The following is a 72,089-nucleotide window of genomic DNA, read 5'->3' as shown; positions in this document are numbered from 1 at the left end:
TAAACAAACAAAATTGGCTAAGGCGCAATATTTCTGTGAAAATCTGAACAATAATATATGTAACCCTAGAAAGTTTTGGAAACTCATAAATAACTTACAAAATCCACCAATCCACTCCCAACCCTCCACTGTCAATGTGGATAACCAAAACCTGCAACTCCCCTTAGAAGTAGCAAATGCCTCTAACAATTATTTTGTAGGATGCTCCACCACCCTGATTGACAAACTAATAAATGGCACGCATCCTGAAGCTACAAATGTGGATCAGGCCCCACTAAAACAGCAAAGACCCAATATAGAAAAGTTCAATTTTAAGTTAAGAAACACCTCGATAATCTAAAAATGAAAAACCAGTCAGGACCTGATCAAATCCCAGCAATGCTGTTGAAGCTCAGTGCGCCGGCAATTGCTAAGCCTGTTGCCACCCTAATTAACGAATCCTTGGTGTCTGGATACATACCCAAACTCTGGAAAACTGCAAGAGTAGTGCCTATTCATAAAAGTGGGGAGTTAACCTTGGTTTCTAACTATCGTCCTATATCACTGCTCCCTGTATTGTCAAAAATCCTAGAAAAATGCGTCCATACGCAATTATGCGAGTATTATCAACTTTCTAACTATCTGACCCCTGATCAATCAGGTTTCAGACCGAATCACTCCACTACAACTGCCCTCCTAAAAGTTTGCAACGACATCCAAACTGCCATGGAACAAGGAGACCTAACTGGAGCTATTTTCCTAGATTTTGCAAAGGCTTTTGACACAGTGGACCATGACCTACTACTTCTCAAACTAAAAAACTCTGGTATTGCTGATCACCCGTTAACCTGGTTTAAATCATATGTATCGGATCGATCACAATATGTCTCTGTCTCTAACAGTGACTCCCTCCCTCTCCCAGTCACATGTGGTGTTCCCCAAGGTTCCATTCTCGGCCCCCTACTATTCACATTATTTATAAATGATTTGCCTAATGTCTGCAAATCCTCAACTGTACACATGTACGCAGACGACACGGTAATCTATGCAAACAAATCTGATTTGCTGCAGCTTGAAACAGTGCTCCAAGACCAGTTCACAGAGGTAGAAAAGTGGATCTCGAAAAACAAACTCTTCCTAAATACTGACAAAACGGTCACAATGATCTTTGGAACGGGACCTAAAATACATAAATTACAAAATTCCCATCTTCGCATCAAAACAAAATCCAATTGCACGCTGACCGCAGTCCACTCTTTTAAATACTTAGGTATGTTGTTAGACCCCAATCTATCTTTTGGACTCCACATAGAAAAAATTGCCTCTAAACTTTATCCAAAACTAGGTGCCCTGTACAGAAACAAATCTTGCCTTAGCCCTACAGTAAAGGAAAAGATTGTACAGCAAATGCTGATGCCTATCTTGGATTATGGGGACATAGTATATGCACCTGCTCCGCAAACTCACCTTAATAAACTAAATACGTTATATAAATCGTTCTGCCGCTTTGTGCCACAATGTAACTACAGGACCCACCATTGTGACATGCTAAAAGAACTAAACTGGCTGTCGCTGGAATCCAGACGCACCCTCCATCTTTCCTGCCTTGTCTTTAAGAGCCTTTCTGGGAAGCTCCCACCCTACCTGAGCAGAATGCTCTCCCCTGCTATTCCCACCTCCTATAACCTCCGATCCAATAACAGCACATTATTTAGCTTGCCTCAATACAAAAAAAAAGCAGCTCGATCCTCCTTTTCCTACAGAGCGCCACAATTATGGAATGACCTCCCTCACACTTTAAAAACTTCCCCAAGCCTAAAATCCTTTAAGAGATCCCTCTATACATATCTCAAAACAGAATGCTCCTGTCATGGTTGATTAAATATTTCGTACCTGCTCTATGTTAAATGTTTGCATATAATGTGTATTTTTATTAATGTTTTTGTATTTTATTGTACCCTATTGTATCAATGCAATGTTTTGTGATCCCAGGACATACTTGAAAACGAGAGAAATCTCAATGTATCCTTCCTGGTAAAATATTTTATAAATAAATAAATAAATAAATAATAGGAATATTAATCAGGAAATTGTTGTTCCTTCTCTGTGTCCTAATCCTTCCTCCAAGAAGGAGCGTCTATTGCACAACTTGGACGTGGTTCGTGCTTTAAAGTTTTACTTGCAAGCGACCAAAGATTTCCGTCAAACATCTTCTTTGTTTGTTGTCTATTCTGGAAAACGTAGAGGTCAAAAAGCTACGGCTACCTCTCTTTCCTTTTGGCTGAAAAGCATCATCCGTTTGGCATACGAGACTGCTGGACAGCAGCCTCCTGAAAGAATTACAGCTCACTCTACTAGAGCAGTGGCTTCCACATGGGCTTTTAAAAATGATGCTTCTGTTGAACAGATTTGTAAGGCTGCGACTTGGTGTTCGCTTCATACCTTTTCCAAATTTTCCAAATTTGATACCTTTGCTTCTTCGGGTGGCTATTTTTGGGAGAAAAGTTCTTCAAGCAGTGGTGCCTTCTGTTTAACCATCTGTCTTGTCCCTCCCCTTCATCCGTGTCCTGTAGCTTTGGTATTGTATCCCACAAGTAAAGGATGAATCCGTGGACTCGTCTTACCTTTATAGAAGAAAACTAAATTTATGCTTACCTGATAAATTGATTTCTTCTATGGTAAGACGAGTCCACGGCCCGCCCTGTCATTTTAAGACAGATTATATTTTTTTGATTTCAACTTCAGTCACCTCTGCACCTTGTAGTTTCGCCTTTTTCTTCCTGTACCTTCGGTCGAATGACTGGGGGGTGGAGCTAAGGGAGGAGCTATATAGACAGCTCTGCTGTGGTGCTCTTTGCCACTTCCTGTTAGCAGGAGGACTATATCCCACAAGTAAAGGATGAATCCGTGGACTCGTCTTACCATAGAAGAAATCAATTTATCAGGTAAGCATTAATTTAGTTTTTGCTAGGGGCAACTCAATCACTGGGTTGGTCAGGCGTAAGCCTCAACCAGGGCCCTGGGCTGGTCAGGCGTAAGCCTCAACCAGGGCACTGGGCTGGTCAGGCGTAAGCCTCAACCAGGGCTCCGGGCTGCTCAGGCGTAAGCCTCAACCAGGGCACCTGGCTGGTCAGGCGAAAGCCTTAACCAGCGCCATGTACCTGCATTTCAGAATCTTGAGCCTCCTGGGGTTGTGAGGGTATGCAGCTAGTATGTTTCCATACTAGCCCTAGTTTAGAGGGGCAGTCTGGACAGTAGTAATGGGTGTCTTTACGACATCCATGCTGACTGCACACTCTACACCTTCTACTAGGGAAAGTTTTTTTCTCAGTAGCTGGTTTATACTCAGCGAAGTGACGACCATGCAACCTTGCATTCTCCTCACTTGGCCCAGTTACTGGAATATCCCCTGATGATGAGAGAAGGCTTTTAATAACAGATTCCTGAAATTTTAGGAAACGTAGCTGAGGACTTCCTGTAGGTGGAGTGGCGAATTTGGCGTTCAACCTGATGGAGCTCGTGGAAGAACAAGCTGCCGTCACGGTCCGTTGTTGGAGTACCTGGTTTACTCCCTAGGACACTACCCTATTGTCGCAAGGGGTAAGACAGGGAAGTTTAGCAAGCTGACCTAGGCTCATTAGCTAGAGCCACTGCCACAGTAACCGACAAAGGAAACGTAGCCAACTTCCTTGGGTAGCCTAATACAATTGTCAATGCTTAATGCCTTTGTCCTGTATCAAGTGGACTGCCAGTTTCTTATACCATGTATATGCTTTGCGAGAATCAGAATATGATTCAGGCATCTGGTCAGTCTTATATACCCCTACCATATGCCGATTGTAATCTTGGCGGAGACAATTGTAAGGTGGGGGAGGGAATAGAGCTGTTTGAGGGGGTCAGGTAGGAATCAGGAGGTGGGATGTGTCAGGTGGGAGGCTAATCTCTCCACTAAATCTAAAATTAACCCTACAAGCTATCTAATTAACCCCTTCACTGCTGGGCATAATACAAGTGTGGTGCGCAGCAGCATTTAGCGGCCTTCTAATTACCAAAAAGCAATGCCAAAGCATACAGGGAGTGCAGAATTATTAGGCAAGTTGTATTTTTGAGGATTAATTTTATTATTGAACAACAACCATGTTCTCAATGAACCCAAAAAACTCATTAATATCAAAGCTGAATAGTTTTGGAAGTAGTTTTTAGTTTGTTTTTAGTTATAGCTATTTTAGGGGGATATCTGTGTGTGCAGGTGACTATTACTGTGCATAATTATTAGGCAACTTAACAAAAAACAAATATATACCCATTTCAATTATTTATTTTTACCAGTGAAACCAATATAACATCTCAACATTCACAAATATACATTTCTGACATTCAAAAACAAAACAAAAACAAATCAGTGACCAATATAGCCACCTTTCTTTGCAAGGACACTCAAAAGCCTGCCATCCATGGATTCTGTCAGTGTTTTGATCTGTTCACCATCAACATTGCGTGCAGCAGCAACCACAGCCTCCCAGACACTGTTCAGAGAGGTGTACTGTTTTCCCTCCTTGTAAATCTCACATTTGATGATGGACCACATGTTCTCAATGGGGTTCAGATCAGGTGAACAAGGAGGCCATGTCATTAGATTTTCTTCTTTTATACCCTTTCTTGCCAGCCACGCTGTGGAGTACTTGGACGCGTGTGATGGAGCATTGTCCTGCATGAAAATCATGTTTTTCTTGAAGGATGCAGACTTCTTCCTGTACCACTGCTTGAAGAATGTGTCTTCCAGAAACTGGCAGTAGGACTGGGAGTTGAGCTTGACTCCATCCTCAACCCGAAAAGGCCCCACAAGCTCATCTTTGATGATACCAGCCCAAACCAGTACTCCACCTCCACCTTGCTGGCGTCTGAGTCGGACTGGAGCTCTCTGCCCTTTACCAATCCAGCCACGGGCCCATCCATCTGGCCCATCAAGACTCACTCTCATTTCATCAGTCCATAAAACCTTAGAAAAATCAGTCTTGAGATATTTCTTGGCCCAGTCTTGACGTTTCAGCTTGTGTGTCTTGTTCAGTGGTGGTCGTCTTTCAGCCTTTCTTACCTTGGCCATGTCTCTGAGTATTGCACACCTTGTGCTTTTAGGCACTCCAGTGATGTTGCAACTCTGAAATATGGCCAAACTGGTGGCAAGTGGCATCTTGGCAGCTGCACGCTTGACTTTTCTCAGTTCATGGGCAGTTATTTTGCGCCTTGGTTTTTCCACACGCTTCTTACGACCCTGTTGACTATTTTGAATGAAACGCTTGATTGTTCGATGATCACGCTTCAGAAGCTTTGCAATTTTAAGAGTGCTGCATCCCTCTGCAAGATATCTCACTATTTTTGACTTTTCTGAGCCTGTCAAGTCCTTCTTTTGACCCATTTTGCCAAAGGAAAGGAAGTTGCCTAATAATTATGCACACCTGATATAGGGTGTTGATGTCATTAGACCACACCCCTTCTCATTACAGAGATGCACATCACCTAATATGCTTAATTGGTAGTAGGCTTTCGAGCCTATACAGCTTGGAGTAAGACAACATGCATAAAGAGGATGATGTGGTCAAAATACTCATTTGCCTAATAATTCTGCACTCCCTGTATATGTCTTCTATTTATGAGCAAAGTGGGTCCCAGAGAAGCATTTACAACCATTTGTGCCATAATTAAACAAGCTGTTTGTAAATAATTTCAGTGAGAAACCTAAAGTTTGTGAAAAAGTTAACGATTGTTTTTATATGATAGCATTTGGTGGTGAAATGGTGGCATGAAATATACCAACATGGGCCTAGATCAATACTTTGGGTTGTCTACTAAAAAACAATATATACATGTGAAGGGTTATTCAGGGATTCTTGATAGATATCAGTGTTACAATGTAACTCGCTAATTTAAAAAAAAATGGTTTGGAAATAGCAAAGTGCTACTTGTACTTGTTGCCCTATAGCTTGCAAAAAAAGCAAAGAACATGTTAACATTTGGTTTTTCTCAGGACAACATTAAGAAACTATTTAGCATGGGTTTTTTTTAGTGGTTGTAGATACGTAACAGATTTTGGGGGTCAAAGTTAGAAAAAGTGTTTTTTTTTTATTTTTGTCATCATATTTTTAAAAATAATTATAGTAAATTATATGATATGATTAAATTAATGGTATCTTTAGAAAAACTGTATAATCCCAAAAAAGAAAAACACTATTTGGCACACACTTAAACACATAGGTAAATCCACAAAAAGGGAGCCAAAGTAATAAAACTTAACTTTTACTTTTAAATATTAAAATGCAAAACATCCTACATTGGATGAGTAAATATAAAAAACACACATTTAAAAACTAGGTAGCACTGTTGGAGCATCTGGATTGAACACACTGAAATGTATGTATTCAAAATAATACAATAATCGTTATGGCTCTCAGTTTGCAAAATTAAGCAGATTCCAACACTGTCAGAGGCCCATTATAAGATATCCACCGAGATGGAAAAAGATCCCTAATAAACTACAGACTATGATTAGATGATACCCCCAAAGGTGGGTGAAGGGTGGGACTTGCAGTGACTAAGGAATAACCAAAATTGCTGTATAATACTTACAGAGAGCACACAAATAAGGTATAACTATGTCCAGATTACTCACAAACAGACGAACGCCTAACGCACGTTTTGCCTGGGCTTTCTCAAAGGCGTAATGGTCCCAATCATTGGATATCTTTTATTTACATATCGACCAATCAGATCTGCGATATTAGTATCACAACCTCTATCTGGGCATCTATATAGCCGCATCATAGATCACGTAATCTTATGACACCCTTCCCTGTCACTTCAGTGGGGGTGTTGATATGATGATGCAGCGTGTGTCTCTCATACGCTTAGTGAAAACCATCACCTACTCGCAGTAGTATTTGGAGAGTCCCTGACAGCATCAGCATAATACCTAAAGGCCTTCGTGTTAGACTATTACCAAGTTTTGCCTTCCATATAAATGGATACAAGGAGAGATGGGAGAGTGCATTGATATCCTGTTCAGAAATATTACTATATACTCTCTGATTATAAGCAAGAGATTATCAATGAATTAGACCAGGAAATTAAGGACTGGAATAAGAAACTAAGGAAATTTGAAGCATTGGAAAATTCAAGACTGCATATAAACAGATGAGGAAAGAACAGGTTAAAAAAAAGATGAAATAATTAGAACTAGGTGTGAAAAATTAAGGACTTTGAAAGAGGGAGGATATTCACCTGGGATGCCAAAAATCCTAGGAGGAGGATTAGAGAAAGACCGGTAACCACTAATACTGAAGGAGCTATTTCATCTTAGGCTAAGCCCTCATGAACAGAAGATAGAGATGTAGAGAGTGATTTTTTAGGTATAGAGCCTATGTCAACACCACGCACAGACATAAAAGAAGGGGCAAAAGACCATCGGAACAACCACTCAGGAACAGAGGGAGATGGGCCTACAGAGACAACAATCAGGAGGAACAAACGAGGGAGGAGTGGGGAAAGAGACCGAAGTGGTAAAAAGTGATCATCTAGAAGTCATTAACCTATCAAAAGAGAAATCACGGAAATGGAAATTAGTATCCTATCTAGGGGATTATCATTCTCACCAGCTAATAGAATGAAAAAGAATTGAATCCCTAGTGAGAAACAAATTGTTCAAAATTTGGTGGAATTGCTAATTGAGAATGAAGAATACAATGACCAAAATAAAGAATGGCTGAAGAAACTGACATTAAAATATAAGTTTATGTGCCAAATAAATATCCTGAATTGGAAATTTATATGAAATTGGTGATTGACGATGTAATTAGAATACATGAGAAACCATATTCAAACCTCAAACCTGATGAATATGAATCTCTTAAACAAATGCAAATGTGGCAAGATGTGGTAATCAAACCCTTGGACAAGGAGGAAAAAGTGGTCCTATTGCCCACAGAAATGTATAAATTAGAAGCCCTAAGAGAAATCAAAGATGGCTTATGCTATAGAAGGCTTACACAAGATCCCACATCCACATTTCAGAAACAATACAATTAATTGATTTTATCGGCAAAGACAGCGGATACAATTTCTTTTAAGGAATTTAAATTCTTGCAAACAACACATCCTAAAACAGCCACACTTTACCTTCTACCGACAATTCACAAAAACAGGAACACACCGTCTGGACGACCCATAGTATCAGGTAGTGGCAATTTATAGGAAAATTACAGTAAATACTGTCCTGACTCTTCCCTCATATGTGAGGGATACTATGGAGGTCCTAAATAGATTGGAAGGCATCTCTGTTGAGGAGAATACACTTTTTGTGACCTGTGATGTTGAGTCTTTGTACACCTCTATTCAACATGACTATGGATGTATGGCTGTAGGTTACTTTTTGAAAATGCAAGATATTCAGAATATGGAATGTAATCAATTCATTATTGACTTGTTACAATTTACACTTTCTCACAACTATTTTGTATTTGATGATAAGTTCTACTTGCAATTAAGAGGGACTGCTATGGGCATACATATGCCAACATATATCTTGGATGGTGGGAGCATGAAATAGTCTTCAATGACAATAATACTTACTACACAGATCACATATTAATGTGGCTTTGTTATATTGATGATCTATTCATTCTTTGGCAATGAGAGCCCTCTCTGCTGTGTGAATTTATAGAGATACTTAACATCAATGACTTGAACTTGAAATTGACTTTAAAATTTGACTACAATTAAATTTAATTCCTGGATTTAAAAAGAATAAGAGGTCCTGAGAATAATATGTGGGGATGTCCATATGTGAAATCAGGGTTAGACTAGGTAACCATATATGTAATATTAAGAATAGTAATAAGGATTTGGAAAGAGGGAAGAAATTAACCTCAGTTGCCAAACACTTTCATAAGGAACATAATAGTAAGCCAGATTTGAAATGCTTTATACTTGAGAGAATACACCTGGTTATTAGAGGAGGAGATATGGAGAGATCTCTAGCAAGTGCATATTCCTCCTTAACTCACTACAACCCTATGGACTGAATGAACAAATCATGTATAGTTCCTTTCTATAAGAGAGATTTCCCCTGCTTTCACCTACTTCTGTTTGGAATTCCACAATCCATATAGCCTTATATTATTATGTGAATGGACAATAGCATGATAAATACTCTCAGTGGGATTTAACAGACTAACAGTGGAATTTATAGTAACTTGTGTGGGATTTAACAGACTAACAGTGGAATTTATAGTAACTTGTATCTCTATTTATGATCAGGCGATGTGTTAAGAATCATAATATTAATGGATATGAATAGTTCCGATTTGTACTATATGAACAATTGTCTGAGTATAGAGATAAGAATTGAACACCATTTGTGACATTAATCTCTGCTGGACAGATAGCTCAGCATGCTAAGGCACTGTGGCTGAGCTCTGGGGCATCCCAAGGGTTGCAGGTTCGATCCCCGATGAGGTACACTCAACCTTTCTTCCTTCCACGATCGATAAAATGAGCAGCGCCTTGAGATCCTTATGGGTGATAAGCCGTGCTTTACAAGTACCCAATACATACATGCAACCAATGCACTTTTTCGGTATGAGAGCAGCCATCATCATGCAACTAAGCAAGCTGTGCTAGTTGGAGAATTCTTGAGAAATTGCTCAGATCTGAGAGATTTCAAGATAAGAGCTGGAGACCATATGCTGAGATTCAGAGAAAGAGGATATCCAAGAAAACTAGGGCCGTAGTGACTCCAAGAACTACCTTGCTGGTACCAAAAATAACTCAGAAAAATAATAAGTAAAGCAGTGGATAATAGAATCCGCTTTGTTGGTACCTTTAACTCAAATTCAAGAGAAATCGAGAACATTCTGAACAGACATATCCACATCCTAAATACAAATAAGGTCTTTGCAGCTTCATTAAAAGGAAGGATTCAAACAAGTTGGCGGAGAACACCGACTTTGAGAGACAAATTAGTCCATAGCCATTTCTCCAAGAATTTGGCAAAGAAAAAAACAAAAGGACTGAGGCACATATATGTGTGGTTCCTGCTCCTTTATTGTATACATGAAAAATGTAAAATCAGTCAAAACCTATCCTGAAGGCCTAAAAAAACATGGATTTTTCAATTGTCGTTCCAAAAATATTATATATTGTTTACAGTGTTCTTTTGATCTCAAATATGTGGGATGTCCATACGTGAAATCAGGGTTAGGTAACCATATAGGTAATATTAGGAATAGTAATAAGGATTTGGAAAGAGGGAAGAAATTGACCTTGGTTGCCCGACACTTTCATAAAGAACATAATAGTAAGCCAGATTTGAAATGCTTTATACTTGAGAGAATACACCTGGGTATTAGAGGAGGAGATATGGAGAGATCTCTACTCCAGGCTGAGAGCAAGTGCATAGTCCTCCTTAACTCACTACAACCCTATGAACTGAATGAACGAATCATGTATAGTTCCTTTCTATAAGCGAGATTTCCCCTGCTTTCACCTACTTCTGTTTGGAATTCCACAATCCATATAGACTTATATTATTATGTGAATGGGCAATAGCATGATAAATACTCTCAGTGGGATTCAACAGACTAAAAGTGAAATTTATAGTAACTTGTATTAGATATCATGATCAGGTGGTGTGTTAAGAATCATAATATTAATGGATATGAATAGTTCCGATTTATACTATATGAACAATTGTCTGAGTATAGCGTTAAGGATTGAACACCATTTGTGACATTAATCTCTTATCTTTTACAAGTATATATACTATTTCAATTCATTATGTATTCACACTCTTAGTATGCTGAATGTACATGCATTACTTCATCTAAACATATTAATATAATGAATTCTAACTGCCATGTATTGACCAGTAAAGATAAAATAGTGCCATTCACGAGTTATGGGACTCGTTTTTAATAAATATGGGGATCTAGCATAATAACATTCGCTAGATTACAAGTTTTGCGGTACGACTATTATCGCTGAAAAATTGGCCATTGTGCTGGAATGGCCAGTAACGCATATTATGAGTTGCGGCGGTATAGCTATACCACAAGCATTTTAGCCTGTAATGCAACATCCATTCTGCTCTCAAAAAAATGAGTGTGGGATTTTCCATAGCACCATATTACAGGTTGTGCTTGCGTTACAGCCAATACCTTCACGAGCCATTCCGCCATCTGAGAGCAGTAGTTATGGATTTTGCAAAACAAAAATGTTTCACATAACTAAAATGTTACAAAGTACACTGACACCCATAAACTACCTATTAACCCCTAAACTGCCGCATCCCGCATCGCAAACACTATATTAAACTTCAAATCAAATCAGCAAATAGGAATGCAAGGTACACCATTCTGAAACGGATACCTTGCATTCAACTTCAATGTATGGCGGTGATCGTATAAAGAGGATCCTCTGCGCAGGATGCTATCGCCATCCAGGATAGCTACGCTCCGCGCCACCGGGGATCCCTTTTTGCGGATTTGCCTATGTGTTTAAGGGTGTACCAAATAGTGTTTTTCTTTTCTTTTTTGGGATTATACCCACCACTAGGGCATCCCCCGCACTCACCTAGGGGATATGAGTGTATGGGTTATTGATGGAACCATAATTTGATGAATAAAGCAGTTCTAGTAAGAAAATTGAGAAATGGTCTGGTTACTAAGGGGTTAAACAACACAATACTATTTTTTTTACTAAGCAAGAGTTGAGAAATCAATATTTGGTGGAATAACCCTGATTTTCAATCACATCATGTCTTGGCATGTTCTCCACCAGTCTTTCACATGTTGGGTGACTTTATGCCACTCCTGGTGCAACAATTCAAGCAACTCAGCTTTGTTTGATGGCTTGTGATCATCCATCTTCCTCTGATGACATTCCAGAGGTTTTCAAAGGGGTTCAGGTCTGGAGATTGGGCTGGCCATGACAGGGTCTTGATCTGGTGGTCCTCCATCCACACCATGATTGACGTGGCTGTGTGGCATGAAGCATTGTCCTGCTGTAAAAAACAATCCTCAGAGTTGGGGAACATTATCAGAGCTGAAGGATGCAAGTATTCTTCCAGGATAACCTTGTACGTGGCTTGATTCATGCGTCCTTCACAAAGATAAATTTGCCTGATTCCAGCTTGTAGGCCTCTCCAGTTCTCCATCTAACCATTAGACCAGGTGTTGAACAAAGCTGGAAATTGGATTCTTCAGAGAAGATAACTTTACTCCAGTCCTTTACAGTCTTTTGCAAACCTCAGCCTGGCTCTTCTTTGCTTTTCATTGAGGAAAGGCTTTTTTCTAGCTTTGCATGACTTCAGCCCTGCCCCTAGGAGCCTGTTTCAAACAGTCCTCACATTTTGCCTTTCATTTTGTATGTCACTTGATGTCATCCTACGGTTGTTGAGTGACATTCAAAAAAGTTGGCAGTCATCTTGGGCAGTAAAGAGTCTTTTCACCCTCTGCCAGTCACCTGTAGCTTTGTTGTCCTTAATGTCTGCTGCTTGACCTTGTTCTTATGAACCGCCATCTTTGAAATTTTAAGGATGGAAGCAACCTGACGCTCACTGTATCCATCTGTCAGTAAAGCTAGAATTGAACTCTTCTTTTCCTCACTCAAAATGTTTCTTTTCAATTCATTTGGTATGGTCAATAGTTATGTTTTTATTCCAATTACTTTTGATGTACTACTAGCACTGTTTTTGCCACCCAGCTGGTCCTGTTGCAAGAGGATAGTGATGACCACAGTAGTTGTTTTTATACTTTTCCTTATTAAATAAGGTAGAATGAGGTGTGCCTGTGTTGGAATTCAACAGACACAAACACTGGAATGGCTGCCATACATGTAGGAAAGATGTGTGTTCTCTTAATTTTTTTCTACAGCTGTATATATATATATATATATATATATGAGGAAGATGGGTGGTTGCGATGCTGCGGAAGGATACACATGCCCAGCAGTGAGCAGCAAAAAAGACCACCATCTGTCCATCATCCACACCTGTAGCCTGCCCCAGAGTCTAGACAAGTGTTGACGGCTCCGGTAAGAACTGCAGGGAGTGGAAGGAGGGAGCGAGCTAAGGCAGTGACAGCATGGGATGCGGAGGGACTACTATCCGTTACTTCTTGTCATGACTGCTGACTGCTACAATCACGCTCAATTAGAAGTGTGAAACAATATGTAGATTTATAAGGTATTATACAAAGTTACCAATATAATTAACAACTACACAGAGAAGCAGAAGTTTTAGAAGCCAGGTGTTTGCACTCCTGCTCCTCTGTGTAATTGTTATTTAAATGGATTACTTTGTATAATACCTTATTATACTTTATTTATGAAGCGCCAACATATTCCGCTGCGCTGTCCATGGATACAATTCATTTAAATAAAACAATATAAGACTTGTAAGAGACAGGACAAATTTTACAAATGCATATAGGAGGGATTGAGGGCCCTATTCCCGTGGGAACTTACATTCTAGAAGAGTAGGAGGTTGAGAAACAGGAGGTGAGGACTGCAAGATTGAGAAAGATGTTAATACAGAGTTAGATGAGGGAAATGTTAGATAAGTGAAATTAATTTATTATTGAGTTGGGTGGTAGGCTTCCCTGAACAGAAAAGTCTTCAGGGAACATTTAAAGGAAGAAAGATTAGGACAAAGCATGACAGCACGAGGGAGAGTGTTCCAGAGGGTAGGTGCTGCACAACAGAAGTCCTGCAGTCTAGCATGAGAGGAGGTGATAGTCGCAGATGCAAGGAGCAGGTCATTGTTGGATCTTAGTGGGCGGGCTGGAGTATACTTGTGTATTAGAGAGGATAGGTAGAGGGGAGCGGCGTTGGTGAGAGCTTTGTATGTAAGGGTGAGAATTTTAAATTTAATTCTGTGAATGGGGAGCCAATGAAGGGACTCGCAGAGAGGTGCAGCAGATACAGAGCGACGGGAAAGGTGTATCAGCCTGGCAGAGGCATTTAGGATGGATTGAAGGGGGGAGAGGTGGGAAAGAGGAAGGCCAGCGAGTAGGTTATTGCAGTAGTCAAGTCGGGAAATAACAAGGGAGTGGATTATTTGCAGTGCTCAGAAAAGGGTGAATCTTGGAACTATTGCGTAGATGGTTGCAGCAGGATTTAGAAAGCGATTGGATATGGGGGACGAAGGATAGATTTGAGTCAAGTGTAACTCCGAGGCAGCAAACTTGGGGAGATGGGGAAATGGTGATGCCGTCAACAGGGATAGAGACGTCAGAAGTCGGCGTAGAGCTGGAGGGGGGGATAAGAAGGAGCTCACCCTTGGACATGTTAATCTTTAGGTGGTGAGAGGCCATTCAGGAAGAAATACCAGATAAGCAGTCGCTGACATGAGAAAGGACAGAGGGAGAGAGAGCTGAGGTGGAGACGTAGATCTGGGTGTCATCAGCATAGAGGTGATATTTGAAGCCATAACTGTTGATAAGTTTACCCAGTGAAGAAGTATAAATGGAGAAGAGTAGAGGACCCAGAACAGATCCTTGAGGTTCTCCAACAGACAGAGGCATAGGAGAGGAGAAGTCGCCGGCAAATGACACAGAAAAACTTATAAATCTATATATTGTTACACACTTTTAATTGAGTGTGATTGTATACTTGTACTGATTTTTAGGAGATTAAGCAGCAGAGATAAATAGTTATCAAGGAGTACAGCAAAAGAATAGACAATACACTTTCCTAAATAGATATTCTTATGGATCTTTTGTACTCGCTGTACACTTGATAATGGGGATAATCACCTACTTTGTGCTGATCTCAGATAGGTGAATTTTGGATGTGATGTAATTTTGTTCAATATTAGTGGTAATTGGTAATATATTAGAGGTACGAGGTGCTTGTGTAAGTATGTTTTATGCGGTTATAATAAAAGCTAGCTTTTCATTTTTAAGCCCCCCTATTTCTTCATTGCAATATTTGTGGCTGTTGTGTGCCAGATTAATGCACTTTTCTTTCTTTTGTTTTCCTAAATATATATGTTCAGCTAGCTCCTAGTAGTGCATTGATGCTCTGGCGCTGACTTTAACTATGCATTTAATCCCTCTGCCAGAGTTAAACACACGGTTAAATGCAAGCAATAATAGTGCAATAATAAAATGCGCTAAGAGTAGTTTCTTTTTGCTATTTTATATCCCTTTAAGAGGAACCATTGAAGTTAATACAAATTCTGTAAGATTAAAAAAAAAATCTCCAGAAGAGCTGCTCATAGGCTGGTCAGGAAACCCTCCTATAACTGCAGTGTACCTGCAGGAAGATTTAGCTAGTGCAATATCAACACATTCTGTAAGCTGATTTCTCATAGTCCGTGAAGAAACTGAAGCTGAAAAGAGGTTGGATATTCCAACATGACAATGACCCAAAACACACCTCTAAATCAGCCATGAACTACATAAAAAAATGAAAGATTAAAGGACCACTCAATGCAGTACAATTACACCTACTCTGAATTTCAAATAAGCAGTAGATATGTTTTCTGACAAATTTATTATTTTTTCTCCTATTTTCTGGCCCCCTGTATCATGTGACAGACATCAGTCAATCACAAACTAGTATACATATACCTTGCGAGCTTGTGCACATGCTCAGTAGGATCTTGTTCCCCAAAAAGTGTGAATATAAAAAGACTGTGCAAATAAAAAGTGTCTTAAAACTGCATGTTCTTTCTGAATCATTAAAGTTTATTTTGACTTGGGTGTCCCTTTAAGGGTTTGGAATGGTCTTGTCAGGCTCAGGCCCCAGACTTGAATAATATTGACAAATATTATTTCTGAATTAGAATATTTCTGAGTTAGAAGTGTTCTGTAAGGAAGAGCATGAACATATTCCTTAAACAAGAACAGAAAGACTGTTAGCTAGCTACAAAAAACTTTAGGGGCTGTGATTACTGCAAATGGGGGCTTTACTAAGTACTGACTGGAAGGTGCCAAAACTCTTGCCCATGAGATATATATATATATATATATATATTCAATTAAATTTAGCAAATAAATAGTAACTGAGAATTTTTAAAATATGCAGATATCTGTTGAGTTTGTTTATTCACTGCAGAGATTGTGTTTAAAATGCTGCATACAATTGTAATGATAATAATACGCTCAGGAATGTTATTGGTTTGTTAATACTGATCCAAACAATCAACCCAGGAGGACCATTTAACTATAACTGGAGCACAATCAATGTCTCAATGAGAGACATGATATATAAACCAGCAGCCTCTTCTGGGTTTCAATTAATTTATGTGGAATTGATGTATGGCTAATAAAAAAAACTACCAATAAAGGGCAAGATTACGAGTGGAGCGCAAACGTTTGCGCCTGAGTGATAAGGGGTTTATCGCGAGGGTTTGCGCTTGTTGGGCTTAACATTTGTATTACGAGTTGAAAGTAAGCACAATCGCAATTTACACTGGAATGATTACCGCAACTTCAGAGCTCTGGTTACATTACAAAGTACAGTTACACTCATAATAACACTATCTAACAAAAATTATTACAAAAATATTGCACAGAAAAGTTATGAAGGCTCAAAGATAGGAGGTCTTAGGTGTTAGAGAAGAAAAAGGCAGCCAAAGGGCTTTAACATTGAGATACATACATATACATCTCTAAAAATGTATATGTACTGTATGTATATATGTATATATATATATTTATATGAATGTGTATATATATATATATATATATATAATTTCATGCACAAAGGAGGGCACTCACAGGTCTTTCATCTTCAAAAGTATATCTTTATTTCATCATTCACATCACATATAAGTAAAGTCAACGTTTCGGCTATAGTGAGCCTTTCTCAAGACAATCTTAACAAGATACAAATATAGTGTCTCATGCCGCCATTTCAGGATGCTACATTTGTATCTTGTTAAGATTGTCTTGAGAAAGGCTCACTATACGAGCTGAAACGTTGACTTTACTTATATATGATGTGAATCATGAAATAAAGATATACTTTTGAAGATGAAAGACCTGTGAGTGCCCTCCTTTGTGCATGAAATTCTGTTCTAACTTTGAGGAGTCACCCGGGCAATGTATGCAATGTACAGGAGTGAGTGCATACCACCAGTGTAATATGTGTGTGTGTGTGTATATATATATATATATATATATATATATATACATATGTATTTATATGTGTAAATATGTATTTACAGACATATAAACACATAAATACATATGTATACATATAGAGACATATATAGGAGCCCTAAGTAGATGAAAACATGTAAAATCATTTTTATGCAATATTCATATTTAATAAAGGTTTTAACTATGTATTTATTGTAAATATTTCACATTCCAATGTTCTGCACATAGTGAAATATATTGTATGTATTTATAAATAGATATTCCTATATACCGGTATATCTGGATATATCTATACCTATATATAATTTTATATACTGTGTATATATATATATATATATATATATATATATATATATATATATATATATATATATATATATATATATATAAAATCCAAAAAAGGCACTCATTTGTCTTATCCATAAAATGTAGTGTTTATTTTACAAATTTAAAATGGACATAACGTTTTGGTGCCCCCCTCGCACCTTTGTCAAATGCCATACATTGGTTCAACAGGGTGAACCTAAAAACAATTATCCCAATATCAAACTACCCACTTTAAATACCTGGAGAAAACTGGCATTGTTAGTCCCACTCCGTCCACTAATGACGTCATCACTGGCTGACTCCACGTGGCTCGTCATCAGTCGTGGGCGTGTGTTATAAGTTGCTACGGTAACCAATATACAAAACACCCTAGCAACACAATCGATGTGACATAGTATAAAATAATGATTGGGCAAGATCACAGCATATCTAATCAGTATACCACTAAGACCTGTTGGCATAGAGGGGTGATATGTAACAGGGATGCTCAAATATGAGTAATATTAGTGGTATACTGATTAGATATGCTGTGATCTTTGAAATATTTGTATGTTGGGTTAGCGCAAATGAGAATATGCGATCGGGTTTGTGCGATAGTGGGGTGTTATTTTTTTCTTCTTCATTGACTTCTATGGGGGAATACGTGAACGCGCACGCAATATTCTAACTTTGGCTTTTTGTGCTTGTTGGGTTAGCGCAAGAGCGAAAACAGTTTACTTTCAACTCGTAATATGAGCGCAACCTGACGAGCACAAAAAGTTTACTACTAGCGCCATTAACGCTCAAGTGAAAGCATTAATTTGCGCTCCACTCATAATCTGTCCCAAAGTATTCAACTATATAAAAAGTACCTGCCTGCATGTTATCTTCTGCCATTAGCATGGTCAATTGTCTCATTCATCAATGCCCCAGACGGCAAGCAAGTCCACACTGGACAATCATAGATAGTTACATAGACAAGACAAGTACTATTAAGTTCAGCCACACCCAGTGCAAGCAGGTGCATAAAATCCAGCATATAGCCATGAAATCTCCATAGACCAACATTAGCATTACAATGGGCCATCCTGAAGAACCCAGTGACTTTAAACATGGTACTGTCATAGGATGGGATCTTTACCACAAGTCAGTTTGTGAACTTTCTTCACTACTAGAGCTAAAGAAAAAAACAAACAGAATAGTGCAACTCCTTGACAATGGTGAAAACCTTTAAAACAGTGATTTTTTTTGTGGTATTAAAACTAAATATGTCCTATATTTCTGTTTTGTCGTTTTCATCATTTGTTTTTTACATTACACGACATGATTTATTGTGAGATTATAAATATATGTATGTTTTTTTTTAAAACATTTACAGCATCTACTACCATTTTATGCAGGAGACTGATTCTTGTCCTGTTCTGTTTCTTCCTTTCCTATGAGTAACATGGGCACGTTATATACCAATAACATTGTGCCCAGTATAGCACCCTTATCTTATAATAGTTATTTCTCCAAATCAAATATTTTCCAAATCTGATCTGTTTTAGCACAATACTTTATTTATATACTTACCACCTCCCTCTCTCCATGATATCTCTTATAGTGTATTCTAATTCTGAACAACTGTGTAACTCCTGTACAGCACAACTATTCTTAACTTCTCAAGTCTGTCATAAAAACTGTACATAATGCTCATGAGTATCTGCCTCCCAGAACTACTGTTCCAAAATTGTAACAAAAACATGATGGAAATGTATTGTATGCTGTTCCTGTTATGTTAAAACGCAAGTATGTCACATCGATGACTTTACAGCTGTGTATAAAATGAGAGCACTATGTAACTATGTATACAATATATATATATATATATATATATATATATATATATATATATATATATATATATATACATATATATATATATATATAATTATATATATATATATATAATATAGTTTAGTAACGTATACATACAAGTATATTTATATACAGCGTGTGGGTCCAATCTCTTCACCGCTTCCTGCTTTCGATATAATGTTCCATTATAAGGAGGTTCCATTCTGACATCACGGGCTATGTGTGTCCTTATATGGGCAGTTACGTCACTAAAGCTTCCCCAGGCGGAGATAAAAAGGAGCCGGAGTCCCCAGGCTGGAGCAACGGGATTCATAGAGAGGATAGAGAGCAGATAGCCTCATCAGTTACCCCTAGTGACAGGTCAGCATCTCTCCCACCCACCTCCATCAACCTTCCCAGGGGATTTTTTTATTTTCCACCCCTATCTCCACACCCACCACCTACCCTTTACTTATATCATCTAACCACTTGCCAATTTTAGGGGGGCAATCTAAATCCTTATCTATAACCCCCTAAGCCCCAGGCTGCTATATCTAATTGACTTTGTATGATTAATCATAAAAATCTATTAATGCCCAGAAGCGTATCTCTCTTCCATCACCAAACCTATTTTAACATCTCGATTTATTAGTCATCCAATTAATTTATGATGGTTTTTTTACAAAGCAAATCTTATATATTTTACTCTGCTATCATAGTCCAGTTCAGGAACTAATGCCCCGAATACTCTCTTATTTAATACCCACACTGAGTGCATCATTGATACCCAGGTCAACAAGGAGACCACGTTTTCCTTTCCATTGGACACATTTGGTATGTTCCCTTCCCATCATGGGGCAGCACTAATACTCCTTATCCTAGCTATCCCTGGGGTAGTTCCACAAGTACTCCCTCTGAGGCAAAGCAAGCACCACTGGGGCAAATCTGGGTAACATAGATTGGGGATTCATGCCCCTCACTGGAGGGTTGGAGTAATTCTATTGTCCATTCTTCATCTTGCCAAATCTGTCCGGTGATATGACTGGCAAACTGTTGGATAAACTCTCGGTAAATATGACATCGCTGTTATCGGATTCCCTTTACCCTGAAGAGGGACAGGACCTGCACGGACCCTTGAATTTATACTCAGGCGGAGGCAATGACCAGCACTACTCAGCCATGTCTGCAGGTAAGTGGGGCAATTGGGCAGCGTGGGTGCCTAGGGTATAATTTGCCAAGTGACAAATGGAATGTGATAGAAATACATTGCTGGGTGTTGTAGAATACAGGAGACCATAATAGGTAGGTGTTGGGGGGGGGGGGGGGATTGGGCTCTATTATAAGAGTTACCTACCCACCTTTTGTAAATTATAATAATTGCCCCATTATTATTTATGCTCTACATATTATATCACTTAACTTGACTAATGTGCCTGCGTGTTGTATTTCTGCTTGCCATTTGGTATGTCCATTGTATCATTGGTTCCGCGGAATATATGGCTCCGCTATTACCACTGCTCTGACTGACATTATATAGTGCGGTTATAACATATAATATATGGTAATATTGTACTTGTGACGCTATTGTTTCTCTGTAACGTACATAATTATAGGTTGAGTGTCATTACATTACCCTGTTGCTTATTGTGCCCTATGTTATTACATTGCTGTTGTTGGCATTGTAGTCCTGCAGTATTAGTATTATTTCTGTTTGTCTTTTTAATGCTTTACCCATCATTGTATCCTTTTCATGAAGACCTTCAGAAAGTCACACTTTTTATTACTGTAGAACTCTGCACGTTGTTACACTGCACATTATAATACCCAGTGCCATTACTATGTTACCATCTGTTACTGCATTGCTCCTGGTGGCATTATAGCCATGTCTAAGTCATTGCATTGCTTTATGGGTATTATAAAGAGCTACAAGTTGTTACATTGCTGTAATTCTAACGAGCTAGAAGTTAGCGCTAGTTCTGCGCACGTTACTCATCACTATAGTGACTTGTATGTTCTCACACTGTATTCTATAACTTCATTTATCTGTGTGCTATTTTATTCTGCACGTTGTATTTTGTATAAGTATCTCACTAGGTATTCTATCGGTTCTGGTCACTATTATTTTGCTTTGTGATGGTCTATTTTATAGCATGTTACATGTATGTATTTTACATCACTTTTTATTTGGCTTACTAAAATCCTATTGATTCCCTTTGTAGTAATTACATTAAAACGGTTTCTGGACTATTTTATAGCAAGCATACAATTAATAAGGACACTTGGAGTTCTTCCCCTTTCATTTGTGGTAAGCCACAATTGTACTTGAGTTATAGCAGAATTGCTGTTGATAAACTACTTAACATCCCAAATGGGTGCTTTATATTTTTGCATAATTATTATCCTTGTGAGTAATATTAAAGGCAACCTGTCTCCCCAATGTCTTATTCTCCCATCAATTACTCTGTAGCTCCCCTACCTTGTCTCACAACTTTCTACCTATTATTGTTTCTATTCATTCTTAGCATCATGTCAAGTAAGTGAAATCCAATTGCTGATTGTCACTTTCTTTGCCACTCTCTCCCTGTACATTTTTTACCTATCAAATCCCTGTGGTGTAAGGTAAATTCTCAATACTTTTATGCTTTGCTCCTTGTCACCTGAGTAACACATAAAGGTAACTCATCTTCTAAAGTGCCTGATCACCTTGTGCATCAATGCTGCTCTGTATCACTAAATGGGTAACCCATCTCTATTGTACCACATTGCAGTAACAGCTGTTCAGTTCCCCTCTTCAGACATGATCAGCGTCACATTGTGGGGGAAGGAAGTCTTTAAATATGGTTGCGGAGGTGGGGGAGCTCCCAGCCTGTTGTGTGTGGGGGAAGCTAGCGACTGAGTTTGAAGGTGAATCGTGGGGGCAGTTGGTGACAGCTCACAAGATTGGGGTTGAGTAGGTGCATAAGGGGGCGGCGGGAATTCCATACTTTAACCTATTTGCAGCACAAGTCTTTGGAGTTAGTTTCCCTTTAAAAGTTACACATCAGTTAATGGTCATTTAAGTAAATAGTAATAGTTTCTGCTAAGTAAGAAACTTCTCTCTACTACATTTTCTATTGCATGGGGGGGGGGGGGGGTGGTTCAGTGACCTGCTGAGCATTTAGTTATGTATCAACTACTTTATAACACTATACAATAACCTCTTCCAGACTAACTTCAGATTTAGGCGTTTTTTTCCCTATTCTGAAATTTGTTAAATTCCTTTCCAATTCTACTTTATTTATTTATTTATTTATTTATTTATAATCGATTGTTCTAGTTTCTTGACTTTAAAAAGTGCATCAAAAAGTGCTTTCTTAGATATATTTTCCCTTAAAGGGACAGTTTACACTATAATTTTTATTGTTTAAAAAGATAGATAATCCCTTTACTACCCATTCCCCAGCTTTGCACAACCAACACAGTTATATTAATATACTTTTTAACATTTAAACCTCTACATTTCTGCCTGTTTCTAAGCCACTATAGACAACCTGTTATCACATGCTTTTTTATTAGCTTTTCATAACAAGGGAGTTCTAGTTCATGTGAGCCATATAGATAACATTATGCTTACACCCGAGGAGTTATTTAAGAGTTAGCACAACACAGTACTAGATGCAAGTCAATAGATAATAAATAAAGTCATGTGATCAGGGGGCTGTGAGAAGATGCTTAGATACAAGATAATCACAGAGGTAAAAATTATATTAATATAACCGTGTTGGTTGTTCAAAACTGGGGAATGGGTAATAAAGGGATTATCTATCTTTTAAAACAATAACAATTCTATTGTATACTGTCCCTTTAAAGATGCACATCATATGCCGGGCAGTGGTTTATAAATAATTTCTTTTCTGCTAATACAATGCTTTAATTCAGAACTGTACGTGATATTATGTTATTAGTATGTGCTGCGTCTTCCTAAAACTCTGTATTACTTACAGTCATTTATGATTAAGGGTTAATGCAGCTATTGGGAAGTTATCATTGTACTATAATTTTTTAAAGGGATATAAATCCAAAATTTTGTATTTGATTCAAACAGAGCATACAATTTTAATCAACTTTCCAATTTACTTCTATTATGAAATTTGCTTCATTCTCTTGGTAACCTTTGTTGAAATAGCAGCAATTCTTCTTCTGGGAGCTAGCTAGACACATAGGATGAGCGAATAACAAGAGGTTTATATGTTCAGTTACCCACCAACAGCTATCTCCTGAGCATACCTAGATATGTTTTTCAACCATGGATACCAAGAGAATGAAGCAAATTAAAAAACTGAAGTAAATTGGAAAGTTGTTTAAATTCATTAAAGTTCAATTTTGACTTTACTGTCCTTTAAAGAGAGTATTTTTTAATGCATAAAATGTGATGAGGTACTATATATTTTATGACAGGGGTACTCATTCTTATGAACAAGCAATTATTTCCCCATCACATACAATTTTTCTGCATTCATAAATATGTTTCTATCTCAGTTTTTATAGGTAAGGTTTTGACATTCATCTAAGAATTGCTTATTTCAACTATTTGTATAATATATATATATATATATATATATATATATTTCAAATTTAGAATTAAATGATTGTGTAATTAATCATTTTATTTCCCAGAAAATGTAAAAACAGCAATTCAATATGTTCATTTATTTGAAAAAGGTTACTATTTAATCATTAGAAAAGATAGAAAAGAGATACTATATATCTATAAAGTGTAAGGAGAATTAGATATATTTTTCTTACTGAAGCCTTGTTTTCTCAGGGGCAACAACATCATATTGTAATCCTAAAATTTTACAATATGACTAGAAAATCTTGTAAATTCAAATTCCCAATATGTAATTTGCTAGCTTCTCAGTCAGTCAACTATATGTATATGCACATAAGCAATACTGTTCACAACAGCATGAGAGAGATGTGATATGGGAAGACACTAATTGGCAACGGTTTCATTCTTAATCAGACAGAACAACATGAAGTAGGTTTATGGCTGTTGTATCGAGAAGATTCCAAAATGATATGAGTTTAGAGACTAAAATATAAGTTAAAGGGACACTAAACCCACATTTTTTTCTTTCCGGATTCAGATAGAGCATGCAATTTGAAGCACCTTTCTAATTTACTCCTATTATCAATTTTTCTTCGGTCTCTTGGTATCTTTATTTGAAAACCAGGAATTTAAAGTTTAGGAGCCAGCCCAATTTTTGTTTAGCATCTGGGTAGTGCTTGCTGATTGGTGGCTAAATGTAGCCACCAATCAGCAAACACTCCCCAGGGTGCTGAACCAAAAATGGTCCGGCTCCTAAGTTTACATTACTACTTTTTCAAATAAAGATAGCAAGAGAACGAAGAAAATTGATAATAGGAGTAAATTAGAAAGTTGTATAAAATTGCATGCTTTATCTTAATCATGAAAAAAAATGGGTTTAGTATCCCTTTAATACACTTTGACGGATTCCAAACTCCTGGGCATTTTTTTAATTTCCATATATTGTCTGTAGGTCGTTTCTATAATCCCACATACTGAAATCAGATATATAACATATAATCCCACACATAAGTGACAGTTGTATACACTGTGCAATACTATTTACACAGAACAATTTTTTATAGAGGCTGTGATCTTACCAATGACCATTTAGAACCGGTCCAAAGATAAGAATGCCTGGGTTGTCAAAAATGTTATATTAAAAGTTCCCTAATATAGGGTAAGATTACAAGTGGCGCACTATTTAGCGTTCCCACTCACTTGTTAAATATGCTAGAAGCTTTTTGCGTGCTTATAACAAGTTGAAAGTAATACGTTTTCGCACAAGCGCTAAAAGCCAAACTTCGAATATCACAAACAATGTTAATATTTTTCCCCATAGACCTTCGAGCTCGAAAAGTGGAAAACAACTAACACCCTTACCCGCACGAAAACCCGATCGCGTTTAATCATGCACTAACCCAACATGAAATTTGAATATTTCACATTCCAATTTTCTATTTATTCATAAATACATATTTTATATATATATATATATATATATATATATATATATATATATATATATATATATATATATGATAGTTTTTGTTAAAATATATATCTATACCTATATATATATATATATATAATTACATATAGGTATAGATATATACAGATATATCTAGCAATATCTATTTAAAAATATTAAAATGTATAATATTTATAGTAAATACATAGTTAAACACTTTATTAAATATGAATATTGCATAAATAGGATTTTTCATGTTTTCAGCTTCTTAACTGCAAAGGGCTCCAATGCACTAATAAATAGGTCTATATATGTATACATATGTATTTATGTGTATATATGTCTGTACATTTTATTATTATCAGGTATTTGTAGAGCACCAACAGATTCCGCAGCGCTATAAGCATAGGCGGTATACAAGATAACATTTACAGGGATCAATTGGGTAGAGGGCCCTGCCGAGAGTTGCACTGTTGTAGTCGGCTCTTATGAAGGCGATCTACAAACAGCTGGGCCCATAGGCTTACATTCTAAGGGGTTCAAGAGGAAAGCAATAGAGTTAGGAAAGGTTAGTGTAGGTTGTATGCATCCCTGTAAAGTAGAGTTTTTAGGGAGCTCTTGAAGCTGTTAAAACTAGGGGAGAGTCTTGTGGAGCGAGGCAGGGAGTTCCACAAGATGGGAGCCAGTCTGGAGAAGTCCTGTGAACGGGAATGTAACAAAAGAGGAGGAGAGGAGGAGATCGTGAGCAGAGCGAAGGGGACGGGAGGGAGAGTATCTGGACATGATCGGATATTGCGGATCATGTCCCCTGCACATCGACGCTCTCGGCATTTATGCCACCCCTGCAGATTCACAGGGGGTGTCAATCAACCCGATCGTATTTGATCGGGTTGATTTCTGGCGATGTCTGTCCACCGCCTCAGAGCAGGCAGACAGGTTACGGAGCTTGATAAATAGGTCCCAAGGTCTGAAATGTAGGGGGGGCAGTGCAGTTTAGGGCTTTGTATATCAGAGTGAGGATTTTGTGTTTAATCCTGGAGGCAAGAGGAAGCCAGTGAAGGGATTGGCAGAGAGGTGCAGCAGATGAAGAGTGGCGTGTAAAGAAGCTAAGGAAGATGAGCCTGGCAGAGGCATTCATTATGGATTGTAAAGGAGCTAGGCGGCAGCTAGGGAGACCAGAGAAGACGAAGTTGCAATAGTCAAGGCGGGAAAGGATGAGAGAGTGGATTAAAATCTTAGTTGTATCTTGTGTAAGGATACGTCTAATTTTAGAGATGTTTTTAAGGTAGAAGCGGCAGGCTTTATTATTATTATTATCAGGTATTTGTAGAGCGCCAACAGATTCCACAGCGCTGTAAACATAGTCGGTGTACAGGATAGCTTTTGTAGCGGTCAAGTTGGTAGAGGGCCCTGCCGAGAGTTTCACTGTTGTAGTCTGCTCTTATGAAGCGATCTGTAAACAGCTGGGCCCATAGGCTTACAATCTAAGGGGTTCAAGGGGAAAGCAATGGCGTTAGGAAAGGTTAGTGTTGGTTGTAAGCATCCCTGAATAGTAGAGTTTTTAGGAAGTGCTTGAAGCTGTTAAAATTAGGGGAGAGTTTTATGGAGCGAGGCAGGGAATTCCACAAAATGGGGGCCAGTCTGGAGAAGTCCTGTAAACATGAATGTGAGGAAGTAACAAGAGAAGAGGAGAGGAGGAGATCCTGAGGTGATCGAAGGGGACGGGAGGGAGAGTATCTAGAGACAAGTTCTGAGATGTAGGGGGGAGCAGTGCAGTTGAGAGCTTTATATGCCAGGGTGAGGATTTTATGTTTAATCCTAGAGGCAAGAGGAAGCCAGTGAAGGGATTGGCAGAGAGGTGCAGCAGATGAAGAGCGACGAGTAAGGAAGATGAGCCTGGCAGAGGCATTCATAATGGATTGTAAAGGAGCTATGCGGCAGCTAGGTAGACCAGAGAGGACGGAATTGCAGTAGTCGAGGCGGGAAAGGATGAGAGAGTGGATTAAAATCTTGGTTGTATCTTGTGTAAGGAAATGTCTAATTTTAGCAATGTTTTTAAGGTGGAAGCGGCAGGCTTTAGCCAAGGACTGAATGTGAGGAATGAAGGAAAGATCTGAGTCAAGTGTGACCCCCAAGACATCGGGCGTGCAGGGTAGGGGTAATGATGGAATTATCAACAGTTATAGAAATTTTGGGGGTGGAGACATTGGAAGAAGGGGAAAAATAAGGAGTTCAGTTTTGGAGAGATTTAGCTTAAGGTAGTGAGAGGACATCCAAGATGAGATGTGAGAAAGACAGTTAGTGACACGGGTTAGTAAGGAAGGAGGTATTTCTGGTGCAGAGAGGTAGATTTGGGTGTCATCGGCATACAAATGGTATTGAAACCCATGGGACTTTATTAAGGAACCTAGTGACGAGGTGTAGATTGAATAGAGAAGGGGACCAAGGACAGAGCCTTGAGGTACCCCAACAGAAAGTGGTAACGGGGCAGAGGATGCTCCGGAGAAGGCTACACTAAATGTACGGTTAGTCAGATAGGAAGAGAACCACGAGAGAGCTGTGTCACAGATGCCGAAGGATTGGAGGGTTTGGAGCAGAAGAGGGTGGTCAACAGTATCAAAGGCTGCAGACAGGTCAAGGAGGATAAGCAGAGAGAAGTGGCCTTTGGATTTTGCTGTAAGTAGGTCATTGGTAACCTTGACAATTGCTGTCTCTGTAGAGTGATGGGAACGAAATCCAGATTGCAGTGGGTCAAGAAGAGAGTTTAGTGTAAGGAAATGTGATAGACGTGCGTAAACTAGCTTTTCGAGGAGCTTTGAGGCAAGAGGGAGTAGGGAAATAGGGCGGTAATTGGAAGGGGAGGTTGGATCAAGGGAAGGTTTTTTGAGGATAGGTGTGACCAGTGCATGTTTTAGAGATGAGGGAAATATACCAGTGCTGAGGGAGAGGTTGAAAATGTGTGTGAGTATGGGGGTGAGGGTAGAAGAGAGGGAGGGGAGTAGCTGTGAGGGGATGGGGTCGAGGGGACAGGTAGTGAGGTGGGAGGACAGTATAAGGGCAGAAACTTCATCCTCATTAACAGGGGCAAAAGAGCTGCATTTTTGGATATTTGGGTTTTGGGTGATCGTGAGCTTTTGAGGGGGTGGGAGATTGGAAGTATGTAGAGAGCTGATTTCACTTCTGATGGAGTCAATTTTGTTTTTGAAGTGGCTTACAAAATCTTGAGCTGAGAGAGAGGTTGAGTTAGGAGGTGGGGGTGGGCGGAGAAGAGTGTTGAACGGGGAGAACAAACGTTTAGGGTTAGAGGAAAGAGTAGAGATGAGATTAGAAAAATATTGTTGCTTATAAAGATTAAGGGCAGAATAGTAGGAGTTCAGGATGAGCTTGTAGTGAAGAAAGTCAGCTGAACTCCGAGATTTCCTCCAATGTTGCTCAGTAGTACTGGAGCATCTGCGTAGGTATCGTGTCAGAGGAATATGCCAGGCTTTAGCCAAGGACTGAATGTGAGGAGTGGAAGAAAGGTCTGAGTCAAGTGTGATCATCGAGCATGCGGGGTAGGGGTAATGATGGAATTATCAACAGTTATAGAAAATTGGGGGGTGGAGATTTTGGAGGAAGGGGACAAAATAAGGAGTTCAGTTTTAGAGATACAAGGTACAAAGTATATACACATATAAATACGCATGTACACACACACATATATTTAAATATATATATATATACACTAGTCCTAAAGCCCGTGTACACGGGCCATTTTTTGCAGTACAGTGGTCCCGCCCCTTGCTCTCTCTCTATCCCCACTCTCTTTTGCTCTCTCTCTCCCCCTCTCTTTTGCTCTCTCTCTCCCCCCTCTGTTTTGCTCTCTCTCTCCCCCTCTCTCTTTTGCTGTCTCTCTTTCCCTCTCTCTTTTGCTGTCTCTCTCTCCCCCTCTCTTTTGCTGTCTCTCTCCCCCTCTCTCTTTTGCTGTCTCTCTCTCCCCCTCTCTCTTTTGCTGTCTCTCTCTCCCCCTCTCTTTTGCTGTCTCTCTCCCCCCTCTCTTTTGCTGTCTCTCTCCCCCCTCTTTTGCTGTCTCTATCCCCCCTCTCTTTTGCTGTCTCTCTCCCCCTCTCTTTTGCTGTCTCTCTCTCCCCTCTCTTTTTCTCTCTCCCCCTCTCTTTTGCTCTCTCTCTCCCCCTCTCTTTTGCTCTCTCTCTCCCCCCTCTTTTTTGCTCTCTCTCTCCTCCCTCTGTTTTGCTCTCTCTCTCCCCCCTCTGTTTTGCTCTCTCTCTCCCCCCTCTCTCTTTTGTTGTCTCTCTCTCCCCCCTCTCTTTTGCTGTCTCTCCCTCTCTCTTTTGCTGTCTCTCTCTTCCCCTCTCTTTTGCTGTCTCTCTCCCCCCCCCTCTTTTGCTGTCTCTCTCCCCCCTCTCTTTTGCTGTCTCTCTCCCTCCTCTCTTTTGCTGTCTCTCTCCCCCTCTCTCTTTTGCTGTCTCTCTCCCCCCCTCTCTTTTGCTGTCTCTCTCCCCCTCTCTCTTTTGCTGTCTCTCTCTCCCCCTCTCTTTTGCTGTCTCTCTCTCCCTCTCTCTTTTGCTGTCTCTCTCCCCCCTCTCTTTTGCTGTCTCTTTCCCCCTCTCTCTTTTGCTGTCTCTCTCCCCCCCCCTCTCTTTTGCTGTCTCTCTCTCCCTCCTCTCTTTTGCTGTCTCTCTCTCCCTCTCTCTTTTGCTGTCTCTCTCTCCCTCTCTCTATCCCCCCTTTTCTGCTCTCTCTATCCCCCTCTTTAGAGCTCTCTGTCTCGGCCCCAGCATCTGGCCCCGCCCACATCACGCCCGTGCCGCACCCGTCCGGCCACGCCCACTCCGCCACACAACGCCAGGGAGGTCAGTAGGAAGGCCAGGTATGTTTGTCCTCGCTCGCAGTCTCTACTGCGCATGACAGCTTCGGATAAACACACTTGGCCTTTTATTATATAGGATATATATATACATACATACACACATAAATATTTAGACATTTATATGTATGTATCTCTTTGTTAAAGACCTTTTTTTCTCTTACACCTGAGACCTCATATCTTTGAGCCCTTTTTTATGCAATATTTTTTTTTAATAATATTAGTCAGTGTTATCATGAGTGTAACTGTACTTTTAAATGTATTTTTGATGTGTTTTGAGCAACTTTTCGGACTCACGTCACAGTTAACCAGAGTTCTGAAGTTTTGCACGTTAAATTAGATTGAACTCAAGCGAGCGTGTTTACTTTCAACTTGTAATACGCACTCTACTTTCGACGCACACAAAAAGCCACAATAAACCCCTTATTATTCGTGCGTGACCGGTAATGAGCCACTCGTAACCTAGCCCATAATTTTTGACCATTTATCCAGATATTTATAACTACAATAAATCAATGGGGATGTCATATTGAGTATAGGTAGATGAATAGTCATGTGCCTTCTTGAAGTATGCTGTAACTATAGATATTATTTGGACACCTCCGTTTCTCACAAATATACAATTACCATTCCTGACAGCTTTAGTTCACCATAGCCAAAATAGGAGCTATTTTAAAATGTTTAATTATACCTAGCCTAGGATATAAGTTGTTACATTAAAGGGACACTGAACGCAAAAAAAATTCTTTCGTGATTCAGATAGAGCATGCAATTTTAAGCAACTTTCGAATGTACTCCTATTATCAAATTGTCTTTGTTCTCTTGCTATCTTTATTTGAAAAAGAAGGCATCTAAGTTTTTTGGTTCAGAGCTCTGGACAGCACTTTTTTATTGGTGGATGAATTTAACCACCAATCAGCAAGAACAACCCAGGTTGTTCTCCAAAAATGGGCCGGCATCTAAACTTACATTCTTGCATTTCAAATAAAGATACCAAGAGAATGAAGAAAATGTGATAATAGGAGTAAATTAGAAAGTTGCTTAAAGGGACAGTCAAGTCCAAAAAAAACTTTCATGTTTAAAATAGGGCATATAATTTTAAACAACTTTCCAATTTACTTTTATCACCAATTTTGATTTGTTCTCATGGTATTCTTAGTTGAAAGCTAAACCTAGGAGATTTATATGCTAATTTCTTAAACCTTGAAGGCCGCCTCTAATCTATGCAGTGTTTAACCACTAGAGGGCATTAGCTCACGTGTTTCATATAGATAACATTGAGCTCGTGAACGTGAATTTACCATGGAGACAGCTCTGATTGCCTAAAATGCAACTCTTTCAAAAGAACTGAAATAAGGGGGCAGTCTGCAGAGGCTTAGATACAAGGTAATTACAGAGGTAAAACGTGTATAATTATAACTGTGTTGGTTATGCAAAACTGGGGAATTGGTAATTAAGGAATTATCTATCTTTTAAAACAACACAAATTCTGGCGTTGACTGTCCCTTTAAAATGTTATGCTCTGTCTGAGTCACAAAAGAAAAAAATTGGGTTCAGTGTCCCTTTAAGGTGTGGAGACTTCTTTATTAGCTCATAAAAACTGTAGTGTAAACCAACTGTACAAAGAGGTCAGCTTTTTGAAGCTTTCTGTCCCTTTATGGAATCATAGTGGAGGACAAAAGTATTCTTATTTGCTAAATGTCATAGCCTTCAAATAATATTTACAAACTCTCTTTTTAAGCCTATGAAGAAGAAAATCATTATCAGTCTTAGGTCTGGAATTTAATAGAAGAACATTCATTTCAAAAATAGGATTCTGAAAATGTAACCACATTCAGAAAGCACAAAAGGAGATTTGTTTTTTTTCTGCCAAAAAATAATAAAACATAAAAATAAAATAAGAGTGCACAGAGATTCCCAAATTAAGAAACTCATTTAATAAAGTCACTATTAAAATTGAATTGAAATTTAAAGGGATATAAACCCCCAAAAACTGTATTTTGTGATTCAGAGCATAACATTTTTAAAAAAGTTTCCAATTTATTGTATTCAAATTTCTTTGTTCCCATGATATTCGGTGTTGAAGATAAACCTAGGCAGGCATCTGCTGCTATCTAATGCTATTGTAAATGGATACATTTTTTTGCAAAACTCCTGCCATATAGTGCTCCTAAAATGGTCTGGCTCCTGAGCTTACGGCCCCTGCTTTTCAATAAAAGATACCAAGAGAAGAGGAAAAGTTGATGATAGAAGTAAATTCAAAGTTGTTTAAAATTGCATTCTCTATCTGAATCGTGAAAGAAAAATTTTGGGTTTCATATCCCTTTAAAAGGATATTAACCAGTCTGTTTCATTGCTGTAATAAAAAGCACTAAGCAGTGAGTTATACTAGAAATCATTGCAATATGTATTATTTATTATTTTAAAAGGATTTTACCTTTTCTTACCATAATTTCTGCAGGGAGCTGAGATCTCTGCAGGAAGACATTTATAACTTGATGTCATACATATTCTAGTGTAACTTGAACTGGATTAGTGTGTAGTGAATGCAAAATACACCAGAACTCAGTTTACCCATGCTCAGAAGAGGCAGAAGGCAACTTAAAGGGATACTAAACCCATTTTTTTTCATAATTCAGATAGAGCAGACATTTTTAAGCAACTTTCTAATTTACTCCTATTATCAATTTTTGTTCATTATCTTGCTATCCTTATTTGAAAAAGAAGGCATCTCAGCTAAGGAGCTAGCAAGTTTTTGGTTCAGAACCCTGGACAGCACTTTTTTAATGGTAGGTGCATTTAGCCACCGATCAGCAAGAATAACCCAGGATGTCAAAATGCTACACTAATAATTGTTAAGTGCTCATTATGAAAGAAAATAAATAGGTTGTTTGCTGTTTTTTAACATCATCTGTTTCTTTTTATGTTTACTTTGATTTAACAAATTTGTTTTAACTAAAGGAGCACTGTTTCATATCCCTTTAACAATAGCAAAGACAACGTATGCATTGGTCAGAAAGTATGATATTGCAAAATTAGCAGAACCAATTCAGAATAGAATGCAGCCTACAACAGCACAAATTCTCTCCAGACTGTGACAGAATACCAGATAAAAGGTTGAAGAGCAATATAATGCTTAAAGGAAAGAGTGTAGAAACCTGGACTTCCAAATAACGAATGACCAATTATATATCAAGTCTCTAGTAGAAACTCCAACATCTTTGGAAATAATATGGAAGTTTAATGAAGATTCTTGTAAATAATTTAGCAAACAATTACAGCACAGACATCTCTATGGCCCATCAAACAGGGGAAAAGGTCAGTGGAGGATATGTCATAATTTCACAGCATTTCCAGTGACACCAAATGGAATGCTCCAGCCTTTTTGGATCAATTCCGCATAGCGATATTTGAGGCCTAAAAAGATGAATTAGCACGTGTGGGTGCTCTGGTGACCTGGAAGGAATTAAAACATTAGTTGCATAGATTGATAGACATCTGAGAGAAACACACAAAGCAAGAGCTCTATGACCCAACAAGCATTCACCTGACAAGCCCCACCTCCTACTGCCACCTTTACTTCAGAGGAAATCAGTCCACAAGATGAACCAGGGCAGATTATTAACATTAGAGGGTCTTTATCCTCTGCTGAACGCTCAAGACGCAGGAATTTTAGCTTCTGTTGCTTCTGCATCTTACCTTTTGATTTTAGACTCGTCACTTGCTGCTAATATTGGAATCCCCTTTAAGAGAAAAAAAAATCAAGTCCAGGTGTTCGGAGTAGAAATCTTTTCCAGTTACAAAAGAGACTGTAATTCTTACTGTTTCCTTAATTCCAAAGCACACAGAGTTGTTACAGTTTGACACTGATTATTCCCCCTATTTCTTCTGATATTGGGTTTACTTTGGTTACATTTACGCAACCCCTAGATATTTACATTTGCCTCTGAGTATTGTCTATTTGCCTGTTCTAATTAAATCACAGCCATCATGGGTGTACACACAGACAATACAAGTGTCATTCCTCCTGAGTGCCAAGAATTTTTAGATGTCTTTGACAGATGAGGAGCTGATACCCCCACCCATGCCCTTATGACTGTCATAAAGATCTGGTTCCTGTGATGCCTATATCTTCTGGACATATTTTCTGAGCTAAGCTATCGTATATTGTAGAAATACTTGGCAAAAGGGTTTATAAGACCAGCTGGGGCAGGTATATTTTTTTGGGGAAAAGAAGGATGGTGGCTTCAACCATCTATGGGCTATAGACACCTGAATAATATTACTATCAGGAACAGTTACCCCCTCCCTATCATCCATGAACATCTTGACTGAATTAGGGAGCCCAGATTTTCATTAAGATTGATCTCCGTAGGGCTTATAATTTGCTGAGGATTAGGAACGGGGACAAATAGAAAAGAATGTTCCAAACTCAATATTGGCATTTTCAATATCAATGATATCTTTCAGATTGTGCAGTGCCCCAGCTACTTTCCAACACTTCCTCAAGAATATTTTCAAGGATTTTTTTGGACACATTCCTTGTTATACCCTAGATGATATCCTCATCTTCTCTTCCTTTTCCACTATGCACATTAAACATGTTGAGGCTTTACTCTTCAGACTCCGTACTCACAGACTTTTTGCCAAACTAAAAATGTACCAATTTTTAGTGTCCACTGTGGAGTTCTTGGTATATGTCCTGTCACCTAGACATATTACCATAAAAAAAGGTTACTGTTCTGAATTGGCCCATCCCAACCAATAAAAAGCCAATCCAGAGATTTATCGGGTTTCATACGCAACGTCTCTGCCATGTGTGCCCCTATCACCTACCTTACCACTATCAGGCTCTGTTTACCTGCACATGAGTTACTCAATTGGTATTTAATAAACTCAAGCACTTATTCACCACAGCATCTATTGTAATTCAACCAGATATCAATCAGCCCTTCTTTTTAGAGGAAGATGCCGTCAATACTGCTATAGAAATTTGCAATATCACAGGACTACCATGGGCCTTTGTCCCCACCAAGTGCAATGAGCCTTCTTTTTCACAAGATTTAATTTTGGCATTTCCAGAAATAAGAAAGCCCTGTTTTTGTCTCCCTGAAACTGATGTTTGCTACTCAGACATCATTTATTAGCAGAATTAAGTTTGCCTGTCAATCTACTCCACCTCTGACAGTGCTTTTGATGTCCTCTGATGGTATGTTTTTCCACAAAAAAGTGGCTCACCATGACCCTCCCCCCCATCTGCTGGGCATGGGGGTATCAAACAAATGTTGGAAGCAACTTCCTGCACCTTTTGATGGCCCACGCTTACTACTGAAGTCCGTCTAAGAGTCTCTTCAAGTACTGTATGTGTCTGTGCATATCACTATGGCTCCTGATGGAACTCTCCAGCCTTTGACCATTCCTGAAAGACCTTGGTTTGCAGTGTCTTTGGATTTCATAGTTGAATTGCATCCCTCCAATGGATACCATCCTTGTGGTAGTGGATCAATTGACCAATCTGGCAAACTTTATCCCTGAAAAGGGACTTCAATCTGCTTCTACTACAGCTGCACTGTTGCTGAGAGATCTCTTTCTGCTTCATAGTTTGCCTTAAAAAGTGGTTGCTGGACAATTCTGGAAGCATTTCTGTTCAAGCCTTTGCTTCACCCTTTTTTCAAGTCAGGATACCACCCGCAATTGAATGGGGAGACTGAAATAACTAACCAGACCTTGGAACAGTACCTATGCTGTTTTTGCAGGATGATTGGATCACCCTACTCTTTATGGTTGCATGTAACAACCATGTGCATCAGTCCTTGAAAATGTCCCCATTCTACGCTACTTATGGGTTTCACCCCCAGGCTTGTTCAGAGGTACCTGTTGCCACTCCACTTCCTGATCATTTGACCTTTATTTTTTCATCTCCTCTAGCAGATATTACTACAGGTCCAGGGTCACCAGAAGGTTTTGCACGTCAACACTCACAAGGGCAGTTCTCATTAAATTCTATTAAAAAGGGGGTGTCCCTGGAAGTGGCAAAATGTCTCCCATAAAAATAATGAGAGCTCTCTGTTAGCTAAATGTGCGCAATGGAGGACGAAGTACAGAGGGAGACCCCGGCATATGTTTAAACTTTAATATTACGCCTGATACAAATACAGATTATGCTGTTTTCAGTGAAATTCATTTTATGAGTATTTTATATAAAAACTCACCACCTTTTAAGTTGTGAGAAATAACAGTGAGATCTGTAGGGCGAAAATGTTTGCAGAATTAAGCTGGGATTTTAGAGATAATTTCATACTTGCCCATGGAACACCAATTTTAAGAAAAAAACAATTAAGCTTTGTATTTTGTACTTATAAGTATTATTATTATCGGTTATTTGTAGAGCGCCAACAGATTCCACAGCGCATATGAATTTCTATGTGTTTTTTGCACATCCACTGTACTTAAAGGTACATGAAACCCCAAAATTTTGTTTCATGAATTAGACAGTGTATACAATTTAAAACAACTTTCCAAATGACTTATATTATCTAATTTGCTTAGTTCTCTTGGTATCCTTTGTTGAAAATGATAACTAGGTAGGCTTAGGTGCTGGGAGCTATCTGCTGATTGGTGGCTTCAAATATTTGCTTCTTGTCATTGGTTTACCGATGAGTTTATCTAGTTCCCAGTAGTGCATTGCTGCACCTTCAACAAAAAAGAAAATGTTTGTTTTTCATGTCCCTTTTAATTACGATTTATGTGAATGGTTCAATTATTCTTTTTGTATGATTTTGATTGTGCACTTTTGTAATGTATACATCTCATTCCTATGCAGTATACTCTCTTTAGCAAGACACCTTGTTTTCAGGGTAAAAAGTAGCTTTATATAATTTCCCTAGGGTAATAGAAGGACTGGGGAGCATTCTTATAGAATTTTTACCAGACCATAGACCATTTTAGAAATGGGCCCTTAGTACCCTGCCCCCACTTAAAGCTGTGGTGACCAATTATGGTTTTCTACAGCAAATCTGTGACTAAAATGTTCCACCAAGAAGCTGGGTCCTATCTATATGGGCAACTTTCCCATTATCCAGATCTTAAACCCTGTGGTAATTTGTTTAAAGCTCCCGGATACTTATCATATCCACCTAGTATTTCATATAGCACAGTTGAAGCCATAAATAAAGAATCTGTTTCATTGACAACATCCTCTTCCTATTTGCCCAATGGTGGTACAGGGTTTTAGAGGAATATGAGATTGAAATGATATGAGGGGACATCTCCCGTACCTGGTTTACTGGAAGAGTTATTGCCCCGAGGAACTTTCCTTGGAAACTGCCTCTCATCTTCATGTTCCTGTCTTGCTCAAACTTTTTCATTGGATGCATCCAGCTTGTCCTGGTTCCTCTTGCACCCTGTGGGCGTGTTTAGAGAGGGGGCTATTTAAGACCCCTAGCAAGTCTTTATTTTCAAGCTGTATTAGGAATAGAACTATAAACAAATTTACTAAGTTAATCTGTGTACTGTGGTAATTATGTTCCTAATATTGCTCACCTGAATTTTTATCTGGGGCATGTTATTAATCGAGAACCCTTTAAAAACGTTTCCTTTGTTCGTGTTTTTTTTCTGCCTGGCTTAATCTTTAAATGGTTATTGGAATTTGCTTTTTGTCTAACCCCTTGTTTATATGCCTTATCCTGACTGACTCCCTGGTTTATGAATTTTGGCTTATGAAGTATAGTTACACTTTTGGATTATCCCAAGTGCTTTTGCACTGACTGATGCCTGTCTATTGACCCTGGCTTGCTCGTGACCTGCAGCTACCTTCTCATCTCTGCACATTTCAATTCATTTGCAGAAAAAGGTCAAAAACATTATTTACCATTATATGCACATAGACCAGTAATATAACCCCCAGTAACACAGATAGAGCAACCCCCTTTGGCTGCCAGTAACACTCACAGAATGATGATTTAACCCCTTTGCATCAGTAACACTAATAGATTAGTTAATTGCAGGTAGCACACATAAAGCACTAATTTCATCCACGTTTTGCCATCTGAGTTTTTCTGTAGGTATTGGAGGAATCATTTAGACAAGTACAATGGGGTAATCTAGAAATTGGTGTGTGCACTTTACTTAAATGGATATAAAAGTCCACAAAGAAAATGCTTTAATGTTTTAGAACATTTTATTATTGCATTATTTATTTATTTAACAATGTGTTTACCCCATTGGGGTTAAACACATTGTTAAAGTCATCTCTACTGGTACATATTGTAGCTGAACACGTCTGGTGAGCCAAAGACATAAGGCAAATGTATGTAGCCTGCAATCACCAGCTAGCTCCCAGTAGTGCATTGCTGCTCCTGATTTTTAACAAAGGATACCAAGTGAATGAAACATGTATGTTTAAAGGGACAGTCTACTCCAGAATTTTTATTTAAAAAGATAGATAATCCGTTTATTATCCATTTCCCAGCTTTGCATAACCAACACAGTTATATTAATATACTTTTTACCTCTGTGATTACCTTAAGCCTCTGCAGACTGCCCCCTTATTTCAGTTATTTTGACAGACTTGCATTTTAGCCAATCAGTGCTGACTCCTAGGTAACTCCACGTGCGTGAGCACTATGTTATCTATATGGCACACATTAACTAACAACCTCTAGTGGTGAAAACTGTCAAAATGCATTCAGATAAGAGGTGGCCTTCAAGGGCTAAGAAATTAACATAATCCTACCTAGGTTTAGCTTTCAACTAAGAATATCAAGAGAAAAATTGATGATAAAAGTAAATTGGAAAGTTGTTTAAAATTACATGCCCTATCTGAATCATGAAAGTTTATTTTGACTAGACTGTCTTTTTGAAGTGCTCATACCTGCTATTTTTCGGTTACATTTACGAAAAAAATAACAATGCATGCACACTTACGTTTTATACCACTTGAGTAGCATTAGTGCATATTACACATCTGCAAGACAAAAAGAAGGTAAATTTGAGCAGGAGCTTTTGTCTATACCTTGGGTGATAAAGGCTCTAATTGGCCGTATTGCCCTGAACATTAAAAAGAAAAACACTGCAAATATCAATACATGTTGTGGTTAATATGTTATTATAAAATATAAAAAAGTTAAAAGGCTATTTAAAGCAATTTGTATTATTATATTATTCATGGCCAATATAAAAATCATTGATTTGATTCCAATGACCCTTTAGATCATTTTGCTTGATGAGTATCACATACTTATTCATAACCCTTGTTATTTTCATAACAAGAGTTATTGCAAGAAGAAGAATTCCTACAAAAAGACTCCCTGTGGGAATCTGAAGAAATAGAGAAAGCTCGTTAAATATATATATATATTTATATGGTTCGTTCTGATGAGCACTGAACTAAAATAACTCACAGGAGGACTGAAAAAAAACATTTATTAAAACTAGAAGAAGCAATGATTTAAAAACGAAAACACAATGTGACCCCTCCATAAGGGAAGACACAGTGGGGTCTATTTGCCAAGCTCGGAACGGAGCTTGATGCCCTGTGTTTCTGGCGAGCCTGCAGGCTCGCTAGAAACACAAGTTATGAAGCAGTGGTCTAAAAACCGCTGCTCCATAACCTGTCTGCCTGCTCTGAGGTGGCAGGCAGACATCGCCGGAAATCAATCCAATACGATTGGGTTGATTGACACCCCCTGCTGATTGACAAGAACTACTGCTGCAATGATAAATGCCGACAGCGTATGCTGGTTCGCTATAGCGGATCATGTCCGTCCGCACAATGATAAATGGTCCCCAGTGCCTGAACCAGGGCCGGACTGGGTATAAAAAGCAGCCCTGGAAAATTTGGATACCAGCCCTATTTTTTGTTGTTAGTAGAATGCACAAACCCCATTTTTCTCAAAGGCGATTACAATTAATCACCCCTATAAAACGCAGCTTTCCAGCCCCAGCTGCTACAGCCCACCAGGAAATCTGATATCCTGGTAGTCCAATCTGGCCTTGACCTGAAACTTCTTGGACCATGTCTAGCGATCAGTCGTCAAAAACTTGCTGGCACAGTGAAAAATCTTTTTTTTTTTTCTTTTTTAAGCATTACACTCCTGTAATCTGTGTGTCCCACATCCACATCCAGAACCATGAATAGATACATGAAAAGCTAAAATTTGCCTTTCTACATTTATTTTTTGAGGGACCTTACAGTACTGATAACTGATAAGACTTCTTAGCTCATTTTGCCAAACCAGAGCCCTTTAATTAATCAGGCCCTAGGTCTCAAATTTCCCAGAACAAACCAAAATAACTAGCCCTTGGTTAAATACACTTTTCTGCACTCAAGGAAAGTATAGAAACACTGCAGGAGCTAGAGAAGGTATGGTTAACCCCTTAGTGACCAGAATATTTTTTAATTGTCTTACCGTTAAGGACTAAGGCTATTTTTACATTTCTGCGGTGTTTGTGTTTAGCTGTAATTTTCCTCTTACTCATTTACTGTACCTGCACATATTATATACAGTTTTTCTCGCCATTAAATGGACTTTCTAAAGATACCATTATTTCCACCATATCATACAATTTACTATAAATAAAATTATAAAATATGATGAAAAATTTGAAAAAAAACACTTTTTTTCTAACTTTGACCCCCCAAAATCTGTTACACATCTACAACCACCAAAAAACACCCATGCTAAATAGTTTCTAAATTTTGTCCTGAGTTTAGAAATACCCAATGTTTACATGTTCTTTGCTTTTTTTGCAAGTTATAGGGCAATAAGTACAAGTAGCACTTTTCTATTTACAAACCATTTTTTTTTCTTCAAAATTAGCAATAGTTACATTGTAACACTGATAACTGTCAGGAATCCTTGAATAACCCTTCACATGTATATATATATTTTAGTAGACAACCCAAAGTATTGATCTAGGCCCATTTTGGTATATTTCATGCCACCATTTCTCCGCCAAATGCGATCAAATAAAAATAATCGTTAACTTTTTCTCAAACTTTAGGTTTCTGAAATTATTTACAAACATCTTGTGCAATTATGGCACACATGGTTGTAAATGCTTCTCTGGGATCCCCTTTGTTCAGAAATAGCAGACATATATGGCTTTGCCTTTTGGTTAGTAGAAGGCCGCTAAATGCCGCTGTGCACCACACTTGTATAATGCTCAGCAGTGAAGGGGTTAATTAGGTAGCTTGTAGGGTTAATTTTAGCTTTAGTTTAGAGATCATCCCACCCCCTGATCCCTCCCTGACACCTCTCAAACAGCTCTCTTCCCTCCCCCACCCCACAATTGTCACTGCCATCTTAAGTACTGGCAGAAAATCTGCCAGTATAAAAATAAAAGGTGTTTTGATTTTTTTAATTAAAGCAGAAAATTACATGCTTTAACGGATTAGAGAATGTCATTTTTGGACTATAATAGCCCTTTAAATTCTCCTATTCAACATTGTAATGCATTTAAGTTTGTCTGGATTGTCCCTTTAAAGAGATATGAAGCAAGAGAGACAAAATAAAACAAAGAGAAAAGAGTCAATCAGTGAAGGCCAAGATGCAGCCATAGAATAGAAGATGAAAGAAAGGGATCCATGGAAAAGTTGGTGATAAATTGCTAAAGGAAGTGATAGGCTGCTATGTGCAGTGCTAGGGATAGATATAACGTATGGAAAATAAGGAAGATAGGTAGCATTCTTTTAACTGACCTTTTCCATTAAACTTTCACTTTCAATGTAACTTTCTGCTTCTGATTAGCGCAATGGGCAGGTAAAATAGTGACTGCCTATCAGATTTAGGGCTGCTGGTACTGGTGTCTAGATCCTCCATAGAAACAACACTGGGAAAGACGATCATGGGGAGAAGAAATAAGGTGGAAAGAGAGCTGCACAACCTTGGGAAGGGGGACACTAATATGGAAGGAGACAATTTTGAGCAGTGATAGAGACTGACAAGGAATCGGGAGAAACAGGTTTAGGAAAGGAAAGATAGATAAAGACAACCAACTATAGAGTCATGAAATAAAAGAGAAAGATGTAATACATAGAAAGTAAAGAGAGTTGTATTCTTGAAGAGGGAAGAAAGAGAGATATCCTTGGGAAGATGATATTATATTGGAAAGGGCTACACAATCTAAGGAAGGGAAAAGAAACGCCTGTATGTAAGATTAACAATAGTCAGGCGATAGACAAAGAGAGAGAAACAGGTATGGGCAGGAAGCATTGCGGAGAATGTAATCTAGACTTAAAGGACCACTAAATACAGTACAATTGCAAAATTGCCACGTGCATAACAAAAAGACAATGCAAAATCATCTACTCCCAATTTCAAATAAGCAGTAGATTTTTTTTTTTGTAGCAAATTTATTTTTTCTCCTATTTTCCAGGCCCCCTTTATCATGTGAGAGACATTAGCCAATCACAGACTAGTATACATATACCCTGTAAGCTTTTGCACATGCTCAGTAGGGCTTGTTCCCCAGAAAGTGTCTACATAAAAAGACTGCAAAATTTGATAATGGAAGTAAAAGGGAAAGTGTCTTAAAATTGGTGTTCTATCTGAATTATAAAAGTTTATTTTGACTTGAGTGTCCCTTTAAGTTTATAGTTTCCAGGTGTGTGTTTATAGATAGATAGATAGATAGATAGATAGATAGATAGATAGATAGATGGATGGATAGATTAGATTTATACACATATGCATGCACATGTATGTGATATTTATTCTTCTATGGCTTTGCTATACTATATAATCATGGTAAACAGTTCTTGCACAGTGTATTAACACAAGGGGATGTCAAGTGTCATTTCTAGAGTAACCCAACTCCTTGGTGCCTTATTACCCTGTCAGTGATTCTTCTCCTTGCTGCTTTCTCTGAAACATTCAGAGCCAACTGCAGATTTTCCTTACTCCTGGTGCTATGGAGATACATTAAATTGAACAGAAACTCTGTAACTCTCTATATGCTGAAGCAATACGCATAATCCCAAACAACAGCAGAAGGCAACTAGTGTTGCTGAGAATCTCTATACAGTGGCAATTAGTATATTGCCATTATTATGCAAGAGAAGCAGTCAACAATTTTTGCTAACTAATACCCTTGACATATTTTTTAATTCATGTGTCACACCTATATTTTATATGCCATTCAAAGAACTCAGTTAATTAATAACAATTATATAAAAAGGTAACATAATTTCAATAAAGAAGTATATATAGGTAATATTACTTAATGGGTGCCACTCCATTTTATTTTTTAGATCAACAGTTTAAATCTAAAAAAAGGAACCACAAGCATTTAACTATCACTCATAGCCCTAATGTTGTGTGATACCCTCATCTAAGAGCAATTACACTGTCGGATAGGGGTGGTGAATCCTGGCATGATTGCCCAGTGCGGCACAAGGCATGCACTTCTTCCTCAGAGTTACTGCAACACTGCCCGCCTCTAGTGCCATTGTTTAGAATACTATTAATTTGATCACACACTCTCAAAAAGGTTTTCATCCCCCACTTTAGTGTGTGCTGACACCCTAGTTAATAATAATAATTACTGCTAAACACTGTCATTAATGATGCAATCTTTACTATTATGGAGTATCTTGATGACCTGATACTAAATGTGTTGAATGTTGGTATATAGAAGAGTATCTATAAATAACGGATATATTGTATTCTGTTACATCTTTGTACTGAAAATTAATTTGTTGTATACTCTAGTATGATGAAGTATCTGTGCAGACTAAAAATATGAAAATGTCTTCATATATATTATTAAAAATATCTCTATAAAAAAGGTCAGAGTAAGCTTTTATGTTACCACCTTTACTACAAAAGAATATTTATACTGTTATACAGGTCTTATAATGTTAAAAAGTGGGCTAAACAGATCATTATTTCAGCAAATTAAAAGGGGCATCATACCCTGTTTTATCTGAAAGATCATTTGTAAAATGTATTATGGTGTCTTTTTGTGTTTAAATGGATTTTCTTGTGCTGAATAAACCACAATTTTCTGTGAAAGATGTCCCTATTAGTTATTTAGAAACAGTTGCATCACCAGAAAGTAACAATAGGGGGACATTTTTTGGAGGCTCTTAGGTTTCTTGGGGGGTAGGGCGCAACAGGAGGAATGAACATGCCACAAGTGGGGCTGCAACAGGAGGAGGAGGACTGAGTGTATAACTGTCAGGGTCGGGTGTGTCATGGGCGTGGCCAAGCAGGGCAGGGGACCAGTGGGGCTGTGGAAGCCATCGACAGAACAGTGGTGGGAAAACCATGGGGGATCACAGTTGTAGTAGCATTTGGGGTGCCAGCCATTATGTTGAGGAAGCTAGTAGCCACCCTGACAATGCCAATGGCAATAGCATCTCAGTTATATATAATAACGCACTTCCTTTTATTTTCACTTTAAATTTAAATAGCTTTTACTTAATCTTTTTCATCTCTTCTTTTTTCTCTACAGATAATGTAATGGACTTAAATCTCACCAATGAGAAGAGCTCACAGGATCTCTCTTACTCTGGCAGCTTCCAACCTGGAAACAAAACTGTCACATACCTAGGCAAGTTCTCTTTTGACTCACCCTCAAACTGGTGCCAGGAGAATATTATCAGCCTAATGAGTGCGGGTATCCTTGGAGTGCCAACTTCACAAGCTCAAAGTGGCAATAATGGGGGAGGAGGTGGCATCATGGGACAGAGTCAGGGAGATGTAGAGTCTATGTTCCACAGTTTGCCACCATATGCTAGCTGTGGAGATTTGTACCATGAGCAAGTAGGCTTCCAAGGAGGTGGCATGAGTTCCTATACCACCCAGGAGTACCAATCTACAAAGCAAAGTTTGGACTCTAGTGTTTTTCCAATGATACCAGACTATAATCTATTCCACCATAACTCAGATATGCCCACTGTGGACCAGAAGCCCTTTCAAAATATGGAGGCAATGAGAGTAAACCCACCTCCAATTACACCACTGGAAACTATTAAAGCCTTCAAAGAAAAGCAGGTGTTACCCAGTTTTGGGGGCATGAGCCATCAGCCTCTTACTCTTAAACCAATTCGCCCAAGGAAATACCCCAACCGTCCAAGCAAAACTCCTCTCCATGAGCGGCCCCATGCCTGCCCTGCTGAAGGCTGTGACCGACGATTCTCGCGTTCAGATGAGCTGACTCGCCACCTTCGCATACACACCGGGCACAAGCCCTTCCAATGTCGCATCTGCATGAGGAGTTTCAGCCGTTCTGACCATCTAACCACCCATATCCGCACGCACACAGGTGAGAAGCCATTTGCTTGTGATTTTTGCGGACGTAAATTTGCACGAAGTGATGAGAGGAAACGACATGCCAAGATTCATCTCAAGCAGAAGGACAAGAAAGGAGGAGACAAGGCCATTTGTTCGCCTTCAGTTGGAGGGGCAACACCAGTTACAACCTGTGCTTAAGAACCTTCTCCTCAACACAGTTTTTTAGGAGAGGCTGTTTTGACATAGATGCTTTTGCAGAGCATCACAATCATTACCGATTTGCTGCCAGAAATGTGCATCTTGATGCGTCCCTAAGAGGACACATTCAGAACATTGTTGTCTAATACTTTTCAGAGATCTGCACATCATTGCTTTATTACTCCATTTTTACTCATTTTTAAACTAAACCTTCACAGCATTCCTTTTTACATCTATCCATTCATATCTGTTTCTCTCTTAAAACATTAGTCAGTCCGACTCTTTTTGCCAGTAGAGAAGTGTTTCACCAGCCTCTTACTTGACTCTACAAGCAGATCATCAACACATTCTTCCTTCTTCTCACTCACCTCCATAATATTCCTCAAACCCACTTGCTCTGAAATGCTACATCCATTTTGTTCTTACTTGTTCTTCCTACAGGGATTGTTAATCTTTGCTTTTACACCTTGATAGAGTTGATGCACCTCCTACAAAAGAACTGCAAATTATTTTAATTCTTGTTGCACTTAACTCTAAATTGTCGTGCCTGGAAAATATACAGAAAAGGAATCCTGAAGTGTGGTGGGGAGTGACAGGACCTTGGTGGTGGTTGCACATTACTTGCTACATATTCTGCTGCTGTCTCTGTTACACTCCTGTGTTCCTGCTGCTCAGAACACTATTACCCAACCAAACTCTCTTTCTACGCTAAAGTCTCACTTTTGAGACAAATTACTGGAAAATCTTCTACCATCTCTTGTTTTCCAGCAATTTTCCACACGTGATTATTGTCTCTCGTTCCTATAATTCCATCTTTCCTACCTTCCCACCAATACTCTGTCTTCCAATGACTCAATATGTATTTTCCTTTTTTCCCCATCTTTGGCTATATAGTCTTACATATTACATATTTCTTCATTCTTTTCAAATTTTTACTCTCACCTCTTTAACCCATCCTCTCTCTCTCTCTCTATCTCTCTCTGTTTCTGTATCTCTCTGTAATTTTCCTCTCTTGTACATGCTCCCCCCTTTTTTTTCTTTTCAACGTCTGTCATACAATTTTATTAGCAGGGAAAAAAACAGCTACAGCTTGAGTCACTGTGTGTATGTGTGTGAGTGTATGTGTGTGTATAATTTATATATATAAATCAAATTGTATATGTACTGTGTATATTCCAGAGAACACTGGTATTTGTTTGAATCAGATTAGGAGAGTGCACCTAACTAGTGACAATATATATATATATATATATATACACATACACTCACAGATATATATATATATATATATATATATATATATATATATATATATATATATATATATACAGTATATATATATTTTTATATATATATATATATATATATATATATATATATATTTAAATGTAATACTTATGTATATACTTAGTGTGTATATATGTGTGTGAATTTATCAGATTCACATATTTATTCATATATGTTGTGTGTGTGTGTATATATATATATATATATATATATATATATATATATATATATATATATATATAAATGTTGCTGGAGTTCTATATATAAATCAATATATATGTATTTTATGAATTCACACAAAGAAGATTGACCTAAGCATCTTAAATATTGTTCTTCTTTTTGAGAAAACATATTGGTTCACACCTTGCACCTTTATCATTCTAGTTTACACCAGTCGCAGCTTTTGAACAAAGCTAATTTTAATGTTTGCATCAGTAGATCACATTTATTTTAGTACAGGAGCACATATACTGCAAACCACAAACTTAGTGCTTGATATTCTTAACTATCTTTCTATCCAAAGGGCTGTTTGTATCAGTGTCTGGGTGACTGTATTATACCTGTGCAGGTGTCCTGCTGTTTCAGCTATAGCTATCATTTGTTGTCCTCTTCTCGTTTTTATTAATTATTTTAGTAAAGCTTCTATCTCTTCTGACTTGTATCTCTTTTTTCCCACTGTTATTCTCCTTTGCTCAGTTTACTGTACCAACACTGTATTGTTTCACTATAATGTCTGTTTTTCTGCATCTAATTTCTTTAGTGCACCTTTTTTTCTCTGCCCCCCCCCCCATGTATCCTTTATCTGATCTCTCACATACAGACATAGCAACTCTCTCCCACCTCTCCATTTTCCTTGCTTTTTTCCCTCTCCTCCCCTCTTCTCTCCCTGTCATTTTATTCTCTTCTCTCCCCCAACCACCCCCCCCCCCTCTCATATTCCTGCTAGTGCTTCTGCCTTTCTTTTTATAAAATGACATATGTTTGTCAGTTTGAGATAAGGGGAGTGGGGGCAGGTTTGGGGGTGAGTTCCCCCTGCATCCTACCCCTCCACCTTTTTCTCTTGCATGTCTCTGCATGACAGTCAGGACTAAAAAAAAAAAAAGAAAGAAAAAAAAAACCTTGTTTTTTTTCTATGAAATATTTTTGCTGCTATGTTAAAAAATATCCTATTGCAAAAAAAAAGTAACTTAACTCCTCAACTGCCAACACAGCAATGCAGCTTTATAAACTCCTTTGTATACCTCGATAGTCTGCACTACCTTTATGCACATTGTATAGCTATATAAACAGCAGTAGCTGTATTTGTAGGCTGCAAATTCTAATGATATATACTGCTTTGTATATCCTTATGCATTGCTATATCTATATATATATATATTCATATATATATATACACACACACACAGACACACAATTTGCTTTGGCAGTAGAGGGGTTACTTAAAGGACAGTGTATAGTTTACTATTTCTATGTCCGCATGTAACAATTTATGAGATGACTGTTAACCAAATCTTTGCCATGAGTTGGCACAGGAGAGGTTAACCCTTGTGGCACCCAAATTGCCAGCAGTTTCACTCAGACAGAGGAGTATTTAGGTTTTGTGCTGCCCTAAGCATTGGGAAATCTGCTGCCTCATAAATCCCCCCTCTCAATATTTTTAGTTAATATTTGCCACATATATTTCTCCCAAATGGAGGCAAAGGATGCATAATGGAGGGGTTATACACCCCAATTAAACAACTAGTGAACTTTGATTTGTAACAATATTAATAACCAATTTGCCCCCTCCCCCACTAAATCCTAGTGCATAGGTGCAGGCCTAATTTGCCTAGGCCAAAATACTCCTCTGCATTCAAGTTTGATGTATAATAATGTAAAAACATATAATAAGCATGAATAATATATAGCACTTTGTATAACGATGCTGTGCATCTCTATACAACAATAATGAAAACACAATTGGTATTTCAGCACTAATTTATACTGTGGTACAAATAAGAGAGTGGAACTGCTGCTTTTGTGGTTAAGTAAGAGATTTTTTTTTTTTTTTCAAAATGGCGGTCGTTTTAAAAGGCTTATTTTTTTTTGTACAAAGTTGTAAAAAAAAGTGAAAGCAGATGTCTTATATATTTTGTGGCTGTTTATATTCCCAGAGAGATTTTTATGTACCTTATAATAAGGTGGCAAAATATAAATATATATAATAGTACCCACGATTTAATCATTTCTATGCCAGGAGTGCCTGCAAAGCAGGATTGTGGCCAAAAAAAGGTATCATATCATATGGTGAAGTCTGTTGGACCCCACGGTTTTTTTCCCCACCTCTGTAACACAGGCTTGTCAAGCTGATATATAAATGCATTTCAGCTGGGAGCCAGTAAAAATGATGTCATTTGTGTGTTTCATTGATTTTATTTTGTATGAGTGATGGTGAGCTTGTTGTTGTGAGTTTTTGGCGTGATGGTGGTATGAATGGATGAGTGATAGAAGTTGTATGGCGATTGCATTGACTTTTCCGTCACATAAAAAAGGTGACACAATGGCCTATAGTTATCAAGGTCTGGCGGACCTGATCCGACACTGCGGATCAGGTCCGCCAGACCTCGCTGAATACGGCGAGCAATACGCTCACCGTATTCAGCATTGCACCAGCAGCTCACAAGAGCTGCTGGTGCAACGCCTCCCCCTGCAGACTCGCAGCAGGGGGGTGTCAATCAACCCGATCGTACTCGATCGGGTTGATTTCCGGCGATGTCTGTCCGCCTGCTCATAGCAGCCGGACAGGTTATGGAGCAGTGGTCTTTGTGACCGCTGCTTCATAACTGCTGTTTCTGGCGAGTCTGATGACTCGCCAGAAGCACGGGGCATCAAGCTCCATATGGAGCTTGATACATGTACCCCTTTATGTGTATAGGATGCAAAAAAAGCTTAAAAACTGTCTATATTTTCATATGGAAATACATAAATGAGAATATAAAAAAATGATAATGTGTAAAAACTGATGCTGCCCAAAAAAAAAAAAAAAACTTTAAACCCAAAACCATCTGCTCATTGGAATGTAAAATATTCATAACTACCTTCGGGTTAGCGCTGTAGGTCTAATGCGGTGTCGGGTAGCACATGAGCAATAAGTGTTAGGTTTTTTTCAGTTTGCAGGCTCCATTAAAGTCTATGGGGAGAAGAAGTTAACACAGTCGCAAATATCCAAAGTCCTGAAGTTAGCGCACAAACCATTTACTTTCAACTTGTAATACACACACTAAACCGCGCTTGTTACAAGTTTACTTCTGGCGGTGTTTGCTCACGAGCGGAAGCGCTAAATAGCGCATCACTTGTAAACTGGCCCAATATGGTTAAACACTTTGCAGGGGTTAAATACATAGTTATATCTAAACAATAGCGCAATCATAAAATGCTCTAACAAAGTAGAACATTTTCTTTTTACAGGTTTATGTGCCATTAAACGACAAATTACACATTCCTGGAGTATTTTTTTATTTGAAAACTCGCCTATGCCCCAAGTGCCTTTTCAACAAAAAGCAGTTCAGTTGTTGTTGGTGTTCCTTTAAAACTTTTAGCTTTTTCATTGTGATTATACAGGATTCTCCCACTTGATTTCATTTTCCTCTTTTTGCACAGTTACTAGTTTACTTAAGCACTTTTTAGCTTCATGATCTACAAATAAGGACATCTGCCTGCTTCATATCTTACTTAGGGACACAATATTTCTATATAGAACTTACCTGCTACTAGGGCCGGCTCAACCATAAGACCAAGTGAGTCCAATAGACCCAGGCAGCACTTGACAAGAGGCAACACTTCAGTAGCTGAATCAGTCACTGTCAGACCCAGACCACTCCTGTCCTCTGTCTCTGTGGGGAAAGTCGCAGGCTCCCAGCAGAATAACCTCATCATGCACAAAGACACAAAACCGGTCCGAGGCGACATTCAAGGTGGAACAAGTGCATCTCTGCCCTTACTTCTATCCCACTTATTGCGCAATCGTGCATAAGGGTTGGATTATGCAGGAGGTATGAAAGCAGGCTTAGTAAGGTCAGCGGCCAGGCTTGTATGTTGATATGCTAATCAGTAATGTTACTACTGGGGGAGGGGTATCATTTCATTCTGAGACCCCGACAGCACAATATCTTGAGCCAGGCCTGTCTGCTACATTTAAACCGGTCTCAATAACCATGAAACCTTATTAAATTAAATACATATACAATGGTGTGTTTTATTATCACGCAGTTTCTCATATATAACACACCTCATAATGTTATCAATTACTCCTGCCAATCTGAAGCATTGACTAGTATAATCAATGTCAAGCTACACCAATCAAATTATGTTCTCAAATTCTTTTGGTGGGAACAGAATCTCATTCATATTAGCTCAGGTGATCTCTATAAAGACATCAGTGATACTATAGTTGCTGTTGACGTTATTAGTGGAAAAAAAACGTGTCACAGCTGAGCGTCCAATTGTGTATGAGTGTGCGCCAGCACAGATGTCAACAGTGCAGTTGGCAAGACTAAAGTGCACACATAGGGGCTCTCTTTCACACTAGGAGTGACACCTTTTTAATGAGATGAAAAGCAAACAGTAGGGTGACATATGGGCTGAAAACACAAGAGTGACATTTATTCTTGCCTTTATGTTTATATGTTAGTGTAGTATGATGAAACAGCTAAAGTAAATCTCTTTGTTTTTGAAATACAACATAAGGGGCGTGGAATTCAAAACTAATCTTTTAGGATTCAGATAGAGCATAAATGTTAAAGGACATGAAACCTTTAGATTTTTCTTTCATGGTTAATTGAGAACATACATTTTTAAACACCGTTTCATTTTACTTCTATTATCAAATTTGCTTCATTCTGTTGGTATCCTTTGTTGAAGGAGCAGCAATGGACTACTGGTAGCTAGATGAGTCAATGACAAAAGGTAGCCACCAATCAGCAATCTCTACCCAGGTGCTAAACCAAAAATGGTCTGGCTCCTAAGCTTATATTCCTGCTTTTTCAAATAAAGATAGCAAGAGAACCAATAAACAATTATAACAGGAGTGAATTAGAAAGTTCCTTAAAATTGCCTGCTCTATCTGAATCATAAAAGAAAACATTGGGGTTTTGTGTCCCTTTATGTAGCTATGCAGAGTTCTGGATGCCATGGAGAGGCACCTACATTAAAATATAATGCTCAGGAAAAAGCCCCCAAATATTTTTCATGATTTCTCTCCATGTCATGAAGCCCAAAGTCTTCAATCAGAAATCAGATAACATTACTTATTTTTGTTAAAAATTACAGGTACAAATCCACAAATCCGTAATTCCAAACTTATTCGGAATTCAAAACTATTTAATGAATATTTTTTTAAAAATAAAATGATCAAAATGACTATTTTTCCACTGCCTCAATCTTCTCAGCCTGCATCTTTTTTTTTTGTGTTCTAAAATACAAATAGCCTATATTTATTTAAAACAACAATTATTATCTTTCTGATGGTACTATGTATACAAATGTATTAAACATGATATAAAACTTACTTTCTGTAATTATTTTAAATGGACAGTAAATTCAAAACTAAATGTCATGATTCAGAGCATGCAATTTTAAACAACTTTCTAATTTACTACTATTGACAAATTTGCTTTGTTTTTCTGGTATCATTTGTTGAAAAGCATAGCTAGGTATGCTCTGGAGAAGTAAGACACTAGTGAAAGCTGGATGCTGATTGGTGGCTGCTCATATATGCCTCTTGTCATTGGCTCACCAGATGTGTTCAGCTAGATCTCCCAGTGGTGCATCCCTGCTTCTTTCACAAAGAATACCAAAAGAATAAAGCAAATGTCATAATATAAGTAAATCTGAACTTGTTTTAAAATTGTATGTTTGTGCTGAAAAAAATCTTTTGTTTGGACAAAAAAACAAACATGGTAGGATCAGTACACCATATGTTTTTCTATGGGGATCTGGTTCTGATATGGAGGTGCACATTTCAGTCATAAGCTAATATAGCTTTAATATGCTCATTTTCATGTCAACTACATGTTTTACTAGTAACTTGGACAATTTGGTGTATTTAAGCCTCAAACTTATCAGCCTGGACATTTAGGGCCTGATGATCTAAATATCCGCTCAGATAAGATGATCTAAAATAATCCCCCAGCACTGCGAAATCCCTCAAAAGATTCTATAAGGGCAGATTTTTCTATACTTCTCTAAGAGGCGTTCCCTGCATTTCTGGATGTGAAGGAGAGACAAGCTCAGTGCTTATAGCACTTTATGACATGAGAGTTTTGTTACATTTAAACTTTGTGCTTTGTATTTTATATTACTTTGTCCTTTAAGTTTTATTACAGTTAAGATTTGCACTTTCTATTTTGTATTTTAATGTATTTAGTTACTGTATACAGCAGTTTATTTAGGATTGTGATTTTACAAATTTTGATTATGCTTTGAACGTTTCTGTGTGACTAACAAATTGGGATTATACTTTGGCCCCAATTTAACAAAGTCTGGCGGACCTGATCAGACAGTGCGGATCAGGTCCGCCAGACCTCGCTGAATACGGCGAGCAATACGCTCGCCGTATTCAGCATTGCACCAGCAGCTCACAAGAGCTGCTGGTGCAACGCTGCCCCCTGCAGACTCGCGGCCAATGGGCCGCCAGCAGGGGGGTGTCAATCAACCCGATCGTACTCGATCGGGTTGATTTCCTGCGATGTCTGTCCACCTGCTCAGAGCAGGTGGACAGGTTATGGAGCAGCGGTCTTTGTGACCGCTGCTTCATAACTGCTGTTTTTGGCGAGCCTAGAGGCTCACCAGAAACACGGGGCATCAAGCTCCATTCGGAGCTTGATAGAAAGGCCCCTTTGTATATTTTTGAGTATCTTTTACAAATTACACTGCACTTATTTATGTATAAATACTTATACTTAAATGTAAAACAGAACTGACAGTATTCCGAAAGTGGGAGGGGGAGGGGAGTTCCCTGGGATGAACAGGGGAGTTCCCAGGGTTTGCCTAAAGCTCTCTCACATTGTCATGAAATGCTCTATTTGTGAACATTGACATGTCCAGAAGCATAAACAAAAAAAGGTAATGTTTTAAATTGTATTTTTTTAGATGAAGCAAACAAAAATATATGTAAAGGAACACTAAACACCTTGAGACTTTAATATTAAAGGTTTAGTTATGCATAGTGAAGAAGCTTTTGGCTATTGAAGGAAACAAGATTTTAATTTGTTTAGAGTTGTCTTGTAATTACAAGGTGTTTACAATCCCTTTAAGTGACCATTTAGTTGAAAGGAGTTTGTTTGCTTAACATTAACAGCGCTTCCAACATTTTTTTATGGGCTAGTCATGGGTAGGGTTACTAGCTATCCTCCACAAAAATACTAGATGTTCTGTATTTGACTTAGCACAGGTGAAAGGGGGGTTATAAAATGGTGCCTCCGCAGCCCTAGGCCCCACCCTTTACCTTTTTTTACCCTTTTTCACACCTGAGCAGCTTTATCCTCCTGGCTTCCAGTAACATACAAATCAATAATTGCACCTTTCTGCCAGTAACACACATATAGCAGTGATCTGAGCCTCCCTTCACTGCCGGTAGTACACTCAAAGCAGGACAATTACACCACAGTGCCAGTAACACACTCAGTGTTTTGACAACTCCAAAACTGTTAGACATAAGATAGTATTTTTTTCTACTTTTCCTGGTTGTCAGTACTGAATGTGCAGTGCCACTTCTTTCTGGGCCATATTTGTAGTGCATATAGGCATAGGACACCTTTAAAAATTTAGATGACACTCAGGAGACTTTAAGTGTCCAGTATTTTTGTATAGATTTTACTAAACAACCTGCTAAAATACTGGACTGTCTGGTTGAATAATGGATTCCTGGCAACCCAGGTCATGGTTTAGGCCTAGCTAAGAAACAAACAACCCTAACAGTGTCCATTACCCAGTCTTTACCCCACTGAATACCTGTGACTCTACCTCCAACCAACCTGTTTATCTCCAATATTATACCCATGAGTCCACACACAAGTCTCCTTAAATCAAACACAGCGTCCCGTTCCTGGGGAATGTCTAAAAATATTGTGACGTAAGCAATAAATAGTAGCTCTTACCACCCAGGACTTGTAATTATCTAGATTATTAGAATCAATGCAGTATGTTAGGATTTGTATGAAAACCAAGGAAACTGCACATATACTTTATGTTTCCTGCTGCTCTCTTATACAGCATTAACAGCAATGCTTGTTTCCTCACTAACATTTTTATACACAATTATGTAGAGCAAATGTAATCAACTGTAATACTGGTGAGTATTTAACTATATCTACTAACTTGATGACAAACGTTTTTTTAAATAACTTTTAAATAATTTCAGCCTTTTTTATGTAACGTGGTTTGGCCTGTGCCACAATTACCTCTGTGGGTCTTTACCCCAGCTACCTCCATGTGCTCTGCAAGCCTAATCCTGAGCCTCCACTTCTCCAATGGACAGAAAGCAGACACACACAAACACAAAAACACAGGCACACACACATACAAACACTCAGACACACATAAAAACACACTCAGATGCACACACAAACACTCGGAAACACACTCAGACACACACACACAAAAACACTCAGAGACACACAAACACTTAGACACATACACAAAAACACTCAGACACACACAAAAACACTCAGGCACACACACAAACACTTAGACACACACACAAAAATACTCAGACACACACACACAAAACACTCACACACACATACAAAAACACTCAGACACAAACACAAAAACACAGGCACACACATACAAACATTCAGACACACACACACAGACACACATAAAAACACACTTAGACACACACACAAAAACACTCAGACATACACACACACACAAAAACTCAGACACACACACATACAAAATATGTAAACTGCACTGCATTCATTATAAAGCTCATGCCTAGAGCTGCTCCCTGGCTCAGCAGAGCGTCAAATGAAAGACAAACAATGCACTCTAAAAATAAATCACCAAAGAAAGGGTTTAGGCGCGCAAACTTTGAAAATTCTGCTCTCGGACTCTGTTCCAAGTCTGTCAGTGCACAGCCCCGGCCCGTGTGCCTACCGCTTCTTATGGCCAATCACCTCTGCACTCTGCCCACCCCCAGAACCCCACCGCCCTCCCCTCCTACCTCTTCAGTGTGCACTTAGTGTACCGTAACCGTACCGGTCTGGTGGGCATCATACGTGGCTCCTTTACTTTAGAGACAGCGTCAGACAGTCATTCGGTCAGGTGCCAGATATTCCCCTCACAATTTCCTGGTTCCCGTTTAGAGAGACAGCACAGCAGTGAGTGACTCCACTGCTCCACACATCACTGAGCAGTGAGCACAGAGAGGCATGCAGGTTTAGGCTAGCAGCGCAACTTCGCAAGTCCCACGGCATGCCCAAAACATTAATAGTTAAATTGGGCTGGGGAGGATCAAAGTATAAACAAGCAAAAGTAGCCTGGGAAAACTATTTGTGGAAATTGCAAAATTGTTAGAGGGGCAAAAAAATTAAGTGTGTCTACAACTTCCCCAGTCCCACTGTTCACAACTGCTGGCCCCTCTAATAAAAAAAAAATCTATGCATCTCTATATTGTATTTCTTTGAATTTCAATAAAATTAAAAAAAAAATTTTAAAAATGTTGTGTTGCTATAGAATAACATATCAGCTAAGACTAAAGGGCCTATTTATCAAGCCGTCAACCGCAAATACGCTGGAATTCCGCATCATAATTGTGGCGAGCTTGATTCTCCTTATTTATCAAAGCCTACAGACTGGCAAAAGTAGAAATTTGTGACGTAACATAAGATCCACCGGTGTCAGTCCGACATAGATCGATGCTTACGTCACTACAGATGTTCCGAATGCAAATTTGGCACTATCTGACTACTTTTGCAAGTTATCAAATAACTACCAGGTACTCTCGCCACTATTTCGGCCCAGCGTACCTGGTTTTCAATCTGCCGCCCAGATGCCATAGGAATCAATGGGAGTCTGAAAGCAGCGAAAGCTTATGTTTGCTGCTGCCCGATATCCCATTGATTCCTTAAGTTTACACCTAACACCCTAACATGTACCCCGAGTCTAAACACCCCTAATCTGCTGCCCCCTACACCGCCGCCACCTACATTATACCTATTAACCTCTAATCTGCTGCCCCAACACCACCGCCACCTACATAAAGTTTTTAACCCCTATCCCGGCGCTCCCGGACCCCACCGCAACTAAATAAATGTATTAACCCCTGGCCTCCCACATCACTAGCACTTACTATTAACCTATTAACCTATTAACCCCTAAACCACCAGCCCCCACATCGCCATAAACTAAATTAAACTATTAACCCCTAAACCTAACAACCCGCTAACTTTATATTAAATATTAACTCATCCCTATCTTATAATAAATTTAAACTTACCTTTAGATTTAAATTAAACTATATTAAACTACTAATTAATTTAATCTACCCCAACTATTATACTAAATTACATTAAACTATATTAAATTAATAATTAACCTACCCTAACTTTTATACTAAAATTACAATAAACTATATTAAATTAATAATTATAATCTACCCTAATTTTTATACTAAAATTACAATAAACTATATTAAATTAATAATTAATCTACCCTAACTTTTATACTAAAATTACAATAAACTACAAATTAAATTAACTATTTTATATATTTAAACACCTAACCCTACTCAAATTATTAAAATCTACACTAAAAACTTACTAAGTTACAAAAAACTAACAACTGAGGCCTCGCTTCCATTGAGTCGTTAAAAATGGAGCCGTAAGCTACCGATGCGTCCGACAGCTAAAAGTAATTTACGGCTCCATTTTAGTACCAGGTTTCCATTGAAATATTTTGCGGATAGCGTGCAGTCACTCTTTTCGTGTAGCTTTAAGTTAACGTTGTGTTAACGCTTCCATCTGATGTCGGATTTCTTGAAAATCAATTAGTTGCTAAGGTAACCCGACCTTACGCTATAGAATTTACATTTAACGTCCGTGCTCCTTACCGGTGATCACCTCTCAAGAAAAATAAAGATACACTTATCCATATTTTTAATAGTCAAATACTATTTTTTTATATAATTATATTTACCACTTCATAAATATAAGTAATATGTATTGCTGCCCTAGGCATAGGTCTAGTTTGCATTCTGTAGATATGTTCTTGCATATATTATTATATTTAAATATATACTGATATTTCTATTAGAATATAAGTTCAACTATTTCTATACATGAGACAACAATAAATATTACTTATAACAATTTATTTCTACATTAAAACACTTGCATTATTTGCAAGTTTTATAATTTCAATAGAAAATAGGTCTCAAAAAGCACAATTTTCCTCTTTTACACCTAGTTGAGCTGGGTGTAATATTTCTCAATGTATCGACAGCCTCCGACAGAATATTAACGGTTTGCGCTTTCATTGGAAACCTGGTATAATTTATCGATTAACGGCTTCTATTACTTTCTATGGGACACGAAGATTTTTTCGGCAGCCGGAGTCCAGCTGCCGATATTGAGGTATAACGCGCCATTGGAAACAGTCGATAAACAATATTGCTTTTGACAGCATATTTAACGGTTTGCGAGTGCACGCAAACCGTTAATATACTGTCGGAGGCTGTCGATACATTGAGAAATATTACACAATGGAAGCGAGCCCTAAGTTACAAAAAATAACAAACACTAAGTTACACAAAAAAATAAACACTAAGTTACAAAAAAAAAATAAAAAAGAAATTATCAAAGATTTAAACTAATTGTACCTAATCTAAGGGTCCTATGAAAATAATGAAGCCCTCCCAAAATAAAAAAACCCTAACCTACAATAAACTACAAATAGCCCTTAAAAGGGCCTTTTGCTCTTTTACCTGTAAATAAAAAATACAAATACCCCCAACAGTAAAACCCACCACCCACACAACCAACCCCCAAAAAAAATCCTAATCTAAAAAAACCTAAGGTCCCCATTGCCCTGAAAAGGGCATTTGGATGGGCATTGCCCTTAAAAGGGCATTTAGCTCTATTGCTGCCCAAAGCCCTAACCTAAAAATAAAACCCACCCAATACACCCTTATAAAATCCTAACACTAACCCCAGAAGATTCACTTACAGTTTTGAAGATCCGACATCCATCCTCCAAGAAGCCGGCAGAAGTCTTCATCCAAGCGGCCGAAGTCTTCACCCAGACAGCATCTTCTATCTTCATCCATTCAGCGCGGAGCGGCTTCAACTTCAAGACATCCGACGCAGAGCATCCTCTTCAATCGACGGCTTCTTCGGAATGAAGGTTCCTTTAAATGACGTCATCCAAGATGGCATCCCTTAGATTCCGATTGGCTGATAGAATTCTATCAGCCAATCGGAATTAAGGTTGAAAAAATCCTATTGGCTGTTGCAATCAGCCAATAGGATAGAACTGGCATTCTATTGGCTGATTGGAACAGCCAATAGAATGAGAGCTCAATCCTATTGTCTGATTGGATCAGCCAATAGGATTGAAGTTCAATCCTATTGGCTTATTGCAACAGCCAATAGGATTTTTTTCAACCTTAATTCCGATTGGCTGATAGAATTCTATCAGCCAATCGGAATCTAAGGGACGCCATCTTGGATGACGTCATTTAAAGGAACCTTCATTCCAAAGAAGCCGTCGATTGAAGAGGATGCTCTGCGTTGGATGTCTGAAGATAGAAGTTGCCATCTGGGTGAAGACTTCTGCGGGCTTGGAGGAAGACTTCGGCCCTTGGATTAAGACTTCTGCCGGCTTCTTGGAGGATGGATGTCGGATCTTCAAAACTGTAAGTGAATCTTCTGGGGTTAGTGTTAGGATTTTTTAAGGGTGTATTAGGTGGGTTTTATTTTTAGGTTAGGGCTTTGGGCAGCAATAGAGCTAAATGCCCTTTTAAGGGCAATGCCCATCCAAATGACCTTTTCAGGGCAATGGGGAGCTTAGGTTTTCTTCGATTAGGATTTTATTTGGGGGGGTTTTGTGTGGGTGGTGGGTTTTACTGTTGGGGGGTATTTGTATTTTTTATTTACAGGTAAAAGAGCTGATTTCTTTGGGGCAATGCCCCGCCAAAAGCCCTTTTAAGGGCTATTTGTAGTTTATTGTAGGTTAGGGTTTTTTTTATTTTGGGGCGGCTTTTTTATTTTCATAGGGCCCTTAGATTAGATGTAATTAGTTTAAATCTGATATTTTATTTTTTGTAACTTAGTGTTTGTTATTTATAGGGGTTAATACATTTATTAGAGTTGTGGTGGGCTCCGGGAGCGGCGGTTTAGGGTTTAATAACTTTATTTAGTTGCAACAGGGTCTGGGAGCGGCAGAATAGGGGTTAATACATTTATTTAGTGGCGGTGGGCTCTGGGAGCGGCGGGATAGGGGTTAAATATTTTAGTATAGTGGCGGTGCTTAGTGACTGTATACAAATAAAGCTGGGAAAAAGCTGAATAGCAGCGAGATCGATGACTGTTAGTTTACAACAGTCCGCTGCTCATCGCCCCGTACTTGGTGTGCGGCTTTTTGACAGCTTTTTTGCTAAATATGGAGAGCTTATTCAGGTCCGTGGCCGCGATGTTAGGTGATGTCAGGCGAGCGTATTGGTGCCAGCGAATGCAGCACAGTGCTTTGAAACAGGCAGAAATTTAGAGGTTTAAATGTTATAAAGTATATTAATCTAACAATGTTGGTTGTGGAAAGCTGGGAAATGGGTAGTAAAGGTGTTATCTATCTTTTTAAACAATAACAATTTTTGTGTAGACTGTCCCTTTAATTAGGGACAGATATGTAGCAGAGTTAGCTTTGAGAAATCAGCAGGGTGCATTCCAAGTTCTGATAATTTAAAATTGCTAAATTTTCCAGAGTTAAATGACATAAAAAGGGGGCAAAATAAACAATGAAAATATATTGCAAAGTTGTTTCATTGTGCAGAACTAAATATTTTATCTATAAATTTGACTGTGTTTGTTGTCCCTTCAATACCCCTAAAGCTCGATATCATTACCTCCAAAAAACAAAACCAAATGTGCTGGATTAAGGATTAAGACCCAGTCTTTGTTGACTGGGTCAGCTGCAGTTTCTGCTCGCCAACAGTGCTATGTGGCTCCCAAGTGGTACTTTAACTGTTTGTTTTTGTAAACATAATTTTTATTGAGTATTAACAATAGATATACAAACATTACAAGGCATCAAGAAACCAAAGCTCTGAATCAACCACTAAAATGAGTCCAATGTTCACAGATAATTATGGGTTATTCTCTCTAGAAGTAAACAGGGGGCATATATTAGTGACCAAGGCACACCATACACTGAAACATCAAACAAAAAAAACAATACAACAAAAAATAAGCAGCACTCACCAACTTCTTATCGGATGGTCAAGTGAATAGTTAAAATATAAAGCATCAAAAGAAAATACGCTGTTGGCATTGTGCTTGTGCAATGCCGCCCCCTGCAGATTCGCGGCCAATCGGGGGGTGTCAATCAACCTGATCGTATCCGATCGGGTTGATTGCTGTCCACCGCCTCAGAGGCGGCAGACGAGTTAAGGAGCAGCGGTCTTAAGACTGCTGCTTCATAACTGCTGAAACAGGGGCATCAGAGGCCATTCGGCCCTTGTTAAATTGGCCCCAATGGCTAATTTGCCAGGCAGTAGTATAGAAATCGTCAAATTTCTAACTAGTTTGAAGAGCCTATGCATGCACAGGTGAAATAGTGCCCCCGGAGCAGTTAAGGTACGGAGCAATTGTGCCAGTGCCAGATTGAGGAGTATTCCAGGTGGCCCGGTGGGCAGCTGGTGCCACAGGGCCGCATCCTTTGGGCAGGGAGATCACGGAACGAGCCTTGTGTGCATGCGTAGTGCGTTTATTCAAGGTTGCTCTGCTCCTGCCGAGGGTGTAGGGGCCTATGGGGCAGATAAGTGGCCCCTTAGAACAACTGCATTGTCATGCAAGCTTATGGGTGGAGGCTGGGCTGGTAAGGGAGTGGAGGCTTGGCTGGGGGGTCTACAATAATTATCATGGCTGGTCTAATTTACCAGTCCGGCCCTGAAATGTGCCACAGAGGATCATTAGCTTGGGGCGGCTCATCCAAAAATGCAAATTGGAACTTGCAGATTTAGGTTGTAATTATGGAAATGGGATTTTGATGTATATAAGGATTGTTGATATTTCTGACAACTTGATGTTTCGGGACAAAAAATAAATAAAAAAAATTGTTGCCTTCTTATTCTATTTCTATTTTTTCCCGCCTCTCTTTCTCTTTGTCCTCCCACTCACTCATTTGCTAACCCTATAGAGAGAAGATAATGGCCATTCAATTAAATATTTTATCCTGGAATGTCGGGGGAATTACTCTACTGACATTGCTCTTATACAGGAAACATCTCAAAGAAAGTGAGCTATGCAAATTACAATCTCCCTGGGTTGGTAAAGTATTGGCTACACCTTGTGCTAAAAGGAAATGTGGGGTAGCTATTTTAATAAAAAAAAAAGTTAAAATATCAGAGTTTAAAGACCAAATGTGATCCAAAAAGTAGATATATTATGGTTCAAATGATAATTTGTGGTATACATTATACAATTTCTAATGTGTATGGCCCTAACCACTTTTCACCTTGTTGTGAATATTATCCTCATTAGTATTATTATTATATTATTATTTCAGTAGTGTACCCACAAAGTGTATTATTTCTTTAGACACAATAAATATTATGGAACCTCTATATCATTCTGTTAATGTAACTCAATATATATAATAGCAGTTACTAACTTTGTAAGGGCAATGTGTGCAATTGAATAACACTCCGAATTATATAATTTGCAAAGGATAATACATATAAAACCTGAATCCTTTTAGTTCTGAATTGTCTATTAATTAAACTGAGACTAGATCAATAAAAAACATACGGCCAGATTACGAGTTTTGCCTTATGAGCGGCTCGGTACTAACTTGCAAGTTATTGTCACCGCTCACCTCCCTATAGCGCTGCTATTACAGGTTTGCAAATATGGCAATATGGCCAGGGCCGCCATCAGGGGGTGACAGGGGTGACTCCTGTCAGGGGCCCACTGGCAGCCACCAGTGGGTACTACAGCAGAGTTCTAATTGAGCATGGGAAATGTTATTACAAGGAGTAAAGTATTAGCATTTGAGAGGATTTCTTAGTGTGCACTAAACCACTATGCTCAGTGTGAGACAGACTTGGCACTTTGTACAGTGTGTGCCTGAGTCAGACGGCAGATCACTTTAATTTGAAGAGGAGGTAGGACTTACTTAGCAAATGTTTTTTATTTCTTTGTGCAGTTTTGGACTGTAACTTCAGTGTGGTAGTAGTTGTATGGAGGGGCTAGGGGTCCATAAAAACACATTTTTTTAGCAGCAGTATATTTATGATTATTTCACAATGCTGTAGAAATTCTATATTTAAAACCATGCAGAAATGTTTCCTACTCAATACACAAATGGTAGATGCCCTTTTGGCAGATATGCATTTTATATATATATATATTACATTCCAGTTTACTGCCCCTTTATGCAAGGACTTTCCAGATGCAAGGAGGCATCTTATCTAAGATTTTTACATCTGCATAAAATTTTATACTCTCAGACTAAGATTGCTCAGTGTTTGAAATGAGACAGGTTAACTTAAAACTGTTCAGTTTACACTACAGCTGACTTAGTTTTGAAATACATACCAACAAGCCTAAATCCTGCATTTAACCAGATCTAATGGTATGAGTACCACAGCTTATGGTCCCACCAAGACCATATAGAGTACAGCATTTTCAAAATCCATAAGTACAGCTGACAGATGGGAAAATTTGTACACTATATTTGAAGTGGTGCTCTTGGTTGGGGAAAATAGGGAAAAAACAAACAAACATATGTCAACCTTTTAAAGGTACTTTTCTTCATCTAGCCATCTACCCAGCTCATTAATGTACAATTTTGAATTCACAGAATTATTTTTGTTTGCACATTTACAAATATGATTCTTTAAAAAGTGATCTCTTAATTTCTGCAATTTTTTTATCATGCATGTCACACACTGTTGATTTAGGGGATGCAAGGTGCATAAATGTTTCCTCCTGTGAGTGTTTCTGTGGGTGTATGTGTTTATGTCTTTGTGCTTTGGTTTGTGTCTCTATGTGTATGTATTTTTTATCTGTGGGTCTCTCTGTGAGGGTGGGTGTGTATGTCTTTGTGCATTTTCTGTGGATGTCTGTGAGTGTGTGCATATGTCTTCAAGCTTTTTCTATGGGTGTCTCTGTGAGGGTGTGTGTGTGTATGTATGTCTGTGTTTTCTGTGGGTGTCTCTGTGAGGGTGTGTGTATATCTTTGTGTGTTTTCTGTGGATGTCTCAGTGAGGGTGTGTGTTTGTATGTCTTTCTGTATTTTTCAGGTGGTTGTCTCTCTGTGTGTGTGTGTATGTCTTTGTGTGTTTTCTGTGAGTGTGTGTGTGTGTATGTCTTTGTGTGTTTTCTGAGGCTGTCTCTGTTGGTGTTTCCTTGGGTGTATGTGCAAGTTTGAGTTTGTGTGTGTGTCCATTGTCTGTTCCTTTTTAGGACATTTTTACCTTACTACTAATTATTCACATCTTTCTACAGACTTTGAGACTAACAAGACCTTTCCGGAAGTAACCAATCCACCATTTAACCTTTAAATTATTGTTTAGTCAGTTCAGGGCCCTTCCTTTCAGCCACTGCATGCTGTTGTCATAATTTAGCTGTCATCTTCCTTTACAAAAAAGATAATCAGAACTCCATATTTTGTTTTCTAAATCTCCTTTTTTTACAAAATTGTAGTTTACCTCATTACTTGTCAGGTCAATGTAAACAAGTGCTAAGTGTCTGTTTGGGTTTCTGTGTCTGAGTGTGTTTCTTTGCATGTCTGCTAGAGTGTCTATATGTGAATCCTTATGTGTGAGTGTGTGTGTTTCAGTGTATGAGTGTGTCTGTGTGTGTATGTTACTACTTTTACAACATTTCCAAGTTTAAATATACGTTTCACCACTTGGTCAAAAATTGCACATGTCAAAGGAGCGGGGGGGGGCCTGATCAATGGTTGAGTCAGGGGCCCCAAAATTTCTAGTGGCGGCCCTGAATATGGCAGTGTTGAGCTCCATACCGCACACAAATACCAGTGCTGCTTTGAGCTGGTTTTACATGCTCGTGCACGATTTCCCCATAGACATCAATGGGGAGAGCCGGCTAAAAAAAAGCCTAACACTTACAATAATGGAGCGTAAAGCTCCGTAAAGCAGCCCCATTGATTCCTATGGGGAAAGAAAAGTTATGTTTACGCCTGACACCCTAACATAAACCCCCGAGTCTAAACACCCCTAATCTGCCGCCCCCGACATCGCCGACACCTACATTACACTTATTAACCCCTAATCTGCCACCCCCAATGTCGCCGCCACCTACCTACACTTATTAACCCCTAATCTGCTGCCCCCAATGTCGTCGCTACCTACATTACACTTATTAACCCATAATCTGCCCCCCCACGTCGCCGCCACTATACTAAAGTTATTAACTCCTAAACCTAACTCTAAGTCTAACCCTAACGTAACCCTAACCCTAACACCACTAACTTTAACATAATTAAAATAAATCTAAATAAAAATTACAATTAATACCTAAATAATTTCTATTTAAAACTAAATACCTATAAATTAAACCCTAAGCTAGCTACAATATAACTAATATAACTAATAGTTACATTGTAGCTATCTTAGGTTTTATTTTAATTTCACAGCTAAGTTTGTATTTATTTTAACTAGGTAGACTAGTTAGTAAATAGTTATTAACTATTTACTAACTACCTAGTTAAAATAAATACAAATTTACCTGTAAAATAAAACCTAACCCTAGTTACACTAACACCTAACATTACACTAAAATTAAATAAATTACATTAATTAAATTCAATTAACTAAATTACAAAAAAAAATAAACACTAAATTACACAAAATAAAAAAAGAAATTATCAAATATTTAAGCTAATTACTCCTAATATAATAGCCCTATCAAAATAATCCCCCCAAAATAAAAAAAAACCCTAGTCTAAACTAAACTGCCAAAAGCCCTTAAAAGGGCCTTTTGCGGGGCATTGCCCCAAAGAAATCAGCTCTTTTACCTGTAAAAGAAAATACAAAGAACCCCCCAACAGTAAAACCCACCACACACACAACCAAACCTCCCAAATAAAATCCTGTCTAAATAAACCTAAGCTCCCCAATGCCCTGAAAAGACATTTGGATGGGCATTTCCCTTAAAAGGGCATTTAGCTCTTTTTCTTTGCCCAAACCCTAAGCTAAAAATAATAAATAAACCCTAAGCTAGCTACAATGTAACTATTAGTTATATTAGTTATATTGTAGCTAGCTTAGGGTTTATTTTACAGGTAAGTATTTAGTTTTAAATAGGAATTATTTAGTTAATGATAGGAATTTTTATTTAGATTTATTTTAATTATATTAAAGTTAGGGGTGTTAGGGTTAGGCTTAGGGGTTAATAACTTTAGTATAGTGGCAGCGACATTGGGGGCAGCAGATTAGGGGTTAATAATATTTAACTAGTGTTTGTGATGCGGGAGTGCGGCAGTTTAGGGGTTAATATGTTTTATTATAGTGGTGGCGATGTCCGGAGCGGCAGATTAGGGGTTAATCATTTTCTTTTAGTATTTGCGATGCGGGAGGGCCTCGGTTTAGGGGTTAATAGGTAGTTTATGGGTGTTAGTGTACTTTGTAACACTTTAGTTATGAGTTTTATGGTACAGCTTTGTAACGGAAAACCCATAACTACTGACTATAGATGGCGGTACGAATCTTGACGGTATGGGCTGTACCACTCACTTTTTGGCCTCCCCAGGCAAAACTCGTAATACCGGCGCTATGTAAGTCCTATTGAAAAAGGACTTTTTTAAAGGTGCGGTAGTTACGTTGCGTTACGGCCACAAAAGTGTGCGGTACAGCTATAGCTACAAAACTCGTAATAGCAGCGGTAGTCAAAAAGCAGCGTTATGAGGCTTTTTCACTGATAACGCAAAACTCGTAATCTAGCCGATAGTTTATTAAAGAAATTATTAGAAATAATAAGCAATATTTGAATAAAGCAAATCAATAAGCATACATCATTACAATGATCTAATGATTATCAGGTTAGAACTAATGAAAACAATAACTAAATGATTTAATTTGGATTAGCTTGCATGTATAAAAGAGAAACATAAAGATTTCTTATTTAAATTCTCAGCATAGCTTGCAAGAATCAGGTAAGATAATAATCCTGGCAAACCATAAGAAAAGTATATTATTACCAGATTCCTGATTGACCCAGTGTTATTGTCGACTGATAAGACCAGGTCAACAGGAATTACCTAACAAACATATCTGTGACTATAAAGGGCAAGCCAGAATTGATTAACTCATCTGAGTAAATAAGAAAACTCTGAATATAAATGTAATGGAGCATAAATCATATTTACTAAACTGTTTCATATTTCATATTGTTTCATACTTAATCCCAATACTGTGGGATCCTTAACTAGGGTTTAATGTAAAAAGAACCTCTTCGGTTACCCCTGGACCCTCTGTTGCCATTATCCTGACTTGTCTATCTTGTCAGCTTAGCCTTCCATCTCCTCTGGATAGGGTGTGGTCATCATGCATGCTCAGTGTGGCCACTTGTGCCGTCTGCTTGTGTCCCCTTGTGCCTCCCTTTTGTGGGTGAGTGTGTATTTTTTGGAAAACTTTTAACTCCACCCCCACTGATAAGGTAAGGTTTACATAAATGATTGGCCAACACTAATTACAGATTAATTAACATTTTTGTAGATGAGCTAAGATTTTTCCATTGGAAGATGGCACTCATCATTAAAGGGACAGTTTACTCAAAAATTTTCTCCCCTTTAATTTGTTCCCAATGATCCACTTTACCTGCTGGAGTGTATTAAATTGTTTACAAGTAGCTCCTTTACCCTTATATTGGCATTTGAAATTGTTTATTTAGCATATGGTATCCCCACCTATTCTGAAAGTTTGTGGCCGCGCGTACCAGCTATAGATAAGCTTTGTAAACACAGCCAGCAGAAGAAATTACACTCCCAGTGTGATAAAGCAGAGATAAGGTAATAAAATGTTGATTTTCCATTGTTCTCTCAAAGTACTGGTGATTGTTTTAAGGACAGATATAAGATAAAGAAGCAGGTATATTTGCACAATGTGATACAGTAATGAGATCGGATTATACCTACAAGCTCAACCCATTTTATTAGGTTGTGGCTTCAAAACCCAAAATCAGAGCTTTAATATGCACAAACAAGCCTTAAAAAGCTAATTTTCATACATTTTTTACTCTGCAGTTGGTAAAAAAAGCAATTGTAAACACATTAAGGGAAAAACTATTTTACAGTATACTGTCCCTTTAAGCTATAATAGACAAATATGTATTTTGTTAATATGTCCTCAAAAACAAGTCAGTATCTCTATTTGACCATTAACCAGGGTTGAACCCCACTAATGTTTATAGAATAAGAGACTTACTGGAACCATGTATGAATAACGTGGATATTTATACCAATAATAGAATTAAATAGGAATCATGCAGCTATGTTGGGTACCTTGAATATCATAATAACTAAATATGAATTATTTTGTTAAAGTACAAAATCTTCACTGTAAGCAATTATATACTGACAAGCAATGCTAGTTAATAGCTACATGTTAATACTGGTTAATAATATACAGTATATACAGTATGTGTATGTGTACCTGAATATATAAGTAAATACACGTGATCAATTTTACACCTATATAATATAGCCTAGACACTCGTGATTAATATGAATTATTAAAATGGTGAATTTTCCCAGACAATTGTCCTGACAACCTGAATTTTGGGACATGATTAAAGGGACATTAAACACTTGTCAATTGGGTTTATGTTTTTTTTATTCATAAGGCTGTTTTAATTATGAAAAGCCAAATCGCATTATTATTTTGTTTATATATGTGTTCCAATTTTTTTTTAATTTACATATGCTGTGATACCGCTCCGTTCCGAATCTGTGCAGACCTTGGGGAAAGTGATGTGCACATATCCGGAAGTCTGTGCTTATTGCTGTGAGCACACATTCATGCAGACATCGCGTTCACAGCAAAAGTAAAAATAATCAAAGAGAAAAAAATACAGAATTATTAAAAAAAGAAAAAAGGTGGACTTATTATTATTATTATTATTTGTGTAAATTCCCATATACACAACAATTTCTCTCCAGTTTCATATATTTTTGTATGCAGCTTGTTGACTAAATTATTTTGCCAATCTCTGTATTCTTTAGTAAATGAGCTGCATAGAATTACATAGTATACAGTAAGACTACAGAGAAAGAGGTGTCTTAGGGAATTTTGAAAAGTCTCTCATCTTTGTATTACTTGCTTCTCTGTTATTCATTGGGTGGGATAGTCACTTTTTAATCATGAAAACAATATGATTAAGGGAATGTCTCCAATATACAAGCTACTTTTGTCTGTGCAAGTGATTGATGTGACAGGTTGCAAGTCCTTACTCTTGGATAAATCTAATATTTCTTCCTATGAAATCTAGAATCATGCTAGCTCCCTACTGACTGTCTACCTTGCTTAGCAATATTTATATTAACTGAAATAAAAACTCTATATTTATATTTGTGTGTACAGATTAAGAGGTGTTCAGATGAATTGTTAGGTCTGTCAGTTAGATATTTTCAAACTTGTTCCGCCGACTACTGAACAAACAGAAAATAATTTGTCAGAATCAGTGCTGTTAATCTGAGATACAATCTATGACTATCTTGGATTTTGGAGCTACTATGAAGCAGATTAAATCAATTTGTTATTTTGAAAGTACACAGGTTCAATAATTGGCAAACATTCATTTAATCTAATTTATGTCTTACATTTTAGTAAATCCATAAGTAATTAAAGGGACAGTGTGGTATAATGTGGCCCTGCAGGTGGTACTGTATATGCCAGGCTGTATAACTGAAACTAAGCCCGGCCAAACGGCCCATTAAAGGTTTAATCCACACTCTGAGAATTAATTCATTAGCTCATTTATTCATTTATTTATTCAGTCCCCTTCCCACCTTGATTATGGAAACAGCTGCTGAGTCCTTAACAATCAGTAGTGCTAGTCACACAACCCAGCTGTGCGAATAGTGCTGCTGACTGGAGACACGGTATGAGAACTAGCACAGTGAAGGGGGTACGTTTCGCAGCAATTGGCAGCAATTTTAAATATATATGTATATGAATACATACGTATATGTTGAAGGTGCCATAGTGTCCTACTAGTTATTCCTGTTTTTCTTTTTTAATATGTTTATTATTTTATACAAACAAACAGAGTATCAGTGTATTCAAGCAATAATCATGTCAAAAAGAGAATACAAAGACGATACACATTACAAATTACATGATAAACATATACACAAAAGCAAGAATAGCCCAGCCTAACACCTTGAGAAATTAACTAAAATATATCACACCTGGGCCAGTCAGCCAGACACCATAATAAAAGGAGACAAAACAAAATAAGACAGACACAAAAACAACCCCCCCCCCCAAAAAGGAAGAAAAAAAAGCCCCACCCCAACGGAAGCCCCCCGAGCCGGCCATATCAGATATTATCCAAAATTGCTCCACTAATTTCCCCTCTCAGAACAGCATTTTGAATCCATAGAGAGTTCTTAAAAGGTGAAATAAGTCTCCTTTGCAGCTCTATTGGATTTGCGAATATATAATTGCTCCACTTATTAAAAAAACATTCAATCTCATTTTCAGAGCCTGTTGGAGTTTCATACTGTTCAAGTATTAATTTATTATCTAACATATTTAAGAGCGCCGCTAACGCCGGTTTCTTATTGGATTTCCATGAGGAGAATATGACATTTCTCGCACACAATATTATAAAGTTAATAAAGTCAATATTCTCTCCCCTATCATTATATTTTTTTCAAAAAGACAATATCAACCTTGTCCAACACCACTTCATACTTTAATACTTTGGAGATCCAATATGTTACTTTGCGCCAGAATTGATTTACCTTGGGACAGGCCCAAATACAGTGAATCAAATTGGCGTTAGGGCATCTGCACCGAGCACATACGTAGACTTGAGCCTTGTTCCATCTGCCTAAATCCACTGGAGTAATATATACTCTGTTAATTAACCTTATATGGGATTCCCGCCAAGAGAGTTGCGGAGTGGCTGCCCATGCTCTAGCAACACTTTTTTCAATTGTCTTAATTCCTATACTAGGGATATCAGTACACCATTTTTCTCGCAAACGTTCCATGGCCATATGTCCTTCTTTAATTAATAGCAGATTATACCATTGTGATATAGAAACTTTACCCTTAAGGAAAATACCTGTACCAGCATAAACTCTTTCCCAATTCTTATGATAGTCTTTTAGTGACTGTGCATTCAGAAAATGTCTGATTTGAAAGAATCCAAACATGTCTATATTGGGGAGATCAAATTTTTCCTTTAAAGTACTAAAGGAGTGAATAACATTCCTATCCATGTCTAAACATTGATAAAAGAACTCCAGTCCCTTAAATTTCCATCTTTTAAAGATTTCTGAATCAGTCCCCGCAGGAAATGCCGGGTTGTTTTGTATAGGCAGAAATTTAGAGCACTGGTAATTAATATTCTGAGCCCGGCAAAATTTTTGCCACACTATTATCGGGTTTTTAAAGGTATACATTTTTTTTAAGCAATGGGGGCCAGGCTTTTTGATTCATATGAACAAGTGCCTTAAGAGAATAGGGTTTGAAAAAATCAAATTCTATATCCCGAAGAGCTAATGCCCATTTATCCGTTAACCAGTCTGGGACAATCTTTATCAAACATGCAATTTTATACTTTTGTATTGATGGAAAACTTAGCCCGGCCTGCTCTTTCGGCTGGCTGAGTCTTTTTAATGAGAGTTTTGGTTTGGTATTGCCCCATAAAAAGCGACTGAAAGACGTGTTTAGCTGTTTCATATCCCCTTTTTGTAGAAAAAGTGGGATGTTTTGCATCAC

The 72,089-nt window shown here is 38.2% G+C and overlaps 1 protein-coding gene across 1 annotated transcript; it reads left to right on the top strand.

Annotated features, from left to right (window-relative positions):
* The first annotated feature begins 20,321 nt into the window (after positions 1 to 20,321).
* EGR3 (early growth response 3) lies at positions 20,322 to 45,628 on the top strand. Its single transcript, XM_053716069.1, has 2 exons — positions 20,322 to 20,472; positions 44,649 to 45,628. The coding sequence occupies exons 1-2, from the start codon at positions 20,322 to 20,324 to the stop codon at positions 45,626 to 45,628; spliced, it is 1,131 nt and encodes a 376-aa protein (XP_053572044.1).
* Positions 45,629 to 72,089: the final 26,461 nt, after the last annotated feature.

The sequence above is a fragment of the Bombina bombina genome, chromosome 6 (assembly GCF_027579735.1).
Source record: "Bombina bombina isolate aBomBom1 chromosome 6, aBomBom1.pri, whole genome shotgun sequence".
NCBI classification, from domain to species: domain Eukaryota; kingdom Metazoa; phylum Chordata; class Amphibia; order Anura; family Bombinatoridae; genus Bombina; species Bombina bombina.
This window is presented reverse-complemented; position numbering and strand designations above follow the sequence as displayed.

What these genes read in the sequence shown, in the direction of transcription:
- EGR3 (XM_053716069.1), top strand. Translation starts at nt 20,322, where the DNA reads ATGACTGGCAAACTGTTGGATAAACTCTCGGTAAATATGACATCGCTG. An exon ending in CTACTCAGCCATGTCTGCAG is followed by an intron (nt 20,473 to 44,648) that starts GTAAGTGGGGCA and finishes TTTTCTCTACAG; the next exon opens with ATAATGTAATGGACTTAAAT.